We start from the raw sequence: 60,537 nt of genomic DNA, 5'->3' as shown, positions 1-60,537 counted from the left end.
CAGGTGCTCCTGTATCACTGGTGGCACGTTGCTGGACAGCTGCATTCCATGTGCATAGCATTTCCAGGCTTTCTACCTACACAACTTTTACTTGCATGGCCCAGATATCTCAGATCTGACACCAACCCATCACAGTTATGTCCTCTGCCAGACAAAGCGGAAAGCGCACGTTTCACTCATCACACAGCCCTGCTACTCCTGAGAACCAGGCTGGATTCAAAGGACAACCCCCGAGCTATTCCTGCATGCTCTCTCGCAACTTCTACTCATCAATCACCCACCTCTTCTCTGCTTTTTTGTTCTTTTTAGCCCATTTTTAGCCCATTCTCATGGCATTCTGTTACACCTCCATTCCTGGCACTTGCTTTCCCACGTAAATTGTTCCTTTCCCTCGGATTCTGCTCGTGACTGCTTCGGGACACACCGCCTCCGGGAAGGCAGCCACAAAACGCTTTAACGACATCGCCACTTCTAACCGCGCTCGGTCCCTTCCCGACACCCTCCTCAGCTGCAGCGGCCGCCCCAGCCCCAGCACACCATCGCGCCGGCGAGGCCCGCGCGGGAACACGCCCGGAGCCGGGCCGGGCCGGGCCAAGCCGGCCCAGGCCAGGCCAGGCCAGGCCGCGCCGGCCCCCCGCGAGCTCCGGTGCCCCCGCGCCTCCGCCACGCACTGACCTCTCACCAGCCCCAACCCCCTCATCTGATGCAATTCATCTCCCTCCTTGCTTTCAGCCGCAGGCCAATGAGGGGCCAGTCTGGGCGCATCGTCATGCCGTCCCGGCCAATGAGGAAGAGCCACGACGGTAGAAATCCGGGCGGGGCCGCAGGGGGCGCGGGCGGCTGTGGGCCGAGGTGCAGGCAAGCGGTTGCCTCTCGTTCCGTCGGCACCGGACATGGCAGCGCTGCCTGGTGCCGCAGCCCCCCGACTGCTCCTCATGCCCAGCAAAGCGGCCGAGCCCCCTGGCCCCGCAGCCGGCCGGCATCTTTCTGTTGTCCTGCCAGCAGGAGCCGTCCCCGAACCCGCGGGCCCGGAGGCGCCGCAGCCGGTCCGCAAGCGGCAGCGGCTCACCCACCTGAGCCCGGAGGAAAAGGCGCTGCGCAGGTGAGTGGGGGCTGCCCGCGGGGGCGCGCCGCGCTGAGGGCTGCGCTGACGGCCGCCGTGCCCCGCAGGAAGCTAAAGAACCGTGTGGCGGCCCAGAGCGCCCGCGACAGGAAGAAGGCGCGGATGACGGAGCTGGAGCAGCAGGTGGTGGAGCTGGAGGAGGAGGTAGGGACCGGGGGGCGCGGGGGGCCGCGGGGGCGGGCGGCATTCTCCTGCCTCGCTGCTCTCCGCAGAACCAGAAGCTGCTGCTGGAGAACCAGCTCCTGCGGGAGAAGACGTGCAGCCTTTTTCTGGAGAACCAGGAGCTTCGCTGCCGCCTGGGTTTAGATGCTCTGAAGACAGAGGGGGAGAGCGAGTCCGAGGTGAGCCTGCTGCCGCGCTGGTGGACTGTCCCCCTCTTTCTGGGCAGAACCTGCCAAGAGCTGCCGTGCTCCAGGAGCTAGCTGCGTGGCGGTGGGTGGGGAGGAGTAACCCCGGTGCTGGGAGCTCTCGAGCTGAAGCTGCCGTGCTGCGAAGAGGTGTATTGTGTGTGCCGGAAACTCTCTTGTGCTACCAATGGAGGCTTTCCCACAGCCTGAGCAGGGACCAAGTCTGAGGCAGGTGCCACTGGTAGCATGGGGGGTAGCAAACTAGCTAGTTCCAGGCAGTTTTAAGATTTTCATCTGCTTTTCTACATTATGTTCTAGAACTGAAGTAGTAATTATGAGTCACCTATGCCTGTCTCAAAAGAACAGGGGATTATAGTGCAAGTGGTCAGGCTGTCATTGAAAAGTGTAACCAAAATAAATCTGCAAACTCATGGAAGTTTGAACCCATTTTGGAAGTGGTCTTACCTTCAGGTTCCTATTGCACAAGCAAGTGGAGAACCTAATGTTGGATGTCTTTGCAGGAGGAGCATGATCTTTAGGATTGTGTACTGTCTGCTAGAACTTTTGTGATGACTGACTGGCTTTTTCCTTGGCACAGGCTGTAAAGGAATCGCAGGTGGATGAGATTAGAGTGGTGACCGGGTCCGCTGAGTCCGCAGCACTCAGACTACGTGTTCCTCTGCAGCAGGTGCAGGCCCAGCAGTCACTATTTCTGATAACTTTCACATGGATTCTGATGGCAGTGACTCTTCAGACTCAGAGGTGAGCATCCACTCCTGTCCAAAATGCCCATGAAATTCGGAACCTCCATGAATTTAAGACTAGTGTTGTAACTTTATATCAAGTCACTTGATGACTTTCTGTACTTGGTTTGTTTTTCAAGTCTTGAACAGCTATACTTGTGACTCAAAACAGCTGTGTTAGGCTGTATCCAGTGAACACAGGAGTTTGCAACTTCAACAAGTCCAGTTTCCATAAAATGTTAGAGCATACTGCCTGAAACAGTCCTGTAGCTCTTACAGCAAAAGTGTACAAATAGCAAAGGCATACTGTGCTTTTACTGTTGTCGAAAACAAACTTGATCATTTTGCTGATGTGCTGACATTTAGCAAAGCCGTTCTAACTTAAAACCTGTCCCTTCTGAATGACTTCCAGAAATGTAAGGACAGGTATCTTTCACCTTTTATTAAAAAAAACACAATAAAACAAACAAAACCTCAAAAACCAAACAAACCTGACAAATCCCCCCAGCTCTGGTCATGAGCAGGTTTGCCTAAGTCAGGTTTTGGCACTTGCTCTGTGGAACCAGTTGGTAGTGTGATGTTTGTACCTGATGGGTTTGAGATCTTGAGGAGTTTCTAGTAGAGGCTGTGAATATCAAATGTATGTAGAATTCTATGGGGATTGCCCGTACCTTAACAAAAAAGTTAATGGACAAAGTTTCTGAAAGGTAAGTAATTGGCTTAACTGTCTGTTCTGATAGTGGTGTTCTTGGTAAAATTCATAGTTCTATGATCATATTAGTGTATATTAACTTCCAGATGAGGGTTAACAGATGCCACAGCTATGTTTTGCTGTAACAGTAGTAGGCTGTCTTTCTAAAACAGTATTTCATTCTGCAGTCTGATCTCCTCTTGGGCTTTCTGGACAGTCTGGACCCAGAGATGTTTCTCAAATATGATGATTCAGAGTCAATGTGCCTGGAAAAGCTGGAGGAAGAGATCTGTGGAGAAACAAATTCCATACCAGCCTCCCCCTCTCCATCTTTGGGGTCCTCATCAGCTAAGCTGGAGGCCATTAATGAACTGATAAGGTTTGATCATGTGTACACAAAGCCCCTAATAGTGGAGATTCCTGTTAAAATGAGCAAACAAACCAATATGCTAGTGAAAATTGAGGAAGTATCTCTTGCTCCATCTGAAGACAAAGCTATACCTGAGGTCCCAGTATCTGTGAAAGAAGAACCTGTAGACAGCTTCATGCCTGAACTGGGCATCTCTGATCTGCTTTCCTCTCATCATAGCCTTGGAGCCTCAAGCTATCTGTTGGATGCCTGTAGTGACTCTGGATATGAAGGATCCTTGTCGCCCTTCAGTGACATGTCCTCTCCACTTGACACTGATCATGCTTGGGAGGATAGCTTTGCCAATGAACTCTTTCCCCAACTGATCAGTGTCTAACTCAGTAGTGTTAACTCCCCTTAGGTAACTGTCCTGGCAGGATAACAGGATATGCCCCTTTGGGGTGTGGGAGGGGAAATAAAGTGTATTCAGAAAAGTGTTGCTCATTTCTACCTGTGTGAGGAGATGGAGTGATGGCCAATGCATTTCTCCTGGTATGAAAAAGCCTAGGGTGTCCTGCCCTCCCTCCTACCCCCATCAGTGTTGGTTTGAGGGAGGAAAGTCTGTTTTTCAGTAACTTGCCAATTCTATCTACATGAATCCAAAAATGTTTGTTTTCCACTTCAAATAATTTTAACACCAAAAACTGCAGTGGGATATTCATGTATAGGCAACTGGGTTAAAACTAAATAGTCTGTACATCTTACAGATTTACTATGTAAATGCTTGTTTTCCATTTGCTATGTAGAGTTGCTTTCTCCATTTAATATTTAACTGTATTGGTGCAATTAAAGTGCAATGCAGCTTACTGACTCTTTGCATTGGATTTCAGTGGGGAGGGGAGAGTATCTGGGCTTTTCAGAATTTGAAACTGGAAATTCTAAGGGATTAGGTCTGTCTTGTCTTCATACTACCTTAATACACCAATCCAGCAGTACTTCTGTGGTGTATGTAGCTGGATGCTTCTGTCTGGGACTGTGTAATGTTGCAAACTCTGTTTGAGGTAGGTGGGTTGGTTTGATGGCTAGAGCTGCTAGAGCAAAATCTGCAGCCTGAGTTGGGAATGCAGGTGGCAGTAGTTTGATGTCTGAATAAAATTACTCTGATTGTCCTGTTAGCAAGTTGTGCAATTCAAAATGCTTAGTCTGAGGGAAGGTGGGTACATTCCTAGTGGTCTGTCTAGCATTCATGAAGCAGTGAGACATACAGTGGGTGAAAAAGGTGCAGATGTGTTCCAACACCACAGTATTAAGAACACTTGAATTGGAGTGACAGAGAAGCAACTGAAACTTTATACTGAAAGTGTGAGCTGTTCTAGGTCTTTGCACAACTGTTCTTGGTTTAGTTGCTATTTCATGTCTTGCTTAAACTTTGACAAAAATAACTTGGGGGGAAGAAATGGGGGATGGGACAGGAGGGTATTGGTCACTAACATTCAAGGTGACATGACTGCTTTGGATTGCAAACTTGAGTAACCTAACTTGTAACAAAGGATTCTATCTGAATATCGGATAGCAGTAAAAGCTACAGCAGTGCAATATAGCAGAAACTTAGATTGAAAAAAAAAAAAGTAGTCTGAAAAATGTTGCTTTACTTTCAAGCTCAAAAATAGGGAGGACTGCAAGAGCATCCTTAGTACCCAATACATGTTTTTGTGAGTCCATAAAAGCAAATGGACAAGTGAAAATTTGATGCATAGTTTTGCATTACTTTTGTCAGTATTACTGGAACTTCATATGAAATTAAAAAATTAATTCAAGTACAACAGAAATAATGTAAGGAAGAAGTTCCATTCCTTTAAAACTCAGCTCTACGTTTTCTAGCCTAGAACTCAGAGACATAGTTTACAGGGCTAAGTAGCAGTTGAAAGTAGCACCTCTAAAAGGACTGATATTTCACATACTTTCCTCAGGGCTAGAGGAAGGTTGAGATTAGCACCCTGAAGATATGCAGCCTAGCATACTGCTTTTGTTGCCATTTTTCCTGGCCTCACACAGACAAGGTCTGGCCTCTAAAAGGTAGTGCAATAGAAGACTAAATGTAGTAGCTGATGGAACTGCCTCTGTTCAGTGCTGCAGTACTTCTGGGCAAGGTGTGTGTTCTTGCGAATTTGATGTTGAAGACTGAGTCACTGCAGACATGGCAATTGATAACTAACCATTTTAACAGCTACTGAAACTAATGCCTTTGCCAAAAGAAATGAAAATCAACTTAAACCAACTGTATAAAGTTAATACTGCCTGAAAGCATTTTGAAAGTAAAAGTAATACTGGTCTAGCACACCCATCTTTATCCTTCAGCTACTTGAAAAACTCTTGAACAGAAAATATTAAACAAAAGAGCAAAGTGTAACATTCCAATAAATCATTATTAAAATTTGTATTTTTTTAAAAACTCTCCTAATTCAAACATGCATTTTATACAGAATTAAGCAACTTCAGCATTCTTAATTTTAGTCTGAAGTAAAATGAAAGATCTGAAAACACAAGCTATAGCAACACCTTTTGATACCCCTTTGTTTTGTTAAGAGGCCTTTGGGTCATGACAGATTTACAGCAACTCTTCCTTTCTGACAGCTTCAGATTTATTCTACCCTGCTGTTGTCCCCTCTCCTCCCTCCATCCTGTTGAACACCATGGAGCAAAGAGCTGACATGGCCTTGGGACTATGTAGTTAACTTAAAAATATTCTTAGGCCAGAAGTATATTTCACGCTCCAGTTGAAGGACTGGACATATGCTCTCAAGGTTTTCACTTTTATTAGGAATGAAACACAGCCATCTAAAAAGTATTGTAGAAAATTTATTGAAAACTGATGTACAAAGGGTGATTTGGTCCCAAGAGAAGACAGACCAGAATCACATCTGCTGTATTTCAAAATAAAGTTTTTCCTAATACTGCATCACATTTGACAACCCGCTTGTAAACAGTGTTAATAGAAGTCTCCTAAGGAAGCCAAAACCAAATGAAACTGTTAAAAATACAGAAGTTTGAAATTACCCAGTAGCTTGTTCTCTCTTACCTCTCCAAATGATTGCTATAGCAAGAATCTTGCTCAGTCCTCTTGAGTCCTGCTCTACCCCGCTCTTATCCTCCCCCATCAATTTAAGCGATTCAACCCTGTTATATCACACAGGCAGAAATTAATTATGAAAAAATTAAATGTTTTCTACCAGAGCAAATTTCTTGGACACAGGTTTTTTCTCATCTCGTGGTCTTTGTCAATAGTTACCACTAAATTCTTGTTTCAGATGGCAGAATAATAGGGGTCAGTGATGCTGTATTAGCATCAAATGATTAAGAGGAAACACACCTCTGAAAGTCAACCTTTGGTACAAACATAACACAAAAAAAGTATGCTTAAAAGCCACCTACAAAAATTCTTTTTCTGCAAGTTTGATATGCAATTTGTCATTTTTAAGAGGAAAAAACTGCATCTAGATTTGATTTATATATGCCTCCAGTTTTCTACATCCTCTGTTGCAATTTTAGCATTCATGAGATGGTTTCATCAAATTTCTGAAATTTTTATCCTTTCTTCTTAGTTTATTTAGGATTCAGAGCTATTGGCTACAACAGTTCCGACCTTGAACTTTCACTATAATCCTGCAAGCTTTAAAAAAGGTAATTACTTGGAGGCACCACATTTTCTACCCGCAGTGACTACAACCTTCTCCAGACTGCATTGCTTTACTTTATAGTCAAGCAATGTAGCATGTCAAAGGCTGTAGATTTTAACCATGTTCAGCAGCTTAATAATACACAAGAAATTTTACACCATATGTGCAAGAGATTTCTAGCAGATATTGAAATGAAATTAGACATAATAGCAAGATAAAACTGCACATGTTCTGAAATTTAATAAAAGGTCCAGAATGGTGAAGTTATACACCAGTTTCCAGAGTAATATCTATTCAAATGTTGGAATGTTTTTAGTGAAGCTCTGAAATGTTTTAGCAAGAGACAGCAAACTTCACACAGCCTTCAAAAAGAGCAGCAAGATAGACAGGATTTAACAAATAGGGGTAACTCTTTGAACAAAGCTTCTGCTATCAGCCAAAAGAAAATAAAGGATGACTGCAAAAGAAGAAGCTTGACTTTAAACTATCATCGACTATGGGTTATTCAACAGTAAAAAACACTACCACAAAGATTATAAATTAGCTGTGCAAAGGAAGAGTAGATTTTTCTTATGCAAACAGCTGCATTACTGTGTACTTGCTCCTTTATGTTAGCAAGATGTCAAAAACAGACTGGGATGCTAAGACTCTGAACAGAACCTATTACTTGGAAAGGAATTTCTTACAAAAAGCCTCAATTCAGGTATCTCCAAGAAAGCTCAAGGATTTAAGCACAGAAGATAAGATTCTCTGCCTTGTTTAAGGGTTTTAAGCGTAGTGGAACTGTTGTGCGTTGAGGAAAACCACAAGCAGTAACTCATTGAGGATTCCTTTTTTCTTAACACCCTAAGCAGGGTACAAAATTCTTTTGGCATACATCTGTATAAACTATGTGATGTTATGGTAATGGCACATGTTGTTCTGGCTTAAATTTTAAGTCTGGATTCCCTCAGGAAGAAGACAAGCATCTTCTTTACTTCACCACCAATGCCAGCAGTTTTAAAGTCTGGGACTTGGTTACAGATGGTAACAAGCATTTGACCCTCTTTACGCCAGAAAGCAGCTCCCTGTTATCTGATTTATTTACCATGTTTATCAAAATTAAAGGATGCCATTAACTTAATCAAAAGTTACACTGTCTTCAACTGACTTTCCAACTCAATGCACACAAAGAATCACAGCACAATGTAAAATGTGAATCCATTGGCTGAGAACCACTTTTCTGCAGACTTTGCATCGTTTGGGGAGGGAGGCAGCAAAAACTCACAAACACAATTTAGGAGCCAATGAACCAAAGCTGACTCAAGTTAGTAAGTATCTTGCAAGTTAGTAGCTGTTATTACTTTCTACAAAGCAAGAGGCTTATGCTCAGCTATAACATTCCTTCCCTACCACACTGCAGAATGTATCATTTCTACATTTGAGTTTACATCAAATACAAATCAGCCATGGATGAAATAGCCCCAGATGAAATAGTGTGAAAAGCTGTATTTCCATAGCGATCGCTCTCCTATCTGTGACGAGACTCAGAAGTATTTCTTCCTTTCTGTAATTCAAATTAAACTAACTGACAAAACACAGTATGTGCACCAAAGTGTTAATGGCTCAGTAGGTGAAAGATGTGGCTTTAGCCACAGTTACATTCAATATTTGGACTGTATACTTTACCAAGGACAATTAAGATTATGTTTCACCACTAAACAAGATGGAAAGCTACTTCCTTGTTCCAAAAGCCTCTGGATTGCCTTCTCAGTAAAAGCAAGAATATTTAACAGATTGGACTACAGAAATCTTGGGGGGGGGGGGTGTCAGTTTCCTTAAGTTGTGTCTGGCAAATCCACATTGTTATGACTGTTAGTAGGAAAAACAAAAATAAAAAATTTCAGATTCACACATCAAACCAGCAAGGAAGAAGGAACTGAAAAACAGCAACAAAAACCACCAGAAGCTCACCACTTCCAGTCTAAAATCTGGCATCTACAACTCCATTTCTTCTTCTACACACCCAGAGATTCCCAAACTAGCATACGGATCTGGAGACATAGCAGTCTGTTGTGATTCAGGGAATGTTTCAGTCTGTGGGTCAAAAGCAGCTCTTGGTGTTGACTGCTTAGCTTGACACCCTTCTGTACTCTGCTGCTTGAAGTTCTTAACAGCGATGGACTTCAGTTTATCTGTGAGAAATTCAGGAAGAGGTTTCCAAAGCACCAGCTCCATAGAAGGACGGCTCCTAGAAGGGATGGAGTCTCAGTTAAAGTTAAATTCTCCAATCACAACTATTCAATGCAGAAGACCAGTGAGTATCTTCATCCTTTGTGCTAGCCTGGAACTATATTCCAGAATCCATACACCTTTCCCCCCCCCCCCCCACTAAATTTCCTCTTCCTTAACTAGTTCTATTACTTCTAGTTCTAACTAACCCTGTATTTTCTTTCTTTTCTTTCGCACCAAACTTGATGATCACTGACGGTCACACTTTAGGACCACCTTCTTTTGGAAAGTCAGATACATAAAAATCAAGATATAATGGTTTATTTAACAAATTTAACTCTGTCCAGATGAGGAGTACAAAACAGACAGCCTGATGACCACTATAGTTACACTTGCTTCTCTTTTACATTAGGGTAGTTTCTCCTATTTTTTGAACAGATGAATGATCTGTTATACAACGTTGGCTGCATCATGCAGTAATTAAGGACATCTCCACAAACATGAGACTGGGTCTCTCTATTCACTTGCATGTGTTAGCTACACAGCACCATGATTTCCTCCAGAACTTACATAGACTCTATTATTTTCTTTGTCAGGACTTCACCAAAATCCCTCTTCATCCCTTTTTTAAGGGTATCTGACAGGATAAGAGTGGGCAGATTGCTAACATTTCCATCAGGATGAACTTCCTCATCTTCATCAATTATCCTAGGAACGGAGGGGGAAGAGGGAGATAAACACTATTGAGCATACTGTTAACAGGCACATCCACTGCAGACTACAGTTACATCTACGTGCACTGCACTGTACAGTGTAGATATCTGACCTAGGCTGGGTACCAGAAGCAGCGGGGCCATGTTAACATGAGTCTCTCTTGGGCCAATATACTCTAAGAACGACTGTAACCACAGAAGCCACTTGAGCAGCTGTGCCACTTCTGGTACCTGAGCTAGCTTTGTTTTGCCTGCATCCTCCAGCAGTGCACAGTGCAGACATACACTAAGAGAAAATAAATAAATTCACTTCAAGGGAAACTGTATGATTCAGTCACAATCATATCTTAACTTTGAGAATTACTGAAAAGCTACTGAATACAGTTCTTAGCCTTTAATGACATTGCACCAATTTCACAGAGATTAAAACGGCACAAAAAGTTGAGGCATTCAGAACAAACTCCAGGTATCTTCTTTGTTTCTGGTAAACCTTTCAATGAAAATTTAGCAGAGTAGCTCGGAAGGGTGGGGAACAATCCTCTGAGAGGTCCAAAGCACACTTAGTAATGCAGATATAGCCGGATAATAAAGACATACAGCAGTATTCCGATTTACCCATAAAAAAAAAAAAAAAATCTAACAGTACCTTGCTTCCCTTCATGCATCATCTATGGAGTAATCATCTAAAAAAAAATCTTGGTTTATAATTTATATAACTTTTGGTTTTTCTAACAACTGTCCGCAGTGGTCATTTTAGATATTTCAAAATACTAGCTCAGCTGCAATCAACTGATACATACAGGTGACATTCCCAGAAATCTTTCAAAGGCAAGAATGCACAGTACATTTACTGAATGATTGCAACAGACTGCCCATAGCCACCCCATTACCCCAGCACCAAGATATCTGGTATTTAACAGAAAGATGAACCTCAGTCTTATTGCATACGTGCAGATATATGTGTCTGGTTCATGCTATTTTCTACACTGACAAATTCACATCTACCTTGAGCATTTAGAAGTATTAAACACAGAACAAGCTGCAGTTGGTTGAAAAAAGCTGAGCTCAAGTCTGATCAGATAACATCAGTTAAAATTTGAGCTCTGGATACTCACAAAAGAGCACAAAACCCCATTATGGTATACTGATGCTGCATAATGATTGTGAAAAGGTGGTTATTTATTCAGCATCTCTTGCTCTAGCACCCTCAATTTCAGATCATATTATCAGCCCCAAGACTCACAGGACCACACGTAGCCTACAAAGAAATCACTTAACAAAAAGTTCATCTCAGGCTTACAGTAGTGTTATCGCACTGCTAAGTGCTAGATTTACCCCTTAACACCCACAAAAAAAGGGAAAGCTCAGCAAAGCCAGTCTACTCAATCCCTGCATTTACCTGTCCTCAATTTCCTGAAGCTTCCTGCGAGCAACCTCGCATTGTTGTTCCCCCATTGTCTGATCCATTTCTTCACAGGGAATTTCTAACATGGCAGTTTCAGGACCGCTGCCACCATACTGACTTGCTACCTCCCCAGCTGCCTGCTGACCTGCACAGAGAATCCATTCTTCAGTGTTGGGATTCAAAGGGCAATTTTTGGCTCCTGTCAGTCTCTTCTTCCTCACAGGACAACTAGGAAACAAAATCAGTTTACAATTGTCAAAAGAGAAATGTGGCATTCTACAGGAAAAAATGTTAGAGAGTCATGTGCATTTCAACCGACTTGACATACTATGGAAACATAACCTCCACAAAGAAAATAAATCCATGCTGCTCTTACTAAAATGTGAGTACCCATGCAAGGACATCGGTGCTACACAATTAATTAGGTAACTGAGATGGATTTGGGGAAGAGTTCCAAATGGAAACAATGACAGGAGTTCCCTTCCTGCATATGTTGTAGGTGAGATGTGTTCAAATCTTTATAGAAAACAAAAGACAAATTGATTTTTCAGGCTATAAAAAACAAATTTAATTTACCCTTCTGCCTCTTGTTCTAGCTTATGCTTCTTTCCACAGCGAACAGAGACACTGCAAAAGAAAAACAAATGGTTATTTGGCTTCTAATTATATATTGAATACATTGAGATTTTCAATATTTTGAAATAGTCAACTAACACATTGAGATTTTCAAACAATATTTTCCTCCCTTTTAAAATTTCACTTGCAGCTAAGAGCAACAGTTGCAGTTTGTCACCAGCTGTGAAGGGACTGGAAGTTTTAGACAATTAATGACCACTTTGTTCAAAGAAAGTCAAAGAAGGCTGTAATAACTCAGTTATCCGAGCAGAATTCTTTGCTAGTTTCTCCTCCTCTACGTTATTTATTTTTTCCACAAGGGGCAAGACTAATTTTTGCTAAAATTCAAATGCTTCAAGAAAAAACATGTGATCCAACTTCAGTCTCTTAATACATTGTCTCACAGTGACATACTCAAATTAAATATGACCAAACAACAACATTTCATGGAATAACTTAAGTTTTTTGCACTCACATATGAGAAACAGGAAGTTTAAAAAAGTAAAAATAAAAAAAAAAGTGTACGATCTTAAAAGTACATCAAGATGTTGGTAAACTTCATCACATTTTTTTCCTTTTAGAAAGCTCTTTCATCCCCGACCAACAAGCTTCCAAGGCTGTAAGACAAGCGCAATAGAAGTCTTACAATGGATGAGCAAAACCCGACTAAAAGAACACAAATTATAACTCATCCTGAAAAGAAAGAAAGCTTCTTTCACACTGCCAATGCAGCCGAGAAACACGTTCCTCCCCGGTTCCACCGGGAACTGGTTTTCAACTTACTGGCTGTGACCCTGCTGCTGATGCGGGCCCTGCGGGCGCGCGGCACTCGTGAAGGAGCCCACCGGGGCCACCGTCAAGCCCTCGTTGTAGCTCCCAAGCGCAGCCAGCGAGGCAACGTCGAAGCTGCTCCGCGGATACAGGCCAGAGGAACCGCCGCCGTCGACACCGTCGTTTCCGTTCCCTGCCATTACCATCACGGGTGGCTGGAGACGGTCGTGGCCGACGGCTCCGGGCTGCGGGTCGTCCCGCGCGACTGCCGGCGGGCCGTGGCGGTCAGGGGCAGCGGCCGGAGCCTGGGGGAACTCCACGGCAGGACCCGCAGGGATGCCCTGGCAGGATTTGCCCAGAGCTGCCATTTCCTGCTGTCGGGGAGAAAGAAGACATCAACGCCGCCCGTCCGCACCCCTGGGCGAGACGCCCCCCTCAGGGGGAGGGCCCGGGCCGGCGCCGGTTCCCACCGTGCTACGGGACGCCCCGGGACCCCAGCCCGAGGCCGCCCTCCCGCTGCTGGCGCCGGCCCGGCCCGGTCCGCGGCCCTCCCGCAGGCGACCCGCGCTGAACAGCGCTGGCGAGCGCGGCGGCGGCGCAGGTGAAGCGGCCCAGCGGCACCGCCGGCCGCCACCGGGGCCCGGCCCAACAGCAGACAACAGCTGCCCGCCCCCAGTCCCCACTGCCCGCCCGCGCCGCGGAGCGCTCACCGCCGGGCCGGGCCGGGCCCGGAGCTGGACGACACCGCCAGAGCCCAGGTACTTTCCAGGCCTTTCGCCGCGCATGCAGAAGGCCTGCGCGGGCACTATGGGAGCGGTAGTCCCGGGCGGCGGCCCGCGGGGGGCGGCGGGAGCTGTAGTCCCGAGCGGCGGCAGCCCGCCGGCTATGGAGACTTCGCCGGCGGCACGGCCGCGGTGGCCATAGGGCTGCGCGGACCCCCGCGGCGGGGAGGGGCTGGGCTGGGCTGTCCCCGCCGGGAGACCGTTGCCCGCCCCGGCTCCCGAGGCAGCGTCGAGACAGATCCGCTTTTGTCTGCGGCCTGGCGTAATCTCCGCGGCCGGCAGCCAGAGCCGCCGGGCTGGGGCGGGCCGCCCACGGGGCAGCCAAATCCCAGTCAGATGAGGAGCTCAGCCCGCGGCTTTGTCCCGCTCTGCGGGCTGTGGCCGTGGGGAAGCAACGAGCGAGTGTGCGGTCGAGCTGTCGGGAGGAATGACACCAAAGCACAAGGTAATCGCCCTGTCGTTTTCTTCAGTAGCTGAAAGCTACAGCGAGTGGGTGGCTAACGGGTGTGTTTTCTGCTCTGACTGGAATGAAGAAAGTGCATGTGCTGTGGTATTAAGCGTGGGAAAGCTCTCTGTGGCTGTTGTAAGGCTTTGTGAAGTTGGATGTTTCTGTCATAAAAAAGTCAGACCCACTGAGAAGAATCCCAATGGCTAGAGATGGAAGGCAAAAATCTGTGTTTTAATATAATAATAACTTAATTTCTTTGGCACCTTTTATTCCTGTAGTGTAGTTTACTAAATTTTGCAAAGGAAATCTTGCCCATACTAAGAATGGAGTACCAGTCCCTGCTGAGAGGGTCTAGCACACAGAGCAAGGTAAGCAGAACTGTCTTGGCCTCTGAAGCTGGATCCTGCAGAGAGTTTGTAGCTTTAATAATGATGCCCAGATGTGGATTCTTCGATGGTTTCATGTTTACTTTTAAATAAAAATACATTGTGTGATCAGGCTTGTGAAGTTTTGTGTTCTCCTTAGATGCTTAGCTGTATTATAAAATGGAAGCTGTGAAAGCATGTTTTCTGATTCTGATGTTTTACATTGCATGTAAATTGAATTTGTTTGTGGCATGTTTCTGAAATAAGGTGAAAGTGCTTATAAACTGTCAGGAGTTAAGTAGCTTACAAAACAGAGCAGGCTGTTGCCCCTGCCCTAAGAAATCAGAGCCCAAACTCCAATGTGACACAACATGTTACAGTGTAATGAGCAGACGGATTTGGGCAGGAAGAACGAAGCTGTCAAAACAAAACATAAGTTATGTGATGTATTTTAATGTTTCTGGGTTTTTTGTTAGCTTGTTTTCAGTCTTTTCTGGATTGCAGGTTGTACCCGTGTGACACGCAAAATACGTTGACAATATTTGGTTAATAGAAAGGTCTGAGTGTGCAATGCCAGCATTTACCACCTCTAGTTTAATTTTTTCCTACCATACTCACTGCAGCCCTTACTTATTACTCTTAATTCATTGCTTTGGTTGTCATTCAGAGAACCACTTTTTATTCTTATGAAACTGTAAGGATATATTAATTGGATTTTACTTTAATAAGATCCGTTTCAATTTCTTATTAATTTCAGTCCTGAATGAAGGAAGTTTTGATGAATTATCTTCAGGAAAGACACAGCTCTTTCAGAATACAGTATAGGATCTGGAATAACTCAACATTTCTGGGAACTGGACCAGGAATGAGAATGATGAACCAGTCTACATATCTTACAATGAGATATTCAGGGAGTACAAGCTTATAAAAAGAATTACGTACAGTCTCTATGAAGGAAGAGGAAGTCTGGTCACAGAAGTGCCTTTAATATAGGAGACATTGTTGTATCCGGCTGAAGTTAGACAAAAAGATAGTATGAGATTAAATTAGGACCTAATTTTTAATGAAAGTGTTGCTGAACATTTGAACTGGTTGATTTTAGTACTATCATATTCGATAAAAAAGTAGAGTCAAGAAGCATCACATCAGAAAGGCGGACACGGTCTAAACCTCTAGAGATCTGCTCTGACCCAGAGGCCTAATCTGAAGTATAAGGTTTTATGACCAGTTAGACTCTCTTGAGATGAGAATGTATCATGATGCTGGTTTCTGTTGACCTTAAAACCAGTGAGCCTGTGAATCGTGAATTTTAGTTCATAAACACTGAATTATGAATGTAACTAAGTAATCAATATTGAAAAATTAAAAAGTGCATGCTGATAGACTTTAGATTGAATACTAATGCCAGTGAACAATATGTTGTGATTTAAGATACTGAGGTTTAGCACCTGCTAACTTGCAGACATCCAATAATCAACTTAGGGACTTGATGAGGGAAATAAAATACTGTTATTTCTCACATCTCAGGTGAAATGTGAGTCATAGAAATTGGGATTTGGTTAATTCTACTACTGAGTCATTGTTCCGCTAACACCAAACATGAAGAATCCTAACATTCTTTCATAAAAAATAGACACCATGAGCAGCGTGATTTGTGCAAAAAGCATTTACACAGTTCAATAAATAAGTCATCAGCCGTGCAATGGTTGTGTTGCCTACACTTAGTCTGGATGCTTGTAATCGTTGAATCTCGAAAAAACCTTAGTGATCATGGCCAAATTCAAGTGAAATATTTCTCCTGCTGCAGGTGTTTGAGAGTTTATGGAGTTTTGTAAACAAGTAATTTCACTGTTCAAAACTAAATACATGATACATTTCACTGTGATTTTCTTCTAGATATTATAGGCATGTGCTTTTAAGGCCGTATCTCTTTTCATTCCTGTTACTCTCTTCTGTTCTCTAGTTCCCCAGCTGCACCTTGTTTCTGGCTGTTTGTGCTGTTGGAATTGGAGGGACCTTTCAGTATGGATATAATGTTTCCATTATCAATGCACCCACCCAGGTAAAATATCTCCGGTTCAGAGGGTTGTTTTACAGCAATGGAGGTATCTTGTCTAAATGGCTGAGAGGCCAAATGCCCTTTTGCAGCATTAACAAAGGCAGACTTTCTCTTGTTTGAAGGATTCTTGTTGATTGCCAAAATGATTTCCTGTGAATTTGTTTGTGAGTGTCTCCCATTAGAGGTATTCTGTGTCAGACAAAAGTGTCAAATATGCCACATAAATACCTCTGTTAAAGTCTGTTTTAGAAGGATTAACATAAACACCTCAGTTAAAGTCTGTTTATAAGGATTAACTGAATGAATAAGTAACATCTTCCAGTTACACCTTTGACTAAAAGAACATAGAACATTAAGAATGGAATAGATTAGAACAGAACATTTTCAGTTGGAAAGGATCTACAGTAATCGTCTAGTCCAACTGCCTGACCACTTCAGGGCTGACCAAAAGTTAAAGCACATTATCAACAGCATTGTCCAAATGCCTCTTAAACACTGACAGGCTTGGAGCATCAACCACATGTCTAGGAAGCCTGTTCCAGTGCTTGACCACCCTTTCTGTAAAGTGTCATCACCGTTTCTCCTAATGTCAAGTTTAAACCTCCCCTGATGCAGCTTTGAACCATTCCCACACATCCTATCACTGGGTGAGAGGGAGAAAGGATAGTTACAGTTGTCTGTCACAAGGCAGCTTACTGAGACAGACTGTAGAGAGTCAAAAAGTTAATCTGTAGTGTCTGGTTGTTGCTTTTGCGTCCATTGCCATGGCCTTGAGGATTCTGCATATTCTGTGGATGACTCAAGGATCTGAGCAAAAGGTCTTGTGAAAGTGATTGTATCATTTTCTGCTGTCAGCTGATTTATTTTCTTGCGAAACTGTGAAGGCTGAATTTGCTACAACATTGTATACTTTTTGTAAAGGTTAAAATAATCTGTGAAAGAACATGTAATAATGCTGGAAACAGAGGGAGCGTCCAGCAAGTTTGTTCTTCTGTAAAGTCTTTGCTTGCTGAGAACAGGAGCCTCTGATTACGGATACATGCCAGTTCAAGAGTTTCTAAAGAAAAATTTTAGGAAACCAAGCATGTAGAATAACAGTTTAAAAGTTCTGACACATGAATACTGTAAGAAAGGCGGAGGAATGTTAGAGTTGCAGAAAGGGATTTTACTATGAATTGTTGGATTACACTAAGGCAGGAAGATTTAAATCAAGTGTCGGAGTGAGTCTTCTGGCAGTAATTTTTTTCAGGTTATGTGAGACCTCTGTGCTCTGAGATGTTTCTAAAAAACATTAGGACCTACCCATCCTCCCTGTCACCCCTTCGTTCAGAAGGACCTCAAAGGTCTTTCATAGTACCACTACAGAAGGTTTATGTTTCTCCTCTAGTGGCATACAGCCTTCCTTGAGGTAGGGTACAAAAGCAAAGCTGCTTAGCAGTCTTTGAGATGTATGGGGAGTAGGCATTGGTATTGTGGACGAGGAAGATTCTGCTAGTTATTGGTATTTTTAATATAATACAGCTAAGATGATATCTTTTGTTAGCTACTGGAATTGGTTTTCAAGATTGAGGTGCAAATTATTTTGAAGTTATCTGTAACTGTAGGGCTACACATAATGCTACACATTCATCATTCTTTTCGACTGCAGCATATACACAAGTTCTTAAATGAAACCTGGACAAGTCGTTATCACAAGGAACTAAATCCAGATTTGCTGACTTTTCTTTGGTCTGTCATTGCTTCTATATTTTCACTTGGAGGACTGTGTGGAGCCCTTATTGGAGGCAGCATGGCGATCCAGCTAGGCAGGTGAGTTATAGCAGCAGGCGTGTAGCAGCATGTTGTCTTTTCCTGCTTTCTCACTGGAATATAAATTAGATAAATGGAAAAAGAGTAGGAGAAAATGTACCTTAGGTGACTATAAATGTTTTTCACTTCAAAGCAGAATTTTCTAGTAGAATTTTACAGTTTGTTCCAATGTCACTTTAAAAGATGAGCTCTGAATTATAGCCTTTCAGTCTAGTCTTTCCATTACATTTATTGAAATCTAAGTAGGAGTATGCACACACGGCGTGGTAGGAAACACAGGTCACCCATACACATTTGCAGCCTTCCCGCCAGTAAGGGCATGCTGCATGATCTGTAACATTTCATGTGCATTCTGTATAGATATAGCATAAATGAACAAAGCCCCACTCCTACCTTGTCAGGCGTTTCTGTCATATTTATGCATTATCCTTATGTTCAGACTTTTTTTAAATACGAGTGAATAGTTGTATCAGATATCTGGATTTCCAGTGAATAGCATGTTTCTTCAGTATAAAGCCCATTTTTTTCCATATTACCAGAAAGGACAACTTTTTAAAAAACATGTTATTTCAGATTTCCTTAATATTTTTTTCCTCCTTTTTAGGAAAGGAGCTCTTTTGATGAATAATATTATAGCAATACTGGCCTCCATTTTAATGGGGATCAGTTTTCCTACAGGATTGTTTGAGTTACTGATTGCTGGAAGGTTTTTGATTGGCATAAATTCAGGTGAATGATTTCCTGTTCCTACTTTCAGTAAACTATGGTGAATGATAAATTATTGTCACTGCTGATTCTTTAGGTGTTACGATACATGTTTGTGTGCTTCTTTGTAGATATGATGACAAAAATGGTCTGTAGTCTAACTTGGAGTCTGAAGGCAGCTAAATTAATAGGAAATTAACTAAGTCTAATTTCCTGCATGTTTTGGTTCAGTAACTCTTTTTGAAGCAAAATCTATTAATAGGAAAATGTTTTTCCGTTTACTTGCAGGTGTTGGGATCTGTGTGCAGCCTCTGTATATTGGGGAGGTTGCCCCAAAACATCTTAGAGGGTGCATGACCATGGGGAGTTCCATCTTTCTGACTGGAGGGATTCTGACAGGACAAATAATTGGTTTGAGGTTAGAAGTGCATTTTTTTTCCTGCCTTGCATTACCTGCATGTAAAGAATTTCAATTCCATGCAAAACATTCACTGTGGCTGTTGTAGCACTAGTGAATCAACTTCACACCAGTGGTCTAGCTGTAAGAAGAAAACCTTGGTTTTGTCACCTGGTTCCTCCAACTGCAAACCTCTGTGCTGTCTCCCAATGGAAGTATTCTCAGTTTAGATGGGTCAGCCAGAACAGCATCAGTGAAACAGGTACATTTATGCTGAGTTCATACTTCCTGCCAGTTTCTTGCCAGTGGGCATTCATAAGACAGGACTGGAGAGCAAAGGACTCAAAATTACTGCATTGTAGCACTGCTGCTGATTTTGTACCTTGCGAGATCAGATGAAGTTGCTAGGGACTTCATCCAGTTGGATCGTAAAAAATGCCAAATACAGAGACTGCACACCCTCAAGATGAAAAGCTTCTTTCATGGAGTCTGCTAGAAGCTTTCCATGGCCCTAAGAGCAACTGCTAGTACCCTGAGTAACAGCACATTAACTGCTTTTGCTCTGCCCTTCTGCTGAGAGCAGACTTCTCTCTCGTTTTCCTTATTACCAGCTTCTGAATTAACTGATTTTGCTAGATACTTCAGGTATGAGGTCCTACAAAATAAGCAGAATACAGACTTCAAACTGCATAATCTAGAGTCAGTATTTAAAATGCAATACACTTCCTATTTTAACAAGTTTACATTGTCCACAACACATCAACTTCCTGATTCTAACTGTAGCACTTTTAGTGATTCCTTTCTATGTAATACACCTTCTCATTAGATCAACTTTGAATGGGAGGTGGGATCAATGACTTTATGAATTCCTTTCTATCCTAAATTATTGTATGATTCTCAAAAACAAATGCTGCCGCCGACCTTAAGGTGAAGTCTGTATGCTTGTAGTTTCCCACATTGCTAGAAAACAGTGCTTTGGCAAATCTGAAAATAATGCTTAGGACAAACACGGCAATAAGGAGCGGTAAAGTGGTGTTGCTCGTCTCATCCCAAGACCTGATTTCAGAGTGGCTGGAAAATATTTTCCCAACCTTTTTCTGCTGAGGTTCACAAGATGTAGGTAACTAGTTACAAGGGAACGTTTCATGAAGGGCAAGCATCTTGGTCACCAGTAGCTAATTATTTGTTTTGGTTTTTTTTTCTTTTTCTCCCAGGGAATTATTAGGTGGAGAAACTTATTTGCCTTGGTTGCTATCCAGCAGCTGTTTCCCAGCATTTGCCCAACTTTTATTCCTGCCATGGTTTCCTGAAAGTCCCAGATACCTTCTTATTGACAGAGGTGATGAGCTGAGCTGTGCTAAAGGTAATTTACACCGTTTATACTTTCTCTGTGTCTTTGGAAGTGTACAATGAGCATACTGGGTTCCAGATTCTCCTTTTAGCTTTATCAGCACAGTGCAGTTACATTGCCTAGTGCTTTTTGGCTAATGTTTTTCCTCCAGTGAGCTCATATCGAAAAATGGATTGTGGAACTCAGGAGTCCATAATAGATTTGGAACAAAACTTATCTCGTTTCAAATGTATGTTTATGTTTTATTACTCTTTAATGAAATCTCCAAAGTTTTCATAATTTTTCTTTTGGATGAACTAACATACCTGACCTACTTAACCTCTCACTGGATTGTTCATTTCTCAGGTCATGTCACACATTAAGTATCAGTTATGTCAGGTATTTTCTTCCATTCAGTGATACTGTTGTACTTGTCCTATAAGAAATAATTGAAAATAGTATAATAAAAAGGAGACAGCATAAGTAGCTGAAAAATTAGAGAGCTTTTTAATGAAAAAGAGGTGATGTTAAAAAAGTGATTAATTGGCTATTTGAGCAGAAAACTCCTTATCCTCCATTTTATAAATATTTAGTTATCTTTTAAATACCTTTTTTCCCTCTGTTATATCACATGGGAGAACTATGACAGCTTAAACTTTTGACTTTATCTTTGAGAGATCTATCATTGTTCTGTAATAACTGTAATGTAATAGCTGTGGAGTGCTGTGTAAATGAGCAAGTGGAGCCCATGCACTACAAGCAGAATTTGAAAGACAAAAATTCAGATTAGTTGTGATTATCCGGAAATGACACGGTTCTCTTTATACTGCAAGAAGAAACTAAATATCATGAAAGTTTTTGTTGTTTTTTTTTTTTTTTTTTTTTTTTCACAAAAGAAGACACTGAGGTAGCCATTTGTATCCTCACATACCATGGATAGTATTTTACTTCCCAGAGAGACCCGATGGAATAATACTCCAAAGACAAAAGTGTTAGTCACTATAAGTAAGCAGGTCTTATTAATTAATGCAGTTTGAAGGCCTGTTAAATAAATATGAAAAGACCCTTCCTAAAGTAATAAGTAACTAATTAATAAAATTGAGAGGACATAAAAAATTTAAAAGAGATCCAGATGTACAAATCCAGACAGTAAAATACTCAATCACATATTTTTCAGAAATGTGTTCACTATTTCTGCATCCACCTGGTATGATAATTCTGATATAGTTCACAGTGACATAAAATGACACTTGTGATCCCTGGATCTTCCATTTAAAATGCTAAATAAATGAGAGAAATGAACAAAGGAAGTTTACCTTGTTAGCATTTGATAGGGTTGTATTTAATTCAATTTTCATTGTATGCATACATAAAGGAAAAACATTTCTTCTCTTGCTTTTTTTCTGTTACTTCATTTGAAGTGCTGTTGATGAGCATGTGAATTTTTACCTGTCTAGAAAAGGTATTCGTAGATAGAACAGTATATCTTGTGGAAGGATCTTCAACAAAGGAAATTAAAGAGGCTTAATTCATGGAAGCCGTTAGGCCATGGTAAAATTTGTTAGGAATTACAAAAAGGCAGTGTTCCCAGAGAGAGGTTAAATTTTGTATTGTATTGGGTACAAGATTTTTTGCTTGTACCAGCAGGCAAAAAACATTACATTTTTAGATAAAGTCATCTGTGCGTGCAGGGCTGTCTCGGCCTCCCCCGCCCCAAGTTTGTCACCCGATTTGCTAAAAATACCTCTCTCTTTGCTTACCTTGCCCAAAAATATTCAGAGACAATCACAACTGCAGGAGCACAGTAACTAAAAATGACCAATACAGTTAATTCTGTCTAATTTGGAAGCCGTGGACAAGATGACCATAATGTCCCTTTCAAATTATGATCTAGTTTGGGCTTCATTAAATGTAATTTTTTAAAATGTAACTGAAGCTTGCAATCTCCATATCTTATTAAAGTCTTTCCCTCTTAATTTTTTTTAACATCATCATGGATTGTTTTTTTCCGAGAATTGTGGTTGCCCCTGAACTGATACTGAAGAATGGCTAGAGCTTCAAGTTGGTTACACTGTTAGTGATAGCAATTGTATTGGAAAGTTTGCTTTCAGGATCATCAAAAGTGCTACTGTTGCACTTAAGACAAATTGTCACTTATTATATATTTATTCTTGAAGATTTTAAAGGAACTGATGTTATCTACTCTTAGGTTTTAGGACCATTAGTAAAGATTTTAGTCTTGCATCAAAATGACTTCTGATCGTACTTGCCTTAGAAGAATTACTGATCATCTTTACTCGAGCTCACTAAATGCATTCCACTGGCAAAATTAAAGACAGGGACATAATAAAAGACTTGATAGATGCCTAGAATTTAGGCAAAAAACTTCAAACTGGTGTGTCCTTTAATGAAAAGACTATTTGGAGGTCTGTGGTTCAGATATAAACCACTTCAAAATATTTTGCTTGGTGAATATTTCAAAGTCAGATATTCCTCTAAAAAAAATAAAGTAATGCCACTGAAATCTCCAAACCCACCATAGCAAAAAGCAGTAAGTTGTAATATCCTAGCAAAAGCCAGGTCATTGTGGAAAGAGATGATTGTCCAGAAGTTGCGGTCAGTAGGTCAACATAAGATATTTTCTTCTTTTTTTAGCTTTGAAGCGATTTCATGGTTCTTCAGAGTATCGAAGGGAGATGGAAGACATACAGCGGGAATGTTTTGCCTTAGATGGGGAGAAACCCAAGAAGCCCTGGCAATTATTCACTGATCGTAGTGTGAGATGGCAGCTCATTACTGTGATTGTGATGACTATGGGCCAACAGCTCAGTGGGATAAATGCTGTAAGATTTCATACATATGAATGGCTTAAAGAATTATTTAATTTCTATCTGGTTTTCAACCCTTTATGAAGAATCCACATAGAGAAGCTCAGAGAAATGGGATAAGTGGGAAAGAATATCTTCTATTCTTTCTGTGTTTCTCTTTTTTTTTTTTTTTTGGTTTCTGGTATGTAAATTTCTATAAAGAAAGACCAAATACTTGTGTTTACCTTCTTCTGAAAAAGTAAATACAGGTGGATCAGCTTATCCCATTGAGTCTGGTTTAAGAATGTGAAGTATTAAATTCAGTAAGTTGAATAATTATATTTGCTTTTATGATAGCAATGTATTTACCTAGACATTAATTTAACAGATTCTTGTTGCTGTTTATGTCAAATTAATAACTCACAATATAAAATACATTGAGCTGTATGTTTAGTATGAACTTGACTTTGTTTCCAGCTGACGATTTAACTACTGTGAACACCCCTTTTTTTTTTTTCTGTTGTAGATTTATTTCTATGCAACTTACATTTTTGAACAAGCTGGGATCTCAGCAGAAAAAATCCCATATGTGACACTCGGTACTGGAGCTTGTGAATGCCTCACAGCCCTCACCTGTGTAAGTAACAGTTTATTCTACCTCCTAGCATAAAGAGTAAAGATTCTTCTTGAAGAAGAACATTGGTAAATATGAGATCAATATAGTAACAGAAAATTATGTCTTGTCCACAGGGTTTACTGATAGACTACGTGGGAAGAAGATATCTCATCATTGGGGGTTATCTCCTTATGACCCTTTGGAGCATTGTTTTAACATTCTCTCTGACTTACCAGGTGTAAAGAAGGAGTCATTTATATTACATGATATGACTATAGTCAGTGAAAATCTGTGACACTCAAAAGAAGCTGGAAGACAAAAGCTGCATAGGTTTAAACAGAAGCATAAAAAATGACAGCAATTGAAAGATTGGATCAATTCTGCAACTATATTTCCCTAAAATAAGAGAATGCTCTCAGCTAAGATTTGATCATGTATTTGTCTCAAAGGTGCAGCTCCATTTAATGCTGACAAAACTAAGTGATAACAAAACAGGGTTTATTCTTGCTTTTAAAGTAATGTTAGGATGAAATACTACATAGTGATGATATTAAGCATCGGAGTCCACTTCAGCCACTTAATTGTAAAGCATACAAATAAAAAATATTATAAAGATGCTGAAATTCAAAAGACACTTAAATCCATTAAGTGTAAATTCACAGAAACTATTGGAAACTCACTAGCGATGTTCACAGTGCCTTAAACTTACCATGCGAAGACAACATCCTGCCTTGCTTTTTGACATAGTACAAAGACAGGCATCATAAATTGTTCTGTATACCCTATCAGCTCAAATAATGTAGTCCCACAAACCTGAAGTGAACATTGAGAGGAAATCTCTCTCTACATTTGCAGACTGTACTATACTAAATATTTATTGTTACTTTCGGGTAATCCAAGCAAGATGATGTAGGTGTAGCTCCAACAGTGAGCAACTTGATTTAGTCAGTGTTTGGTCACCTGATAACTCCTCACCTGACAAAAGCTGAAGAGCTACCATTCTTTCCCTACCCACACCGTCAGTGTTGGAAGCTGCCTTTAAACAGGTGGATCATCTGCAGTCACGTTGCATGTCTGATGTTTGGAGGGACAGTAGGGTTAGGGGCTGCACAGGTTGGCAAGCAGTCCACAGAAGAGGCAGCTACAGTAATTTCTGTGTGCTTGGACTAAACTGAGCTGCTAGGCCAGGCAAAAAGTTGAATGAGCCAGCCGTTAGGCAGATGCCTAGGTTTAATTATTTTATTGTAACTTTTGTAAACTTCTTGGTTTGCTTTTGAATAATGGAATTTCAAGCTTAGGTTTGGTCTTTCTAATGCACCTAGTTTCATAGGTATATAGTAATCCTAATGTTTCTTTACTGCACTATTGACATTTATGTATACATAAATAATGTGATGAGAAGTCTGTCCATGCTATGAAAATGCTTAATGACAGCTAACGCATGGGATCAGTATAAAATACCAGAATACTGACAATATGTTAAACTAGTAACAACACATGATTGTTATGTTGAATAGTGGTGTAGATTTTTAGCCTCAGAGGACTAATAAGTCTCGACAGAAGTACTAGATTCCATTTAGTAAAAATTATTAAATGAACAATATTTAATTTCTCTGAAGCAGTACTGTTAAAAAAAAGTAGCTGTGGACAGCCGTGAATAACTGTTGGGTTTAGTTGCAGTAAAATAGTAAAAGGAAATGCAAATGTTAAGCCAAACTTTAAAACTGGATTATCAAAATCTGAACTAAACCTTCCCATTCTCTTCTGTTCCAGGAACTGTACTCATGGGTGCCTTATGTGAGCATGACATCTATATTTGCCTTCATCTTGAGCTTTGGGTTGGGACCAGGTATGACACAGCAACACGTGTTTTATAGTGGTGAAATGTGTGTCTGGGGCTGGGGGAATGTCAGCAGCTCTGCTGTGTAAGTCAGCCAGTATTTACTGCACGCTGCTGGTGCCCTGGCTAAGGAACGCCAGTGAGCCCGTTGCATCAGAACAGTTCAGTCTCCTGTGGCCTGGCACTGAGGCTTACGTGCAGCTTTCTCAGGGCCAGCTATGCGTCAGGGGTCCGGTCTTAGTTCTGGCCCTCAATTCAGTCGATTTCATACAAGAAGCAAGAAAAAGCCTGTTAAACTTTTAAAGGGGCTCTTGCTTCCTGAGCAGTGCTGCTGAAATAGAGCCACTTTTTAGAAGGACACTTAGTGCATGGGCAGTAGATGAAAAAATGTGCTGTGAAGAATATGTATATATTTTTAGTAGAATCAGATCAGCTAGTGGCATATTCGAAAGCAACTCAATTTTTCTGGCATTGGAAATACCGCAAATGGACATTTAGCATTATAACCTGTTCTGTTTCTGAAACTCGTTCCCCCAGGTGGCGTAACAAATACCCTGACAGCTGAATTATTTATACAGTCTTCACGTCCTGCTGCTTACATGATAGGAGGGACTATTAGTTGGATTAGTTTCTTCACAATTGGAATGCTCTTTCCTTTTATAGTGGTAAGTGTGCATAACACATTTTCCCAATTGCATCACCTCCCATTTAATCTTCTCTCAGGTTCTATTGAATTGCTTTTTCTTACACAGCAACACTTAAACATAGGATGCACACTACCCCTCAAGCGAGTATAACTAGATTCAGTCCTTCTTAAAATATTTTTTAGATATCAACAAAAGATAGTAAAACATGATAAATGAAAGTTAAAAGGAATGCATGGGGGTAATTTTCATGTTCAGATTAAAAAGAAAATGAAGACTGTACCAAAACTAGAAATACTTAATCAGATATTGAGATTCAAATAACACATTTCTTAATAGTGCCTTGTGCTTTTATGTCAAGGTAAAATTGAAGTAGTACCTGGGGCTAGTGGTTCACACCTTCTCTGAGAGCTCACTAAACTTACATACAGAGGGTTCTGTGATGAGGAAGATTACTAGCAAAAGCAATATAAGCTTTCATTTCTAGCTTTGTATTTTCAGTTTTAGCACTTAACTCTTGAGAGCAAAACATGCAGGAACAGCATGCAGCAGCCTATCTTGATTTGACAGTCCTTTCTTTTTGGTTGAACTCTGCTTCTCAATAAGAGGGTTTTTTTAAATCTATAGCATTGAAAACTATTAACAAACATTTACAAAAAGATCATATAATCTTAAAATATGAGACAGTTAAGTAGCAAGTGCTGACTTGTCATTACATTGTGAATTGTTTAGTGTGTGTTTAAACAGTTTATCTTTTTTTCTTTTAAATAAAAGACTACCAAGTGTATTGCACAGCACTTGGTAGTCTTTTATCTAAAAAAAAAATAAAAAATTAAAGAGTCAGATGTAAAGTAAGGATAGGTTGAACGTCTTTTTATTAAAAATATCCGAGCAGCAATTTTAGGCGTGAATAGAAACAAAAAGCTTTTTATTTTCCAAAACCCACTGTTATACTTGAAACGCGTTGCAATCAAATTTTATTTTCAGAATGGACTGAAGCAGTATTGTTTTCTGGTGTTCTTACTGGAGTGCTCCTTAGTTGCTGCATTCATCTTCATCGTTATTCCCGAGACAAAAAACAAATCTTTTCTGGAAATCAAAAAGGAGTTTAACAAGCTTAATTTTGGAAGAAATACCAAAAAAAAGGAAACAGAGCTTTATGAAAGACGACAACTCCATGATGAATTTTAAAAAAAAAAAAATCAGTTTAATTTCACAGCTGTAACAGAACTTATTATGAACAGCCTCTTCCAAATTAGCAGTGTAATACCATGAACAAGTAGCTTTTTAAATCCTCCTGTATATTTAGAGGAAGTTTAATTAAAGGCAAGTTAATATTTCTGAAATGCTGTTAAAACATATATTGCTGAAATGCTGTTAACAAGATACAATATTATAGTTAGAAGACTTGATGTTTAGATACAGCTTGATGTTGTAGGGACACAGAAAGGCCAGGAGAGGGTGTTCAACGAATTCCTCCCCACCAGCAGATTTCTTCAGTAGCTCTTCTCCAATTTCTAAGCCCCTTCTTCAGATTCAGGTAATCAAGCATATGTTGGTGCTTTACTGAATGAAATATTCTAAGGCATTAAAACCTAAACAAGAACTGATCTACTGAGAAACTGATCTTTGAAATATTCTAGTTTATATAGAAATTGGGGTGTTTAGTTGCTGTTTTCCACTTAAATAACTTCTTTAAAAGATTTAAGGACATTCTTCATCGAAGTCCTACTACTGTAACTGTACAAAGACAGTACAGCACCTATCTGAATTATTGTTATTTGCAATAAAGCTTATTACAAAGACTTGTTTCCTAAAAGGGTGCTAATAAAACAGTTTCTGAGGTTTGAGTTTGGGTTGATTTTTTTTGCCCTAACCTAGCATCTTAACATTTTCAACTGTGCCGCAGAGTAAAACCTCTTCTAGTTTTGAAGGTCAATTCCCAGCAGACCAAGATCAACATCACAAAAAGCACTAAGCAGCAAGAGAGGACAGATGACAGGAATTAAGTACTTGTCACCTTTAAAGATTTTTCAAGATGGTCTGATAGAACATGCTGAAGGAGACTACAGAGAACTTGAAGGACCTATTGAATGAGCTTTCAGCTTAATCTCCAGCATTTCGTCCAGGACTGTTTTTCAACTTGAAATGAATTCTTCATATTTTAGTAGTAAAAAAGGAAGAAATCTTAATTACATGCTGTGTTTGTGTGCCTCTCTGATACTCACTTCCATACCTGTAATTGCTAGGAGAGTAGTCCCGCCTTACCTATTCCATCTTTTCCTGGTTGTAAGCATTTCCCAGTTCCATTTGCTACTTAACAAGTGCTACAGTAAGCACTGTATTTCTTTTACATTTATCTTCCTTCTCTCAAAATCACAGCTTTTAATGAAAATGTAGGAAGCAAATACCATTTTTTCTGATTTTGGTAAATAAATCAGCTGTTTAATTGAAAATAACATTAACCCTTAATGGTAGAGGTGGCAGTATCAGGAAGGGATCTTCTTGTTCTTCAGTTTATCCTCTAAGTTTGCAAAATATTTCATTTTGGCTAGAAGGTTCTTAGCTTCTTGAAGATCATCTGAAATGGAATAAAACATTACTAGTTTACAGAAGAAGGGCAGAACTTTCATTTTCAAGAATCAATCTCAAGATTTCAATGACAGGGCCCATTTCAATAGTAAGAGCTGCAAGTTGTAAGGACCCATACACAATTAAGACCACGTTGCCTATTATTTTAATCTAGGATGGTTTTGGAACACCTTAACTGAGGTGTTCCACAAAACATGTAAAAATGTACAATTTAGAAATGTGACATGAATACCCTTTGATGACATTTCTGTAAAGCGACTACAGTATCGATGCAGCCACTGGTGAAGTTTAAGTATACAGACAAGACAAACTTTTTTGTATGTAATTAGACCAACTGCCATCACTGAAGAAGCAAAAGATTTGTAGGACTCCAGTATGGACAGTGTCAATTCCAAAACTGATAAGGAAACACTTTCTCCTTAATTAAACAATTGGAGGGGAAAGGTGGTTTATCACCTACTGACAAGTACAGATGCAGCACAATCCTTACCTCTCATAGTACAAAGAGTGACAGATTACAATGTTATAATTCTTCACATGCAGGCCTAGCCAACGCTACTTCACGTTTGATGTTTTACAATTACAACACGCTACTACATAAACCTAACAATAAAAGCATTCTGAGACCCAGGACAGAAATGTAAGGGTTTCTTCCCAGAGTAAGAATCTAGTCTGGAATGGCTCAAGCTCCTGCCTACCAACTGGTATGGAATAAAGTCATGCTGATTACTGCACAGGAAGTCCCTAAAACCTTAGGCTAAATCGGGCATCAAGTCTTTTCTTGCCATACAGCTTCAGTGGTAAGCAGCAGAATTTTTCCTGTCTTGACTTTCACTGCAAAGAACAGCACCCACCGCTCTCCTGAGAGCTTCAGGTCTGCCGAGCAGCATCTCCCAAACTGAAGTCTGAAACCTCAGAGTACATGGTAAGTTTGATTAAGAAAAAGAGTCTGTCCTTCCCAGTATTCTGGGAAACAAACAAACAAGACATTTTTTAGCATCTGCGTTCCCACTCGAAGTGATCATTTCAATGCAAATTGAATTGAGCAGAACTTTTATATTGGAATTTTTTGGTTTTTAATTTAATTTGAGGTCCTCAATTTCCTGCATCAGCAGAAAGGTCAGCTTAGCAGAATTTGTTCTAAATACCAAACAAAGAACACTTGCTTATGCAGTATTTCTTTTCTGTAGTTCAGGAAATATTTGCCAATAAGAGAATGTGGGTTTTTTAAGCATTTATAACTGATATGCATGGCAGCTAAATACTCAATAGAAATAGATACCTCTTTCAAAAGCTGCAGTCACCTCTTTGGTCAGTTCTTCTTGTTTAACTGTAAAACAAATTATTTCATTCACTTTTTGTTACATAGTATAATTAATACCACTGCATTCTGATTGTCTGTGGTAGGAAACTTAATTACTAGTCTTACAGTCTTTTGGGAGCTAAGAGAGATTTTCATATTATTGCTGCTAAATTTTTTTAAAATTATAATTTCAAACAGATATATTTTTCTTTGAACAGGTTTTCAGATAGCAATTCCAATGCAAATCCATGGGTCACTAACTTCCCAGAAATCTAACTTACTTTTGGTGTAACAGTTTACCATGCTACAGTTAATTTTCTTCTATTTCACTTAGCTTTTATTCCAGTTATTCTAATTGCTTTTGGCATACTACTGTTATTGCACAGAATTAAATATACCAAGAAACTACGTTTTGGGTATCGCCAACAATACAGACAAGAAAGTTGCTTGTATAAGGATAATAATCACTTAAGATAATGGTCGCTAAGTTGAAAGAAATACAATGTCTGTATAAATAAAATTATTTAATGTGGTCAGTCAAGTATTTTATTAAACTTCATTTTGAGTAGTTTGTTCTTTTATAGCAGTCTATTTGCCCTAATCTGCTGAAGGTTGAATAAGTTCCTTTTTATGGTCAATATACATATATACACACACCTATTTTGCCATCAGAATAGGTACTATTATAGAGATTTTTCTCAAGCCAGATTTGATGTTTATGTGGTGTAAATCGGTAAAAGCAACATTTGGGGTTGGGGGAGAAACGCTCTTGCAGTGAGCCAATTCAAGACTAATACAAGTTAGAGATACTGAAAGAAATACACTAAACAAGTTCAGTCTTCCAGAAATACTCTAACATTACGCAAGATACAGTAAATTAGTTCTGTACAAAACTGTCAAATCGTAACCTACCTTTAATTAAAGTTTCAATTTCTTCAAGGATATCCTCATTTTTAGGCTCTGCTAATTTCTCATTAATTTCCATGATTTCAGTGAGAAACACTGAGTCTGCATCACAGTCTGTCTCTTGTGCCGGCTCTACTCCATTCAGCTCTAGCTGGTGAAGAAAACAGGCATTTGGAAATACAAATTCTTACATCTATTTCAATGTGAATTATTTTCTTGAATATTAAGTCTTTCCCTACGGCTCACTCAGATTCGTATGCGATAAACTTCTAGTTTATTCCATGAAATGTGCATAAATAGAGTCAATATTAAGATTAACTCTGTAGTAGACCATAAAAATCAGCAGTTCACCAAAGCAAAAAAATGTAAGGAAGGCTGCCAAGGGCAAGACTGAAACTTCAAAGCAACAGCCATGGCCAAACACAATATGTGATGCAGCAAACAAATCAGTGCGAGCAAATGAGATGGTAATAGTCAGCAAAATGTTAAAGAAAATAGTAGAAAACACGATAAAATTTCAGACGAGCTTGTTTTTGGTCTCTCTTCAATCCCTGGTAATCCCCATCTTCAGAGGAACACAAATTAGCACATTAACGATGGAGCCAAAGGTCAGATTCATTACATTACCACCAGCAGCCCCAGCCACCTATGATTAGTTATAGGGGTATTGGTAAAACACGTAATGGACGCCTTACTAGATAAAGGCCACGGCTCAAAGGGTTCAGGAGGGTTTGGTAGGCCTTGTTAATCAAGGAAGAGTGTTGCTCAGAGTAGTACTGTTCTTTCTGCGAAAGGATAATGAATAATAGTAGCAAGTTAATCACAAGTGGCAAAAAAACATAAACCTTTGTTACCTGCAGAGAAATAGTGCTCCCACAACAATACACGCATGTAAAACTGAAAGTCGACTTTTAACAGAGACAGGAAGGAGAGCGAGAGGGCTATCGGGACCCGTGACCTGCATCCCCTCACACAACTGACATCCCAAGAACCGCGGCAGCCCCTTATCGACCTCCGCCGCCGCCAAACTGCGAGCAGAAGCCTCTCCTCAGCATCAGTAACAAGAAATGGGAGTCCCCGCGACCCCACGGCGGGAGGGCGGCGGGAGCCCGGCGCTCGGCCTCGCAGGGCCGCCGGACCCCGCCGGAGCCGCCGAACGCGGCCCCTCCCGGCGCGGAGCCCCGTCAGCCTCGGCGCCGCGGGGGCGGAGAGGCCCCGCCCGGGGAACCGCGCCGGCGGGGAGGGAGACCGGGCGCTCCCGACCGCCTCGACGCTCACCGGCGGCCGCTGGCCGAAGCGATCGGGGTGAACGGCGCGCTGCAGGCTCCGGAACCGCCGCTGCAGCTGCTGCGCGTCGACGCGGAAGGAGCGGTCACTGCGGGCGACAGAAGTGGGCGTGAGGCCCGCGGCCGGCCGAGCCCGCGGCCGCGCTGCCGGCACTCACCAGCCCATCAAGCGGAAGAGGTCAGGCGGCGGCGCCGGCGGCTGCAGGGCCCGGCAGCCGGGACAGAAGCGAGGCAGCCCGTCAGCGCCGGAAAGGGGCCCGCCGCAGCTCCAGCACCGCGGCGCCGGGGAAGAGCCCGGCCCGACGCAGCGAGGCCGCGGGGCCGCCTCGGGAACGCGGAGCGCCCACCTCGCCCTGCCGAGACGCCGCCTCAGCGCCGCCTGCATCCCCGCGGACCACGGCTCCCGGCGGCCCCCGCGCGCCCGCCCGGCCTCTGAGTGGCTCCGTTCGCGGCGAGGCGTGGCGGGGCGCGTGCGCACTGCGTACGGCGGCACCTGGTCCGCGCGGCGAGCGGCGCGGGCTGCAGCACCCGTGAGTTCGGTGTCCCGTTCTCCCTCCCCCCCCACGGGCTGCCGGCCTGGCCCGGCTCTCGTGCGGCCGCGTCTCGCCCCGCCGGTGCCGGCCGCCCCGCGCCGCTTTTCTTGGGAGGGTCCCGCAGCCCGCTCGGCCGAGCGGCGCCGCCGGGGACGGGACTGCAGTTCCTGGGCGGGGCGACAGGGGGTGCTGCGGGGCGGGGGTACCGGCCGCGCGCTGGGGGTGGGGGTAGTGCTCGCCCCTCGCTGCGGGTCCGCCGGGTCCCGCGGCCGGCTGCCGCTGGCCTGTCCGCAGCGCCGGTGCCGGTGCGGCGGGGAGGGCGCTGACAGAAAGGGCTGCCGGCAGTCCCGCGCCCCGCGATTCCCCGCCTCGGCAGGGTCCTGCGCTCGGCTCCGCTCCCGCCTCGGCCGCGCCGCTCGCTGCAGGAGCGGAGAGTCCACCGTCGGCCCGGCCCCGCCGTCTGCGCGTGCCGGGGCCGGCCCCGAGAGCGGCTCCCCGCCGGCGGCGGGCGCTGGTTTTTGCGAGCTCCGTCCGGCGGGCGGGCGTCCCTCCCTCCCTTCCCGTCCCTCCGTCCGCGGGGCGAAGTGGCTGCCGTGAGGGGCTGCGTCTGTTGGCGCTTGCGGGCCTCGCCTGCATTTCTGAGCACCTCCGTGAGAAAAGCGAGCGGGGCGCCGAGGGGTGCTCACGGCTGGCGATGGAACATGGCGAACTGCGCAGGAGGCTTCAGTTAGTGTGGGTTGTGCATTGAGCTGGATGGCAGCCGGCTTCAAAACCGAGGCACGCCGGCAAGCCCGGAGAGCAAGTGGACGGACAGGTAAGTACGGGTGGTCTCGAAGGACGGCGAGGACCCTAGGAAGGCTCACGGACATTATTGTAACCCCTGGGCACAATGGACGCAGAAGCTGTTGGAGAAAGCCAGCTATACAGATGAGTTGGCCGGTGCATTGTTTTTTCTTAAATGGGGAGGAAGGCACGGTACCGCTGTGAACTCCCCTGCCTTAGCAGGGCAGGTAGATGCTGTTTGTGGCCTCTTCTTGCTGCCATCTTTGATAGCAGCTGCTAGGGGGGTGGTGTGCGTCTTTGAGTTGGCAGAGTTTTGTACATTAATTATGTGTAGGTGTGGCTATTTTGTAAATAATTTGTATGTATTAAAGGAGTATTCAGCCAAAACACCAAATTGGCTTGCTGTGTGATAAACCTGTCGGGTGCTTTCCACGTCAAGAAAATGCATTTCATTTTGTAGTCATTATTTTTCCTTTTTCAGCTTTTCCCTTTGTGTTTGGGGAGCTGCAATGGTTGATGCTTTGTCAGAGTGTGCTGCACATGCATTTGTGAAATAAAGTGTGAGCACTGAAGAGCTCAAGTAAAAATCCGGGAGTAAAATTTAACTATTGTTTTAGAACCAGTAGAGGGAGCACCACGTTCTTTTTAAAAAGGAAAAACATCATGGTTTGCAAAATTCTTGGGGATTTACATATAATCCACACATGCATGCTTTGTTTGAAAGTTTTACTTCTTTGAAGACTGAGGGTAGACTTGGACATTAATAGTACAGTGTGTGAATGTTTGTCATTTTTACTTTGCTGTAGTAATTGGTTTTTTAAACATTCTCTTTGAAGCCAACATGTCTCGAGAGACTGGAAGTGAAGTGCAGCAGTCTCAAGGTGCCCAACAGTCACAGAGTGGTACTGGTTCCTCTTCCAGTGGGTCACAGAGTACTAGTCAGTCTTCCTCAAGTTCTGGGACCCTCAGTTCTTTGGACACTGTTCCCACTCAGGAGCTTCCGTCGATCCCTGAGGACCAGGAATCTGAAGAGCTTGTTCCTCAGCCTTGGGGTCGACTCTTTGCACTTGGAAAAGGTTTCAGCAACTGTGGTAGGTGCATACTGTATTAAGCCTCTGGGTTCATTTGTAATACCTCAGAAAAGTTTTGAGCAGCTTCGTAGAGAGCAGTGTCTTTTAATTTTCAAATTAAGTACAAGCTTGCAACTTTTTGCAATAATGTTTTATTCCATACTACATCCTTATACTGAGTACACAGATATAGAGCTTCCATAGGCTTAGAGGAATTCTGGGGTATTCGTGTTGTTATTTGCTTAATTTTTCCATTCCATAATTTATTTTATTTATATATCATGTAAGCCTCTCTGTATTGCTGAAGGTGAACCGAATACTATTATTAGAGAGGGTAAAATTATTAAAGTATTGTACAAGGTGTTGATAGTGCATGGTGCTTTGTTGAAATTAAGACAAATAAACTTGATTGTATAGGAAGAATTTTGTCTTTGTTATTCTGCTTACTACCATTTGGCATCATTCTGTAGTGCCACAGTTAATAACTTCCTGCAATTTTGTGTTCTCTCTCTGCTTTACTTTTCCCTCCTCTACAGACTGTGTGAATGATGAATACTGGTTTGGAAGAGACAAAAGCTGTGATTATAGTTTTTCTAAGCTAGGATTATCTGAGACTGGCTTCTACCAAAACTATAGCAAGAAGCATTTCCGAATTTTCAGGGTAGGTACTAAAAAGTTTAACTGTCTTTTTCTATCTTGGCATAATTGAAAAAGATTGACTGTGGTGGGGGTGAATCCTAAAGAAATAAAATTTTAAGTAGCTTCACTATCGACTCCTTTAACGAGATTCTTGGCAATGCTCTATTAACCTGGTTTATGAAATAACCTCAGTAGTCTGACTGGGAACTGGCTGAATGGCAGAACTCAGAGGGTTGTCATCAGCGGCGCTGAGTCTAGTTGGAGGCCGGTAACTAGCAGTGTCCCCCAAGGGTCAGTACTGGGCCCAGTCTTGTTCAACTTCTTCATCAACGACCTGGATGAAGAGTTAGAGTGTATCCTCAGCAAGTTTGCTGATGACACCACACTGGCAGGTGTGGTGGTTACACCAGCAGGCTGTGCTGCCATTCAGCGAGACCTGGACAGGCTGGAAAGTTGGGCAGAGAGGAACCTGATGAGGTTCAACAAGGCAAGTGCAGGGTCCTGCACCTGGGGAGGAACAACCCCATGTATCAGTACAGGCTTGGGGCGGACCTGCTGGAGAGCAGCTCTGCGGAGAGGGACCTGGGTGTCCTGGTGGACGACAGGTTGACCATGAGCCAGCAGTGTGCCCTGGCTGCCAAGAAAGCCAATGGGATCCTGGGGTGCATTAAGAGGAGTGTGGCCAGCAGGTCGAGGGAGGTTCTTCTTCCCCTCTACACTGCCCTGGTGAGGCCCCGTCTGGAGTACTCTGTCCAGTTCTGGGTTCCCCACTTCAAGAAAGATGAGGAGTTACTGGAGAGAGTCCAGAGGAGGGCTATGAGGATGATGAGGGGACTGGAGCATCTCTCCTATGAGGGGAAGCTGAGGGAGCTGGGCTTGTTCAGCCTGGAGAAGAGAAGGCTGCGAGGGGACCTAATACATGCTTACAAATATCTCAAGGGCGGGTGTCAGGAGGATGGGGCCAAACTCTTTTCAGTGGTGCCCAGCGACAGGACAAGGGGCAATGGGCACAAACTGAAGCATAGGAAGTTCCACCTGAACATGAGGAAGAACTTCTTCCCTCTGAGGGTGACAGAGCACTGGAACAGGCTGCCCAGGGAGGTTGTGGAGTCTCCCTCTCTGGAGATATTCAAGACCCGCCTGGACAAGGTCCTGTGCAGCCTGCTGTAGGTGACCCTGCTTCGGCAGGAGGGTTGGACTAGATGACCCACAGAGGTCCCTTCCAACCCCTACCATTCTGTGATTCTGATTCTGTGATTTCCTGAGCCAACAATAGTAAATTTCTATAGTCTGTCATGTCTTTACAGCAAAATAATTTTTTCCCTACTGTTATCTTTCCCATTTTTTTCTTTCTCTTTGAGGAAATGGGTCCAAAAGATTCCTATGTGGCCTACATTGAAGACCACAGTGCAAATGGAACTTTTGTTAATAGAGAGCTCATTGGAAAAGGGAAGAGGCTTCCACTGACTCACAACTCTGAAATTGCGCTGTCAATACAGACTAATAAGGGTAAAATGCACTATAACATAAGTAGGTTCTTCATGTGTTGACTAAGAGGTCATTTCTGCAGTGATTTGAGTATGTTTCTTGGAAGCTGAGCTTCTTCATGAGTGCTGTTAAAATGCAGCCATGAATTGATGTTTTAATACTTGCATAAAAGTTACCTGTATCCACCTCAACGCCAGAAAAAAAAGCTGAAATAAAATTTAAAAGAAGTTTATCAGGAACCACCTTACTGGAGTATAAACTTTTATAGTTGTTTTCCTATTTTTGAAACACTTTTGTGCTTCAGTAGCTGTGTATGTGGTTGTGGGAACAAGGGAAACAGACTATTCAAGGGAAGTTGAAAAAAACTCAGATACTTACAGCGTGCTGCATAATACTTAAAAAGCCCTCTTAAAAGTTAGCAGGGTTGGGGGTTTGTTTCTTTGTTTCTTTGTCTTTGTTTTTCCGCTAAGATGCTGTCTTCCTGATTGTCACTTCTCTTTGTTCCCTGCTGTGACACTGAAATTCTTGTCTATTTTGTCCTTAAATGTAGTGTCAGTTGATTAAGCACTGTTGTGAAGTTAATACCAAAGATGTCAGTTTTCAGTAACAAGATCACCTTGCCTACCCATAGCTGATGTAATTTATAGCATCAATTTTAACTTTTTAATATATTTATGTTTTTCTTCTAGCAGGCAGCGTTTTCTTTATTTTGTTGACTGTAAAAGTTCCGGAAGCATAATTGTTCGTAATAACTAAATTTTAAAGTTAATAACAGGAAAATTATCTCCACTCATCTTCCTAGTGTTTGTATTTTCTGATCTTACGGTGGATGATCAGTTGGTGTTTCCTAGAGAATTCAGAGAGAAATATATTATGTCAAAGACTTTGGGAAGGTAAGCATCCTTCTTTACGCAGTATTAAGTGTTAATTTTTTTACCATTTTCAGTACCTTATGCTGGAATTATTACCAGTGCTAACTGAGCTGCTGTTTTAAAAAATAAAAGAAAAAAAGGAAAAAATGAATGATAACACCTGAACAATCCTGTTCTTTACAAGAGCTTAAACAGGAATTTTGACTTTATTCCTTTCTTGGGTTTTGTAACCTACCATTAACTGTGAAACCCAGAGAATAAAGTCTGTAGATTCTTAACAAGTTTTTAAATTTTGTATACTAATTTACTTAGTTACTGGAAGTAGAAGAGCGAGCTTTATGTCAGAATATAGCTTTCTACAACATCACTGTTGAGGCTTTCAGACAGAAGGGGAAAGAACTGTCTTCAGGAAAAAGGAGAGAGACTATCTTTTTATCTTTTGGAAAAAGGTGGTCAGTGAAGAATTTGCAAGAGAATGGTTAAGCAGAAACAAATCCGAGTGCAAATACAAGGATTTCTTTCTGTTAAAAGTATTGTCATACCTGTTCTTCAGATTTGTGCAGTCCAGTGTTCGGAGAACTCTTCACTAGGTTCTCTGCTCTCAAGTGCATCTGCGTGATGGAAATGCTGACAGAGCTTATCCTCGATATTCCCTGGTACCCTTTGTACAAACAGATTAGTCGTTCTTCATATGTACTCCTGCATTTTTGAATGGGTGGCCCTTGACATCACTTGCTGTTTAAATAGCCTTCCTAACTATCGAATGCTTTCTGAGAAAGTTTTGACAACATGGCATATTTCATTTGTCTATACTTGTTATGCAGATTTTTGAAAAGTATTTGTAAGCATTAACATAGCTGTGCTTTTATGTTAGTGGTGCCTGTGGAGAAGTCAAACTGGCATTTGAGAAGAGCACTTGTAACAAAGTTGCGGTAAAGATAATCAATAAACGGAAGTTTATGGCAAGTGGTATTAGAGAGGCAGTAAGTATTTTTGCTTGTTTGTCTGTCTTTTGGCCATCCTGCAGTGGTCCTGGAATATTTGGTAACCTCTCTGACTCCCCAGCTCTATTCACCTAAAGAGGATTTTCTCACTTAATGTTTTCTGTATGTAATTTCAAAATGCCTTTTGATCTTACAGAATCTATAGAATTCTGTAGAAAATGCTTGGTTTTATTCCTTGACCACATTTCATTATGTTTATTATTTAGGACTGTTTGTTAATGTGGTATATACAAAGGGTGGTAGGGAGTCTTGTGGGGTTTATCTCCTAAAATGCATCACATAGGCGCATCCATCATGGTCATCAACATCATAACCAGAGGAGTCTGACCAAAAATTTACAAACTTTGCTAATTTTGTTGTATTGTCCATCATAATACTTTTTAGTAAAATCACATGAAGCCTTTTGGGAAGGGCTTTTTATGTGTCTAATCTTGTAGAAAAAGCCTGAATCTGAAGGAGAACAACAAGCCAAGTGGCTTTACTCTAACATGAGAAAGAGATCCAAGCAACTTCATATCTATTCCTAACTTTAATTTTATATAAGGGTATAGGAAAAACTTTGAAGAAAAATATAGTTAAGAGGTGAAAGTGCATGGAAGGAGGGGTTATGTAAGTTGTGCTGCTGTGGATTTACTAAAAGTTAAAACAAGTTGAATTAAGAAATTACTAATTTCCTTGATGAGAAAATGGACTTCAGAGCACAAAATCTGTTCAAACTGACGAAGTATTTAATTGTATACTGCATAGGAAACTACTACTTGATCTTGAAAATATTTTTGTAAAGACAGAAATTCTAAGGTGCAAAGGTAGCTGGCTGAGGAAAGGGTGCCAGGAGGCTTCAGTGGGAACAGAATTAGTTACTAGTGGAAGTTGTGAGAATTTGTCTTGAGGTTAGTCTTCTGTACAAAAACTGGGAATATACTAATTCAGCTCTTTGGTACTGACCCAAAGTCTCTGTTGACGGGAAGGAAGATTGCAGTATTGTATATCAAGAACTGATACTTTTGTATGCTGGAGTAATAAAAGGTAGATAATGTTTAATAGTGCAAGACTGTATACTTCAGTGATAATTTCTGCTATAATCTACATTTTTCCTAGTTCAGAGGAGGAGGTAGATACAGTTATTTGCAGAAGAATACGTGACTGAAAATTACAAAATGCGATTTTTGAACATTTCTAATAAAGATTAAGAAATGCTGTTATGAATTATTAAGAAATGCCATTGTACAAAACAGAGATAGGACTGCATCTGGAATGTTGTATATGGATTTGATCATGTGTGTTCAAAGATGATTTATTTGGATTGGAGGAAGAGCAAAAAAAACCTGCTGGGTCAATTTCATGAACTGAGCCTGAGCAACATGTTAAAAGAATCTGTTTATGTTATCTTGCAAAATAAAGGCTAGAAGAGAGTAGGATTTAATTTTGGGGTTAGCCCATGTGGAAAGCATCTCTGAGGGAGGATAGCCGTTTAAAGGACAATACAGACATATACTTGTGAAGATTTTTTTATATATATATATATATAGTTTGGAAATTAGGTGGAGATTTCTAACCTGCAGTGAAATGACATGTCTGTAGAAATATCTTGCTACAGGTATTGGAAGCAGACTGTTCATTTAATTCATTGAAGGCACCTGATCAGTTATGGGAAAAGATTATATGTTGTGGTCGCTTAAAGAAGCAAGGGACATGAAATGATGGCTTTTCTGGTGCTACCTCTTATTTCTGATGTGTCTTATTCCAGAACAGCACTGTTTTACCCAATATGATATTTGATTCTTTTAATAGAACCCAGCACTTAATATCAATACAGAAATTGAAATTTTGAAGAAAATAGATCATGTGAGTGTTACTGTACACTTGTATTCCGTTTTGCTACTACTTTATTTCTGTACTGCTGTACCTATTGTACTTCTGTAGTTCACTGACAATGTAACTAAAGATCCATTTTATCTGTTTAGAAAATATGTTAAAATTATATGCATATAATTTTTCTTGTAAATAAGTCTATTGAACGCTTCTTTTTTCTTCTTTTAAGTTTACTATGTCTTTACAGATTTGAGGTTTTAAAACCTCGAATAACTGAGATGTAAATTTGAGAAGAAACTTCACAGGAGAAGTTTCAACCTGAACCCCTGTTGTAGAAATTTTTCATTGATGTGTGTTTTTGTAAATACTGCCAGATAACCAAATACAAAGATTAGATTCTGCTAGCAATTTTTTAAATATTGTATCCCCTCTTTTCCCTGTATCGCCCCTGCCCTGCAAAAGGCATTTCTTTTACTTTTGTTAAGTAGAAAATCTGCATAGCTTAATGAACTTTCCCTTGCTTCCCAATGTACTATTGCATATAAAGAACATATTGAGGGTATGATACAGCTGGCAAAAAAATGAGGATACTTGTTGAGCTGTAGTCACTGCAGAAGTTGAATGTTTTTGTATGTGGAGGGATGGGGAGAAGACAACAGACTTGAATATTAAATGTTTGCCAAAGTCTGGGTCACTAGTCAGTTCTGTTAACTGTTTAGCTGGCATGTTTGACATCATACTGAAATAGGAACTTTAGGATGATAAACTGTTGATAACGTTAGTTTTTACAAATGATTCTACTTTTTTGTGTGTGTCCATTTGTGTTCCCTTTTTTATTAGCCTTGCTTAATCAAGATCAAAAACTTCTTTGAAGCAGAGGATTACTACATTGTTTTGGAACTGTAAGTAACTTGTTTGAAAGTAAATGCATAAAATGAAATGTTTTTCATAGTCACAAAGAATGTGTATAGTTCTGAACTCTGGCGTCTTTTTTTTGGTGTTGTGGGTGTTTTGTTTTTTTTTCTCTTTTGCTGGCCTCCACTGTTGTCTGAAACCTCTGTAAAATTAGGAACTAGGATAACCAGGAGAGTAATACTTCTGTGCTTTGAAGGCACTTAGTGCCTGGATAGTTGTGCTCTATGCTGCTGTTGTGGATTGCTGCTACTTTTTTGATTTTTGAGCTTGGAAGAGGAGGCTGATCAAAAATCTTGTAACAACTCCCAGTGAAGACTCAAGAGATTAGGCCTAATTCAGCAGTTCATGTGCTGTGTTTAGGATGTTGCTCACTCATTTTCAGAAATATATTCCTTCTCTGTAGCCAAAATAGCCATAAGTTTTGGCCTCAGTCTTGTCTAATGAGATGAATCTTTTGGAAGTAATATATTGACTTGTTACCTGCATTTGTTTTAGGATGGAAGGAGGAGAATTGTATGATAGAGTGTCAAGGCCAATCAAGATGAAAGAAGCTACCTGCAAGTTGTATTTTTATCAGATGCTGCTGGCTGTAAAGGTACGTAATCCTGAATTCTACCAAGAAAAATATGGTTATGCATATGAATGTCAGTCAGATTAATTTTTCTGTCACATCTCACTTCTGAAGCCTGTGCAAGCAATCAGTACAGTGCTCCTAACAAGTTTGTTTAACAAGATGCTGTACCTCAGTGCAGACAAAAAGCATTCAAGCACTCTTACTTACTAAAACAGGAACTAAAGTAATAACACAGGCTGAGTTCACTGATGGCAGGATTATCATGTGAGACTTTTAGTAGTGTGTGGGCGAAGAGTCATCAGTGTAGTAGCCATCAAAAAGATTAGTGATCAGATGCTTTACTATGCACTCCTGAGTAAGCATTTCAGTTCACAGTAGACAACAGATTAAGACTACTTTCATAGATCTCAAATACTGAGTATTGAGTCCTTAGATAAATTTCTTCTAAATTCATGAAATGGTAAGCATATTTCATTAGTAACTTCTGCAAGATTGTTTTCTACATCAGACTTAATTGTCTGGACCTGAATATGCTTTCAGATCAATATTTTCTTTTTTTCTTTTGACTCAACTTTAATATCTTGCAACTGCCAAAAATAGAAACTTAACAGTTTTCTGTAGTAAGTATTAATAAATAATAAACCTAGAATTATTTTCCTCATTAGTGAGTAAACTATTGTATTTTTCCCCAATTCTCATTTTTGAAACAGCCGCTCATATAATAAAACTAGTGTCATTACCTTCTTCATCATGATACTGTGCCTTCAGATATAATAAAGAAAAGCTTCCCTTCAGTGTAAATGTGAAGACATCTCCAGTACGTATTTTGGACTACTAGTTAGAATCACCGTTGTTCCTAACTCTAACACAGACTTTATTGTATCTTAACCCACGGAGGTCCCTTCCAACCCCTACCATTCTGTGATTCTGTGATATCAGGCATTTACAACTGAGCTTTGATTCTTGCTTGCTGTCAGACGTTCTCCTAATGAAGCTAGAAGTCTTTTGTCACATTTGGAGCCAGTAGAAAACTGGATAGTAGACTTGCATGTAGACTTCAGAACCACAGATACGGTAACAATTCCACACTTGCCTTAAGGAAGTTATTTTTTTCAAGGTCCTTTGTATATTTAACCTGATGTTGATCTTCTATCTCCTCCTTTCTCAGTTTTCCTAGTTATATCACCAGGTTTTTGCACCCTTTTTCAGCCTCCAGGTCTTTGATGACTGAGGTGTTTTTTAAATCTGTCTACTGTTACTCACCAGTGTGAGGACTGTTGTGGCAAAGTGAACTTAACTATCTTTGCAAACTGAAATGTGGACTTGTATTTAAGAGGGTATGATCGTACAATAATAATGACTAAGAGAAAGGAGAGAGAGGTGGAAACCCAGAATTCCTACAAAGGCAACATAGAACTTTGGTCTTCCTTAGTTCTGTTGCTTTTACTGAGATGAAGAAAGAAGTATAGCTTTCCAGTGAATGGGAAGAATGGAACACCTTGCCAGATCTACATACTGTGCTTGCCTTGAGATTTGACATTTGAAGCATTACGGTTTCTAAGGTTGGTTTCTTGTTTGTTTGGTTTTGGGTTTTTTTTAAGAAGAGAGTCATAAGCTGTGTAGCTTTAAATGTACGCCTCTTGTGCAACCATTACAGTTATCTTGCCATTGCTATATAAAAAATTGGAAAGCTTACACTTTAGAAAAGTTAATAGGTTAATAGTTTGTTTTTCTTTTATTGTATATCTGTATATATCTAGTATCTTCATGACAATGGAATTATACACAGAGATCTCAAGCCAGAGAATGTGCTACTTTCATCTTCTGAAGAGACATGTCTTATAAAGGTAAGGAAACTTACATTTCTTCTTGTTCATTTAGAAATTTGGGAGTATTACTTCCCATTCTTCTCAACATTTAGTTAAACATAGCCAAAAAAAATATTATGAAATTACTCATACAAACTGTGAAGTAACTTAAAACATTGAGGGTTTTTTTCATAATTTTAATTTTACTTTTGTGTCTATTTCAACCCATACACTTATCTAAGTACAACTGAGAAATATTGTGCTTGTATAGCAATTAATTGAGTACACAACTTCAAATGTTGATACATTTCCCCCCTCCTCTCCTCCTCTAAATTCTTGAATTACAGACGTCATTTCCACAAATATCCAGGCTGTATGGTGATCGTTTGTTTTTTTCTCCCTTTTTTTTGGGGGGGGGGTTAGCGTTGGGGTTTTTTGGTGGGTGGTTTTGGGTTGGTTTTTTTTTACAGATAAAGTATTGAATAGATTTGCATGCTAAACTGCTTTTTTTTTTTTTAAGTAATCTTTTCTAATAAGCTATAATTCCTTTATTCTGTGGTTGTCCATTTACATCCAAATCTGAGAGCACCTTCTACTAGTGTAAAGTGTGATCCTCTGTCATATTTCTCCCTACTCCTCTCCTGTTCTCAGTTGTGTACTGAATACTTAATGATGTTTGAGGTAAATTTTGTTCATAGTCACGTATTGCAATTGACTTGGAAGGAAGAAACTTAATGTTACCTCCTGATGTATGTTGACAACATGGTATGTTCTAGTACCATCAATCCTAATATGTAATGTGGTGTTACCATTTTTAAATACAAGATTACAGATTTTGGACAATCCAAGATTCTTGGAGAAACTTCTCTTATGAAAACATTATGTGGTACTCCCACGTATCTTGCTCCTGAGGTTCTAAATTCACTTGGGACTGCTGGATACAGCCGAGCTGTGGACTGCTGGAGTTTAGGAGTTATTCTTTTTGTATGGTAAGATATTGTGTAGATGCTACCTTCATTGGGCAGTCATTGACATACATGGCTTCAGACTTTGCAACTTCAGTATCTTTATTAGGAAGTGACAGTGCGTTTAAAACTATATATGTGTAAAAGACGCTATGATAGCAGATGCTTTAAAATGTGTAATTTTAGTGTTTCATTTGCTATGACAAAATCTGTGTTATTTAACTTGTTTTCTTCTTTTATATAGCTTGTGTGGATATCCGCCATTTAATGAGCAAAATACTCAACTATCTCTGAGAGATCAAATCACTCGTGGAGAATATACGTTCATTTCAAAAGAGTGGAAGCATGTATCAGATATGGGTATGACTCCATTACAGTGGGTAGCAGAATATTGAGGTCTTTTCTTGTAGTTTTGATTTCCTTTAACCTCCTTTAGGCTGTATGGCACGTTGCATGTTGATATGTTTAATTTTTAAAGTAGTCTCTTAATTTTTTTTACGTTTTTGTTGAAAAGATTTAGCCTTATTAGCTACAGAATTATAGTTTGTGGGCACATATGTTTATTTTTCCTCTTTTCACTTTTACTTCTGATTTTAAGCTGGTCTACAAACTTTGCCTTGCTTAAAGATTCTTCATGTGTTGAACCAAAAATACCAGGAATTTAAAGGATATTAGTTAGAATTCCAAGAGAGAAATGTGAAGAGTAATTTCATGGTGCTAGTATTTGAGCTTAAAACATCAGTCGTATTTGTGGAATCAACTATGAAGTTTGGTCCCCTCTAACTTAAGTAGTCTGCAAAACTAATTGAGCTTTTGCATAGCAAACTAAAACGATAGTTACTGTCTGCATGCTTTTCTTCTTCAGGATGTTTTACATGCACAAAATAATTGTAGTATTTGCCTTGGATACTGTTTTCTGTGTGCAGAGGAGTTTTTAATAAATAATGTGATCATTCTTTTTCTAATAAACTCACCAAATATAACTCCTTCCTGAATTATTTGATGCTTATTCAATAATAAGTCAGACATATGAGAATAGGACTATGTATGACCTTGACATAATTTCCAATGGTATGTATAACAGAATAATCAGACACAATGAAAAGTAAATCTTGCCAAAATTCCTTTATGGGAGATTTGGAGTCATAAAATATGACATAAATGTGGTATTTTTAACAGTGTCTATTAAGCAGTTTCCTAAGAAAATGTGTACGTCTTGCCTCTTCTTTCCCATCTTCCCACATGGATAATCTGCTTTCCATGACACCATAAACGAGAAAACTAAATCAAGCTGTCTTTGCTTGTCCACAGCAATATTGAAGTTTTTAGGAAAGTACTGAACGTCCTGTGCATGCTCAGAACATAAATTGTGGACATGCTCAGTACATCTACTGGTAATTTTGGTATACTGAAAAAGTGTGGAATCACGTGCATGTGAAGGAAAAATGGTTACAGTCTGCAGTCCTCCCTATGCATAGAAAAAAGAAGTGATCTGCCCAGCAGTATTTTTGGGCACTGTTCTGAAGTGTTATAAGACACGTTGTTGCACATAGCTTTGGTGTACGCATATTGCAGAACTTATTTTCAGATAATGAATTCATTGATCATATGCCAACCAGCTCTTTTTATTATCTTAGCTCTGGATCTTGTGAAGAAGCTGTTAGTAGTGGATCCAAGGAAACGTCTTACAACAGAGGAAGCCTTAGAGCATCCTTGGCTACAGGTAGGAATTGAGTCTCAAGTGAGGTGCAGCAAAGCTGGGTTGTTCTGGGCATAACTTCTTGATGTAAATTCAAAGGCAGTTCCATAGTCTGCATGTCATGAGGTTTTGCTGGTACAGTGTAATTTGCTTCTGCAAGGAAGCAGGGGTATACTGACTACTCTGGTCACCAGAGATATAATGTGTGCCTGATCCTGCTTCTGTGGAGAGTATCATAAAAGTGATACAATGATGGGCAATGAGAGCTTCAATCCTTTAGCTTCATGGGAATAACAACAGTTACCTTAAGTCTGAGCTTAAGTCTGTCTGTCCATAGGTTGTCTCTTACAGTAGCCAGCAGAAAAGCAACTGTCATTTGGTGCTTCCCATGGGCATGCACTGCTGCCTGCCTGCCAGCTGGCTTCAGAGATTCTGATGGCTGCTGTAAGACCGGAGAGATCCTGCTGCCTACTTACAGAAAGAGAAGAGAGAAAGAAAAGACCATGTCTTTAGGAATTATTTGTTTGTTTTAATGGCATTGTCAGTGATGTAGGAAGAGGAGCCATCAGATCCCAACCTGTAGGATGACGTTAGCCCAGATACCATAGCCACCACTTTCCTGTTGGACAGCTCTACACCAGAGTGAGTTTCTTGAACAGACTGCTTTCATGCGTCTCTGTTGGAAGCAAGATGACTTTGCAGTACCTTATTATGTGTCAAAGCCTGTGTGGGATGGAGCCTTCTTTTTCTTGCAGCATACAGAACAGAGTTGTTTCTCTGCTCTCCCAGCAAGAAAATTCTGTGTCTGCAGCACACAGATTTGTTTCTTTTCCTGTTCTCCTTGTCTTTTCCTCTTGCAACAGCAACTAGGGCCCCTGTCGTTTTTCAGTGTGTTTATTTTCTTGGCCCCTGTCCCTGGCAAAGTCTTCAGTAGCTCTCACCCCTTCCTGTTGCTCCTTTTACAGCATGGTATGATTTCTTGGTCATTTTCAACTGTTGTTGCTGTGATTTGTAGTCTTGTAGCCTTGCCTGATGTTGTTCAGTGCCTTTTCCCACCTTAAATACATCTTTGCTCGATTTCCCTTTTAATTTGACTTCTTTGCCCTCTACGTTGTCGTGAGGTCTCCCTATGTAGGTTTTACCTTGCCACATTACACACTCTTCTGCCACAGAGAAAAAGGAATCAGTAACTTCCTCCTCTCTTCTCCAAGATGGCCACGCTATCCTTAGTTTTATGTCTGTTGCTTTTCTCTTTATTATCTGGATAATGCATTGTCTTTGTGGCTTAACTGACTAACAGCACTGCAGCTCACATGACTTTGTATAGCCTCTCTGCACAGGTTGAGGGCATTTCTGAGCCTTGACCAATTTGATTACCTCCTGATGCAGCCTGACCCATGTGTCTAGAATGTGTCTTATTGCTAACTGTGTCAGAACCCTTGGCAACCGCCATAAGAACTTGTATAGGAGAGCTTTTTAATCTCTTGATCTCGTGATCTTTATTACATCGTCATATAATAAAGGTGGCTTAAAGCAGCTTGTGTCCTTGGCAAGTAATCTAATTCTCTCAGACTAAATCCGCAGTATCTCATGGTTGATGCATCTTCAGTAACGTGTATTCAGGTAAGGGAGAAGGACTTGGATTCTATAATTTGTACACCTGATCAGCTGGAAGAAGGCGTTTCACAGTTAATATGTTCACTATTCTGTGGTTGTCCCATGGATGTTTGACTCTGGATTATGTTTTATAGGCATTGTAGAGTACTGAAGAGTTCTGTCAGGCTAAACTAGGTCCTGTTACAGCCTATCACTTTTAGCCAAATAGTGTATCACGACTCCTGCAGTCCTTTCATCTTGGGCCTTCCCATCAAAACAGCTGTGTTTTCTTTGTGAAACTGATTTTGATAAGAGAATCAGAGTTCAGTGGTCCTAATGGTAAACACCAACAATGATCTCCTCATGGTCTCTGCTCGGGAAGACTTGGAATAGGTAGAGCTTGCAAATATCGGCCTGGGTCAACACTGTAGATCAGTGGTTGAGCACAAGTGATAGGTACAGTTCTTTCTACTTCTGTGCCATGCCATCTAGCAAATTGCAAGTCTGTTGCTCTATTTAATGACAGCTTTTCTGTCACTTAATTCTTTCCCACCAGCCAGTTGTTTCTGCTGGAGGGTGTGGTGCCAGCTCAACAGCAAAGGTTGACAGGCCTCTCTATTTTTGTTGAAAGATACTGGGATTAAGCTGCTCCTCTCCATACTCTGGTCCTGGTTCAACACCCTTTGTATGCCTCCATGACCTGCTCTGAATTGAATGAAAAATCCTGGATCCCTGGATTTTTTTCTCTGAAGACCAGACTGCATATGTAGCTAGTCTGTGCTTTCAAATTTTTAGTCCTTGCAGAGAGGATTGCAGAAAAAGCATGGAGTATTCTGCTGAATACCTTCTTTCAATACAACCAGCAGCTTCTGCATCCTTTGAGACACATCTTCTCAGAACTGTTTAACATCTGAGAATGAAGATGTGTTTTTTAGAGACCAAGTCTGATTGTGGTTCTGATAGGATGGACGTCCTCCTTTGAGCACTGTAGCAGTGCATTGTGGCACTTCCTCATCTTGTTTGTGTGAGCAGGCAGTGCAGAATCCTGCAGTTTGTTTCTGGCAAAGTGTCCAGGACTAGTATGTTCTTACTATGATGAGTATGAGTAAGTGTCACTGGTTTGGGAACCCTCTGAGTAGATAATGATTTCCCTGCCTCCTGTTACAGTCTAGTTAAGTTTGTGGGAGAGAGTCTTTAGGTGGTCTTTTACTAATTTTGGCACTCCAGAGGTGACTACTGGGCGTATGAGATTTCCTGGATATTTTTAATTGAGGAGGCTGAAGAAAGTCATACAGGCTACTTCTGAGCCACACAGTGGGTTCTGTTTACTCATGCTATTCATATTCCCCCACTGGGAACATCATCTGGTTTCAGATGTTTACGTAAAGAGTGTAAGAAACAGGGTGGAAGCAAGGGACTCTCACTCAGTGCTCAACAGCTGGCAGCTTCCTGAGACAGAAAATGTATTTGGATTACTGTTTATAAGTCATTAACTTGTCCTAATTATACTGCTGGGTATCAGAAAATTCGTCCTGGCATTCCTGGCTTTCACTACTGTAGTTCTGTGTGTAACTTCTACAGTGAGTTAATCAAATGTAGATTCTTACATTTAGATTATAATTCTGACAGGAAATGTTATTGATAAACCATGCTACACTGATTTTAAGAATCGTTGGTGTGCGTAATGGGGAAGGGAACATATATGACAGTGATTCAGACAAGCTAAGAATTTGAGATATTTCAGTATGTAAACTCAAGATGTTAGCATATTGATTATATATTCCCCTTAAGGACAACTCTTACTGTTCTGTTTAATTTTGAAGACAGGACAAAAAGTTTCAGAAAGCATCATCCCTGCAAATCCAAATGTCATCTAGCATTCAGATGCCATTCTTTAAATTGTTTCCCTTCATGGGCTGTTACTAAGAGTATCAGTTGTTTATAGGTGACGTACACTGCCTGCTTGGAAGGCCAACATCCAATATGTTCAGTTCTAGATATCACACAAGTTGAATACTACCACCAAAAGAGTTCCCTGAGTCCTGTTACTGTGAGTAATGAGAAGGTGTTACTGCCTCCCCACTCCCTCTTGTGTTGTCTGTAAGTATTGTCTTTAAAAGTTAGTATGAAAGAAACACAATAGACGCATACTTTATGTGTAGTTAATGCCTGTTAGCCCTTTCTAATGATTTTTGGGGCCACTAGAGAACTTTTCAGATGTTAGAAGTAAGCATGTTCTCCGAACAAAACTTAATTTGTACAGCTTTAGATAAACCAGTAGTGCTTTCAAGTTGGTGTTTTCAATAACTGTGCTGTTTACTCCATTCTTTGCTTCAGTCTAAAACTTTAAAACTTAGTGGGCTGCCTAAACCTAAGTACTACTCAGTGGAGATGTCTTACCTGTATTTACCAGGTACTTACTAAAACATTTTTCAAAAGCATATAAACAATTGCTGTTTCTGCCTCTGAAAACTTCAGTGGGATCGGGGTAAGATTAGTTTGGTTGCATGCTGAAGAACAACTCGGGTATTTGTTACAAAAAGTGGAAAAATATTTATCTTATCTTACCCATCAACTCAAATGTAGCCACAGTCAAAACAGGTGACACTGGAAAAGAAAGACAAGTCCCAATTCTATATAAAATAAACTGGATGTTCACATCAAAGCCTTTTTTGTAGCGCTTAAGAACATATTTAAACCAAAAAGGAGATACTGCAATACTCCATAGCTTAGAAGAACCCCCTCCGCTGCCTTTATCCAAAAAACCCAGTTAAAACATTTGAAATCCTTAGGAGCTCAATGATCGTTAGTTCTAATTGTCTCTAGCAGTGAATGTCTCATTCAATTATCTTTGAGTTTCCCAATCTTTGCTGTGATAATGAAACAAAATTATACAACCTGTTAGCTTCAGTCAGTTGTTTAGAATCAATGTCTGGTTTTGGTTCCAGATCAGTTGTTCAGTTGGTGAACACACAGTCACTGTTCAAAGCTCAGCCAAAGGGAATGATCTGTATTAAATCACTATGAGCAGCATACTTCATTTAGTCCTGGGAAAGGTTTAAAGACCTGATTTCAGGTTTGGAAGTCTGATTTAGGGTTTGCACGCAATCCATAGCAACCTGTTCTAATAAATTCCTGCAGGACAAATTGCTGAAACTAGAGAATGAGATTTTCTTCTCGAAACAGGGAGTATGCTATGTCACCTAAATAACTTGCTCGCACTGATTTCCTATTCTCTGAGGCTCCCCAGCATATACGAAGAGCACCATGGTCCCTGGCAACTGAATCAGAATGAGGTTACATGCTAGCTTTTTCTCTTGAAACATGTCTTACTTTCTGCTCAGGTAGCTTCTCTTAACCAAGGATCTCTGCTGCCCTTCCCTCCCCTTGGTGCTTCTGCAGCCAGGCCTGTTTATGCACAATTGAGAGTAGTAAGTCCACTTCTTTCACAGTGCATCTCTCCCAGACACTTCCCCTGCACTAATGGCAGCTTCTGGCTTACCGCTTTGGTTAAATAGAGAATGAACTGTACTATCCAGTGAGCTTCTGTAGAGAGATGAATGCTCTATGAATAATACGGTATTTGTTGATAATCATTTGAATTTTCAAGAGGGAAACTTCAGTGAAATTCTGGCCCAAATTCTGAATATTTGCTTTCCAAATGTTTCCATTTACAATCTTTAATATGTTCTGTGGACTTTACTTATGTTAAGGATAGCTGTGGGATGCTTTTTAAGGTAATGTTTTGTTTGAAAGTTTGATGTGGTGGTTTTTGCTTTTTTTCAGGGTGTGGGTGTTTTAGCTGGTTCTTCTCTACCTACTGTATACAATAGGCTTGCTTTTGTGGGGGGAGGGTGGTAATGAAAACTACACAAATTTAGGATACTGATGAAGCTGAGCTACTGGAAATGAAAATATGCTGTGAGAAAGGGAAGTCATTATGAGAACAGAATGTAAGACTATAAGGAAAATACTTGTTTTTCAAGAGCAATTAACTGTTTTGGCGAAAGAAGGCCCCAAGTCCTGATGAGGCCTCCTCTGGTAAGGCTGACTAATGAATTACCTGCACAAATTCCTAGTCTGTATGTTCTGTTCTTTCAATGTTATTATACTTTGTTGAATGATATTGCAAGCTCAGTTTTAGCTTGACTAGTATTGGCTAAGTAGTTATTGAGGGGAAACTGTTTCTCTATAGAATGAAATAGAACTATTTTTTCTTACCAGCACAGTACATAAGCCACCTGCTCAAAATTCTGCTGTGGGGCATATCAGAATCATAGAATCACAGAATGGTTTGGGTTGGAAGGGACCTTTAAAGGCTATTTAGTCCAATCCCCCTGCAATGAAGAAGGGACATCTTCAACTAGACCAGGCTGCTCGAAGCCCCATCCAACCTGGCCTTGAACATTTGCAGGGAGAGTGCATCCACAACTTCTCTGGGCAATCTGTTCCAGTGTTTCACCACACTCTTGGTAAAAAATTTCTTCCCTATATCCAGTCTAAATCTACCCTCACTTAGTTTAAAACTATTACCCCTTGTCCTTATGCTACAGGCCCTGCTAAAAAGCCTGTCCCCATCCTTCTTATAAGCCCCGTTTAAGTACTGAAAGGCCACAGTAAGGTCCTTCAGGAGCCTTCTCTTCTCCAGGCTGACCAGCCAGAACTCTCTCAGGCTGTCCTCGTAGGAGAGGTGTTCCAGCCCTGGGATCATTTTTGTGGCCTCCTCTGGACCCGCTCCAACAGCTCCATGTCCTTCCTGTGCTGAGGGCTCCAGACATGGACACAGGACTCCTGGTGGGGTCTCACCAGAGTGGAGCAGAGGGGCAAAATCCCCTCCCTCACCCTGCTGGCCATGCTCCTTTTGATGCAGCTCAGGATATGGTTGGCCTTCTGCGATGCAAGCAAACATTGCCAGTTCATGTCCAGATTTTCATCCACCAGTACCCTCAAGTCCTTCTCCTTGGGACTGCTCTCAATCTGCTCATCACCCAGCCTGTACTGATACTGGGGGTTGCCCCAACTGAGGTGCAGGACCTTGCACTTGGCCTTGTTGAACTTCACAAGGTTCACATGGGCCCACCTCTGGAGCTTGTCCAGGTCTTTTTGGATGACATCCCGTCCCTCAGGCATGTCAGCTGCACCACTCAGCTTGGTGTCATCTGCAAACTTGATGAGGGTGCACTCGATCCCGCTGCCTAAGCCGTTGATGAAGACAGTAAACAGTACTGGTTCCAGTACGGACCCCTAAGGGACACCACTCATCGCTGATCTCCATGTGGACGTTGAGCTGTTGACCACTACCCTCTGGATGCAACCATCCAGCCAATTCCTTATCCATTGAATAGTCCACCCATCAAATCCATATCTCTCCAATTTAGAGAGAAGGATGTTGTGGGGGACCGTGTCAAAGGACTTACAGAAGTCCAGAAAGGCGAGATCTGTAGCTCTTCTCTTGTCCACTGGCGCAGTCACTCCATCCACAAGGCGACTAGGTTGGTCAGGCAGGAATTGCCCTTGGTGATGCCATGTTAGGAAAGTGTTTATCTGGGGGGAAGTGGGAGAACCTCCTTTTCTCCTTTATTAATTCATTCTTTAATTGCTGATCTATTTCATTAGCCAAAATGTAGGCTTTTCCCTTAAATATTCCATATACTACTTAGAGTTACTGTTTTTTTTCACAGGATGAGGATATGAAGAGTACATTTCAACAGCTACTTGCTCAGACATGTGCCAGTATGAATCCACCGCAAACATCAAAATTGGTATGTGTAACAGATTATTTGAAGATTTATACTTGATGCATAGAGAAACTAGATTTTGATGTAATCCATAATAAGAAAATCAATTAATTTTGAGAACCTGGAGAACATGCATTTTGGCTGTCTATAACAGTCTATAGCAGTCTACTATTTATCTGTTTTCTGAATAGAAGTAACGGACTTTTGTGCTTTGGTAAGACACTTTGTTTAAATATACAGAAACAGTGTTCTAGGTTTTAAAGGATTACTGATATATTTAAAATGAAATTGATGAACATGTATGTTTTGATGGATCCAAGTCATGAATGCTTAGTATTCAAAGCAAAATTCTCATGTTAGTGAAAATTTAGAATGGTATTGTGACATTCATTACTAGATGCTAATTAGGAGAATTTTAAACTGTAGTGGACGATAAATCTGAGGACAGTGTCTTATATGAGAAGGATCAAATATCATTAGATAGATCTTGGTAGAGAACATTTGTTAGTTATCCTGCTTTTTTGGTCACAGAAATGAGACTTTATCCAACATCTGTAATTCTGTAGCAAGCAAAACAGTTAGGCTCTGTCTTACCTGATTTCATATAGCCATCCTGCTGTATCATTCTTTTAGTCAACCACAAGAAAGCGTCTCCATGAAAATGAGGAAGAATCTGGCTCTTCTAAGCGTGCTGTTCCTTCTACATCATTTCAGAAAATGAGGTGAAAAAATAGAGAAAGTGACCTTTGTTAATTATAGCTTTTATATGGAAAGCAGATTTTTTATTTAAGAAAAATCTTAATAATGGAATAACTATTGAAGATGCAATTGCTAAATAAAAACACTTTGTAAGACTGAAGTGACTGCTGTGTATGCATGAGAATATACACAAATAGTCATGTTCCATTTCATCCAGCTGTTTGACTCAGGGAGGGTATCAGAAGAACTCATGAACTAAGTTACTGAAAATGTTTACGCCAGCTTCATCACCACCTACACTCTTTGTTTCTCCTGTTTCAGTTTCTCGGTTAGGCATGGAAATAATGTTTAGTCCTCACAGATGAAAAAGGAATACGAAGTTTGCTAGGCTTTTGCCTGAGACACAGTATTACCTGACACAAAATGCTGCCCACAGACTTCTGAGGACACTTACAATATTCAGTTTTGATGTAAAACTACTGATGGAGCTTGAGGTGCTCTAGACTTCAGATAAAGCTAAATACTAAATACTGGGCTGGCAGACTCAGCAGTGTAATCTGTGAAGTGGCTGATAGGCTTTGAAAACAAAAGTTATTATCTGCATGTAGTTTCTAACCGGTCTCTTCTTGAAAAGTGTACTATGTTTATTTGCCTTAGGATGGACTGAGTAAGAGGAAATGTGATAACAAGTGATGTAAGTGACAGAGAAGAACTAGGAATTGAACTGAGATGAACAATTTTTAATTTGCTTTTCTGCTGAGCAAAAGTTTTGGACTGTGTGCTTCTTACTAAAGGATATTAATTCCATTATTACCCGAGAGGGAGCAATTCAGTAACTTTGTTCTAAAACATGCATCTTCTGGTTAAAGGCATTTACTGTAAATGGATTTGGAAGGAATAAAGCCTAATGTGTTATGAAATAAACCAATGTCAAATATGAATTAACGTAAGACATTAATGAGTCAGGCTTTCCCTATGTGCCTATTGTAGAGGTCTTGTGTGTTTTGAAGTATTTGATATTAACCATTGTTAATGATAAAATGGCAATTCTTGTGCATTCATATTTTTCTTGATGAACTGGATGGAGGAACATCTGTGGGGATCTGGATGAAAACAATACCACTGGTTCAAATCCACTCCAGATACCCAGGGGTGATAAAACAGAAGAAAGGCATGTCCATCCTCCAGTAACATTCCCTTTCTGGTGCACATGTGTGATTGACTGGCACATCCTCAAAGAGTTCTGGTACTTAGTGTAGCTCAGCTGAAGTAAAAGGGAATACTCAGCTGCCATTTGCTAGATAAAAGAATCATAAACAACTCGGTGTGTTTGGGCTAGGTTTGTGATCTGGTGTACTGCAAAGCCTAATACCTTTGGGATTTGGTTACCAGTGACTTTTAAAAAACCCTGCATCCTTACAGACAAGAAGATAATTCACATAATTCTGCAAATTAACTGTAACTGGTGTTTAGATAGAAACAGAAAACTTCTACAGTTTATTCCTCCTCCTTTTTTACATCCCACTATTGTTAGGTAATTTTTTTCTTTAATGCTTTGCCAGTTGTACAAATGTGATGAAAAGGCAAAGGAGGAGCCTAGGGGTGCCTGGTGAGAGCAATGCCACCACTGACCAGTGTCCCTGCCTGAGGCCTGCAGAGGTGCAGTGTGGAACCCCGCTTACCCTCAAGCAACTGTTGCTAGGGCGGCTGCTGCCTTTGGGAGACGGCCTTCCACCTTCACGGCCGTACGACGCTGGAGGTGTGCTCTCTGTGAAGACGGGGCTTGGAAGCGTTCACGGCCAGCCCAGCTGCAGAAGCAGAGACCTTGTGTGGCCCGGGTGGAGGCCAGGCTCGGCCTCCCCCGAGTGCCCGGACCTCCGGCAGGGGAGAGGCGCCGGCTGCCTTGGCGGGAGCAGGGGAACGCCGGCCGGCCCGCCTCGCTCGGGAGGCCACGGCCGGCTCGGAGAGGACGGGCTCCAGCCTCAGCACGTCCGGCGCAGGGCCGCGCCAGAGCGGGCCTGGCGCCGTCGGGCGGGGGGCGTCCGGGGTCCGACTGGAGCCCGGCCCCGGGGGCGGGGCCGGGGGCAGAGCGGTTCCCTCACAGCCGGGCCCGGAACGTGGCGCCGCGGGCCGGAGCGGGATCGGCCGGGCGGGGGGCGGTGGCGGCCCCCCGAGGAGGAGGAGCGCGATGGAGGAGCGGGCGCCGCCGCCCGCCCCGCCGGGGGCCGTAGCGGGGGGCCGGGCTCGGCGGCGGCGAGAGCGGGACGCGGAGCCTGCCCGGGTGAGTTGACACCGGACGGGCGGTGTGCTGTAGCGGCGACAGGAGCGGCCCCTCGGCCCGGCCCGCCGCCAGGCAGCCGAGAAGGCGGGAAGGAGCCGCCGGACCGGGCGCGATCCCCGCCCGCGGGCGTTGGGGGGAAGTTGTGCGGCGCGGGCGGGCTGCTGTCCTAAGCCCGGAGAGGGAGTCCGCGGGGCGCGGGGAGGGCGCAGGCCCCGCGGCCGGCGGGGTGGTGGGCTGCAGCGCGGCCGGCGGCGAGGGGAGGTGAGGGACAGGGCGGCGGCGGGGCGGCTCCGCCGGAGGGCCGTGGGCGTGCTGGGGGACGCGGCGGCGGTCGGCGGGTGCCCGGCGGGGCTCCGGGGCCGCCAGGCCTCGGGCGCTCTGCTCGCTCCCCGCTGGACTTCTCGACGGTCAGGGAGCGGCGCTGCCTTCGTGAGAGCCTCGGCCGGCGGGCCCGGGCCGGCCGGCCGGCCGGCCGCCCACCCCCGCGGAGGGGAGCTCGGCCGGCCGGCGGTCCTGCCCGGCTGCTGGCGCTCGGCGGTGGCCGAGGGGGCTGTGCGGGGGGCAGGCGTGGCCGCCGCCGCGGGTGGAGCCGCCGGGACCGGCTGTCGCTGGCGGGCAGGCTGTGGCCTGCGGTTCGCGGGAGTGGGTGCCCTTACACGTGGTGGACGGAGCACGGGTATCGACGTGAAAATTATGTTCTCTCTGGGCTCCAGGGTAAGAAGAAACTAAGCTCATGTTGTTAACATCTCGGAACTTTTTTGTGAGTGTGTCACATGTGCTTTGTAGCACTGAGGGGCTGGTCACCCTGTTGGGACTGACGGTACAGACGCGTTCTCAAGCAGATCGTACGGCAACTGGGCATGCCGGCCGTTGAAAAAGTTGTCAGTAACTTGGTTATAAGAGCCTTGCAACTAACGGGATTTGGAATCTGGAGACTGGATTCAGTCACTGCATCTTGCATGACAGCAAATGTCATTAATGCAGTTCTGTTTGTTAGCTGGAATACAGATGGGCGATGAAGGATGATATGTGTTATCCCCGTCAGTAGCCTGTGCTCCTGGAGCTTGATGTTGCAGCCATAGGGGTGTCCCTAGTTGTCGTCAGTGAACCGAGAGTTGAAATAGCTGGATTTCTGTGCCTTCCTATTGGAGCTGTTCATATTTATTTTTGGATGTCTTTTTTTTTTTTTTTTTTTTGAGGTTTGCACAATCTTAGACAGTTTGTCTCTTGTGCTTTCTTCTGGTTTGAACAAGAGCTCCTCTGGTGCTAATGAAACCCTTTGTAGTTTCTTTGAAAATAATTTTTTGATAAATGGATCAGTGAGTGTGCTTTCAATATGCAAAGATTTTTGTCATCAACAGGGTTGGAAATCTACCCCCCCTTTTCTTTTGCAGGGGAAGGGGGGGCAGTTGACCGATACAAACACATAGTCATGTGTTTACTGAAGTCCTAGGTCATGCTAGTGTAGAAGACTACTGATTGTTATTAGTGGTAACATCATCAATGATTGTTAACACTGATACTCTGTACTATCAAAATCTTAATTTTCAAGAGGTGAAATCCACTGCTGCAACAGCATATAAATACATATATATAAATATATTATACAATATATGTATTACATGTATTTTTTCCTAACTTCCAACTAACTGACTGTCAGTCTTGTATGAGGATTGGTCTGTTTTAGGTATCTGTAATGCATCTGTTACTGTGGATCTAGCCATCTATGGTACAAACAACTTTCAGACAGAATCTTGTCTCTTTATTTAAAAATTAAAATCTTAAGAATTGAGGAGCATTATATCTTTGCTTTCATTTGCTGTTAAATTATAATGAAAACACTGTGCTTTATTTCAGAGTGAGTTTTTTTAAAGTTTAAATGTTCTTTACAGTACTTGAGAATTCAGTTAAAACTTACTGAACATTCAAGAAGTGTGTGTAATTTCAGTTTCATGTTCAGTAGACTTCTGTGAATTTCTTTCATGTTTTTCATTTCTTTTTTTAATCCATTATTATTTTTGTCATTTGTAACACCTGGGATAATTTTGCAATTTAACTATACTGCATATGTAAGGTTACTTGAGCTGGTTTTCTTTTGTCTTCTACCTGTTTGATGCTTTTCTGCTTCTGTGAAATAGTGAATAATTGTTCCCTTTACTTTTCCTGTGCTTTTCTCGGTTTTTATAGACCTTTGAGTTACTCCCTTAAATTCTTTTCTAACTTTCATAGCCTGTCTTAGTCTCTTTTGGAATATGAAGGTTGATCTGTATCTGGGTATCTGTTACACATCTGCTTCTTAAGGAAGGACTGAGCAGAGCTTTGAGGTCACCAATTTGAGGAAAGTGGGAATAAAGATTTTGCAATAATTTCATGCATATTGCTCATAGCTTTTCCGTTATTGAAAATAATTACATTTGGCACTAGGTATGTTAAAAGATTGGATTGCATACGTGATCCAAATAGTATTTTTCAGTGTATTTACACTGAAATCAGGTTAGTTTTTCAATGGTATTTAAAAATAACATCTGTACAACTTAATGCTTTCTAGGTGTTGGAGTATTTACTTGAAAACAGAATTTTGTTTCTTAACTGAAGTATTTTGCAGAAGTGTAAGTGAGGGCATGATTTGGTGTACATAGAATCATAGAATGGTGAGGGTTGGAAGGGACCTTAAAGATCATCTGGTTCCAAAGTGCTGTTTGAATTTAGTTGTGGATTGCATAGTTGTAGTTAAAATTTTCAGCAACGTGTAGCAAAGCTCAAATTAGAGTGGATCTAAGTGATGTTAGAATTGCAGGTCTCTCCAGGTTCAATATTGGAAGCTCACAGTTGCTTCTCATTTTTAGAAAATTCTTTAGAAAATACATCTTTTTCCTTAGGAAACTTTGTATAAACTTCAGTTAAGAAAAACCCTTCAGTTTCCTTGCTGTTGATAAGTTTGTATTTAAAATATTTTTGTCTCTACTTAGAATGAAACACCAAAGGAGTAAAATGTTTTCAGAACAATATGCCCCAGTAGCCTAGACATATATTCCATTAGGAAATTTACTAAAATGTGGTTGTTTTTTTCAATAGAATAGTGCTGTAAATTACGGTTTTGTGTTCAAGGTATTTGTTCCTTTTGATTTAGTTATGCTTTTAGTTAAGTTACAATTTTTTAATGGTATAAAATCAGATTTTCATGAACATCTAAAAATCCCTTCTAGAATTTTATTTATAAGTTTGGAGATTTGACTTCTATTTTACCTATTTGTGGTATTTTAACTTGGTGGGTTTTTTCCCTATGATGCAGGTTTACCAGAGAAAATTAAAACCCTATCTGTCAGCAGAATATTCACTGGCGCGTGTAGGATTACTTTAGACTAAAGTAGGTGTCAGGTTAGATACCCTGATAATTAATGCAGAGTGAATGCTAGACTTTAAAAACTGCAGGACATTGAAAATGACAGAAGCGACAAAAGTTTGTAGGATTTCCTCCATATTGCTTCTGCTAGCTGGAAGGTAACTTTAGCAGTGTGTCTGTTGGG

General features: G+C 41.5%; 5 protein-coding genes and 1 long non-coding RNA gene across 17 annotated transcripts; 3 read left to right on the top strand and 3 right to left on the bottom strand.

The window, feature by feature from the left end:
• The first annotated feature begins 754 nt into the window (after positions 1 to 754).
• On the top strand, positions 755 to 3,366 carry XBP1 (X-box binding protein 1). 2 transcript variants are annotated; one of them, XM_075434320.1, is made up of 5 exons: positions 813 to 1,102; positions 1,171 to 1,267; positions 1,336 to 1,464; positions 2,069 to 2,232; positions 3,093 to 3,366. In XM_075434320.1, the coding sequence occupies exons 1-5, from the start codon at positions 894 to 896 to the stop codon at positions 3,277 to 3,279; spliced, it is 786 nt and encodes a 261-aa protein (XP_075290435.1). In that variant the 5' UTR covers positions 813 to 893; the 3' UTR covers positions 3,280 to 3,366. The 2 variants fall into 2 exon arrangements, with proteins under 2 accessions (XP_075290433.1, XP_075290435.1); XM_075434318.1 differs by having other exon boundaries at positions 755 to 1,267.
• A 2,733-nt stretch (positions 3,367 to 6,099) lies between these two features.
• Positions 6,100 to 13,455, bottom strand: CCDC117 (coiled-coil domain containing 117). Of its 2 annotated transcripts, none has more exons than XM_075434316.1 (6): positions 13,356 to 13,455; positions 12,658 to 13,019; positions 11,836 to 11,886; positions 11,254 to 11,487; positions 9,712 to 9,849; positions 6,100 to 9,160 (listed from the first exon to the last, which is right to left on the bottom strand). In XM_075434316.1, exons 1-6 carry the CDS (start codon positions 13,428 to 13,430, stop codon positions 8,908 to 8,910), a joined length of 1,113 nt encoding a protein of 370 aa, XP_075290431.1. In that variant the 5' UTR covers positions 13,431 to 13,455; the 3' UTR covers positions 6,100 to 8,907. The 2 variants fall into 2 exon arrangements, with proteins under 2 accessions (XP_075290431.1, XP_075290432.1); XM_075434317.1 differs by having other exon boundaries at positions 12,658 to 13,016.
• On the top strand, positions 13,269 to 28,441 carry LOC104327950 (solute carrier family 2, facilitated glucose transporter member 11). Of its 3 annotated transcripts, XM_075434315.1 has the most exons (13): positions 13,269 to 13,403; positions 14,154 to 14,243; positions 16,204 to 16,302; positions 17,948 to 18,108; positions 18,713 to 18,837; positions 19,102 to 19,231; positions 20,425 to 20,573; positions 23,196 to 23,383; positions 23,874 to 23,984; positions 24,098 to 24,199; positions 25,737 to 25,812; positions 26,341 to 26,468; positions 27,435 to 27,638. In XM_075434315.1, exons 2-13 carry the CDS (start codon positions 14,199 to 14,201, stop codon positions 27,636 to 27,638), a joined length of 1,518 nt encoding a protein of 505 aa, XP_075290430.1. In that variant the 5' UTR covers positions 13,269 to 13,403; positions 14,154 to 14,198. The 3 variants fall into 3 exon arrangements, with proteins under 3 accessions (XP_075290430.1, XP_075290428.1, XP_075290429.1); XM_075434313.1 differs by lacking the exons at positions 13,269 to 13,403; positions 14,154 to 14,243 and adding an exon at positions 13,493 to 13,872; XM_075434314.1 differs by lacking the exons at positions 13,269 to 13,403; positions 27,435 to 27,638 and adding an exon at positions 28,357 to 28,441 and having other exon boundaries at positions 14,158 to 14,243.
• On the bottom strand, positions 27,253 to 32,956 carry LOC104327947 (iron-sulfur cluster co-chaperone protein HscB). Of its 4 annotated transcripts, XM_075434322.1 has the most exons (7): positions 32,693 to 32,919; positions 32,527 to 32,623; positions 31,944 to 32,033; positions 31,255 to 31,399; positions 30,322 to 30,369; positions 28,914 to 29,028; positions 27,253 to 27,536 (listed from the first exon to the last, which is right to left on the bottom strand). In XM_075434322.1, exons 1-6 carry the CDS (start codon positions 32,917 to 32,919, stop codon positions 28,937 to 28,939), a joined length of 699 nt encoding a protein of 232 aa, XP_075290437.1. In that variant the 3' UTR covers positions 27,253 to 27,536; positions 28,914 to 28,936. The 4 variants fall into 4 exon arrangements, with proteins under 4 accessions (XP_075290437.1, XP_075290438.1, XP_075290436.1 ...); XM_075434323.1 differs by having other exon boundaries at positions 27,253 to 29,028; positions 32,882 to 32,956; XM_075434321.1 differs by having other exon boundaries at positions 27,253 to 29,028.
• On the top strand, positions 32,936 to 55,619 carry CHEK2 (checkpoint kinase 2). Of its 5 annotated transcripts, XR_012765403.1 has the most exons (16): positions 33,426 to 33,881; positions 34,687 to 34,941; positions 35,457 to 35,581; positions 36,921 to 37,068; positions 37,850 to 37,940; positions 38,794 to 38,902; positions 40,715 to 40,768; positions 41,576 to 41,637; positions 42,146 to 42,245; positions 43,985 to 44,071; positions 44,858 to 45,021; positions 45,242 to 45,357; positions 46,635 to 46,720; positions 50,238 to 50,392; positions 53,974 to 54,054; positions 54,664 to 54,752. XR_012765403.1 is itself a non-coding variant. In XM_075434310.1 (15 exons), the coding sequence occupies exons 2-15, from the start codon at positions 34,692 to 34,694 to the stop codon at positions 54,754 to 54,756; spliced, it is 1,566 nt and encodes a 521-aa protein (XP_075290425.1). In that variant the 5' UTR covers positions 32,936 to 33,064; positions 34,687 to 34,691; the 3' UTR covers positions 54,757 to 55,619. The 5 variants fall into 5 exon arrangements, 4 of the variants coding, with proteins under 4 accessions (XP_075290425.1, XP_075290426.1, XP_075290427.1 ...); XM_075434310.1 differs by lacking the exons at positions 33,426 to 33,881; positions 50,238 to 50,392 and adding an exon at positions 32,936 to 33,064 and having other exon boundaries at positions 54,664 to 55,619; XM_075434309.1 differs by lacking the exon at positions 50,238 to 50,392 and having other exon boundaries at positions 33,433 to 33,881; positions 54,664 to 55,619.
• Positions 37,813 to 56,759, bottom strand: LOC142362964 (uncharacterized). The gene is made up of 5 exons (XR_012765405.1): positions 56,412 to 56,759; positions 54,625 to 54,730; positions 50,861 to 50,899; positions 38,462 to 38,580; positions 37,813 to 37,894 (listed from the first exon to the last, which is right to left on the bottom strand). It is a non-coding gene; the product is annotated as an uncharacterized LOC142362964 (long non-coding RNA).
• Positions 56,760 to 60,537: the final 3,778 nt, after the last annotated feature.

Source organism: Opisthocomus hoazin, chromosome 13 (genome assembly GCF_030867145.1).
Source record: "Opisthocomus hoazin isolate bOpiHoa1 chromosome 13, bOpiHoa1.hap1, whole genome shotgun sequence".
Lineage (NCBI taxonomy): Eukaryota > Metazoa > Chordata > Aves > Opisthocomiformes > Opisthocomidae > Opisthocomus > Opisthocomus hoazin.
Note: the sequence above shows the minus strand (reverse complement) of the source record. Positions and strands in the feature narration are given on the sequence as shown.

Bases quoted from the DNA above. Each gene is read 5' to 3' on its own strand.
- XBP1 (XM_075434318.1), top strand. From the start codon at position 770: ATGCCGTCCCGGCCAATGAGGAAGAGCCACGACGGTAGAAATCCGGGC. The intron at 1,268-1,335 runs GTAGGGACCGGG...TGCTCTCCGCAG, and splicing joins TGGTGGAGCTGGAGGAGGAG to AACCAGAAGCTGCTGCTGGA. The intron at 2,233-3,092 runs GTGAGCATCCAC...TTCATTCTGCAG, and splicing joins GTGACTCTTCAGACTCAGAG to TCTGATCTCCTCTTGGGCTT.
- CCDC117 (XM_075434316.1), bottom strand. From the start codon at position 13,430: ATGCGCGGCGAAAGGCCTGGAAAGTACCTGGGCTCTGGCGGTGTCGTC. The intron at 9,850-11,253 runs GTAAATGCAGGG...CTCCGTTCCTAG, and splicing joins CTTCAGGAAATTGAGGACAG to GATAATTGATGAAGATGAGG. The intron at 9,161-9,711 runs GTAAGTTCTGGA...CATCCCTTCTAG, and splicing joins AAGAAAATAATAGAGTCTAT to GAGCCGTCCTTCTATGGAGC.
- LOC104327950 (XM_075434315.1), top strand. From the start codon at position 14,199: ATGGAGTACCAGTCCCTGCTGAGAGGGTCTAGCACACAGAGCAAG. The intron at 16,303-17,947 runs GTAAAATATCTC...TTTCGACTGCAG, and splicing joins TTATCAATGCACCCACCCAG to CATATACACAAGTTCTTAAA. The intron at 18,109-18,712 runs GTGAGTTATAGC...CCTCCTTTTTAG, and splicing joins ATGGCGATCCAGCTAGGCAG to GAAAGGAGCTCTTTTGATGA.
- LOC104327947 (XM_075434321.1), bottom strand. From the start codon at position 32,919: ATGCAGGCGGCGCTGAGGCGGCGTCTCGGCAGGGCGAGGTGGGCGCTC. The intron at 31,400-31,943 runs GTAAGGCGTCCA...TTTCTTCACCAG, and splicing joins TGAGCCGTGGCCTTTATCTA to CTAGAGCTGAATGGAGTAGA. The intron at 29,029-30,321 runs GTATCTATTTCT...ATTCCATTTCAG, and splicing joins GACTGCAGCTTTTGAAAGAG to ATGATCTTCAAGAAGCTAAG.
- CHEK2 (XM_075434309.1), top strand. From the start codon at position 33,821: ATGGCAGCCGGCTTCAAAACCGAGGCACGCCGGCAAGCCCGGAGAGCA. The intron at 41,638-42,145 runs GTAAGTAACTTG...CATTTGTTTTAG, and splicing joins TACTACATTGTTTTGGAACT to GATGGAAGGAGGAGAATTGT. The intron at 54,055-54,663 runs GTATGTGTAACA...TCATTCTTTTAG, and splicing joins CACCGCAAACATCAAAATTG to TCAACCACAAGAAAGCGTCT.